The 72089-nt window shown below is 42.7% G+C and overlaps 1 protein-coding gene across 2 annotated transcripts; it reads right to left on the reverse strand.

Moving 5' to 3' along the window:
* Window positions 1–5317: 5317 nt before the first annotated feature.
* Window positions 5318–52019, reverse strand: MRPS31 (mitochondrial ribosomal protein S31). 2 transcript variants are annotated; one of them, XM_073662589.1, is made up of 7 exons: window positions 51768–52019; window positions 50484–50801; window positions 49477–49635; window positions 40065–40163; window positions 21011–21081; window positions 10540–10683; window positions 5318–5703 (listed from the first exon to the last, which is right to left on the reverse strand). In XM_073662589.1, the coding sequence occupies exons 1-7, from the start codon at window positions 51833–51835 to the stop codon at window positions 5471–5473; spliced, it is 1092 nt and encodes a 363-aa protein (XP_073518690.1). In that variant the 5' UTR covers window positions 51836–52019; the 3' UTR covers window positions 5318–5470. The 2 variants fall into 2 exon arrangements, with proteins under 2 accessions (XP_073518690.1, XP_073518691.1); XM_073662590.1 differs by lacking the exon at window positions 10540–10683.
* Window positions 52020–72089: the final 20070 nt, after the last annotated feature.

A 72089-nucleotide genomic window follows, 5' to 3' on the forward strand; every position in this document is an offset into this window, starting at 1 on the left:
TGATCCAGCACTTCATATACAATTTTGCATTTTATTTCTTCGTTAAAAACATGTGTCAAAAGAGTCCATATCATCAAATATTTGGCAAAATCATCAGAGGAAAATGTTCCAAAGAGAATAAAAGTTTAGTTTGACGTGTTTCAAAGTAACACTTCTTACTTATAGCCTAACCTCACATTAGGTTATGAGTAAGAAATGTTACTTCAAAACACATCAACCTAAACTCTAATTCTCTTTGGAACTTTTTCCTCTGATGATCTTCCAAATATTTGATGATGTGGACTCTTTTTTGACACGTGTTTTTAACTAAGAAATGTGCTGGATCAACCTCTATTTGTTGATTGTCTCTCCTTTGGAATTAGGATCCTGTGCACTCATGGATAGGTGAACTGATCACACCTTTCATGTTCTATAAACTTGTTGATCATATTGTGCATCCTGGACAAAGGAACATCAAGATATCTGGAGATAGACTTGTAACCTTGACACTGTTGATATTTTTCAACAATTTTGGTTCTCAAGTCCTCACACAGTTCTCTCCTCTTTCTGTTCTCCATGCTTAGTGTGGCACATACAGACACACAGTGCAAAGATTAAGTCAAATTCTCCCTTTTATCTGGCTTCAGGTGTGATTTTCATATTGTCAACACCTGTTACTTGTCACAGGGGAGTTTGAACGAGCATCACATGCTGGAAACAAAGTTGTTTACCCACAATTTTACAAAGGTGACAACAATTTTGTCCAGACCATTTTAGGGGTTTTGTGTAAAATTATGTCCAATTTGCCTTTTTTTTCTCAGCTTTTTTGTGTTGTTTCAACACACACAAAGGGAATAAACATAATTGCATTAATTTTCTGGGAGAAATACTTTATTTTCTGGAACAATTTCAAGGATTCCAACTCTTTTGGCCATGATTGTATGCATTTTATTTATTTCAATTATCTGTACATGCCTATGGGACAGTCAGCTATCCTGGTTGAGCTGCTACTCTGCTCCCTCAAGTGCATTCTTAGATATCTTTTACAGAAGATATGTCGTAAATAGAATACTAGTGTCTGGAGATTATTCTTTGGTCCCAAATCATCAAGCTTTGAAAAGTCTCAGAATTTTGGAATTTTTGGAATTTAAATGGCAGTTTCTCCCAGCTCCACTGAAATGGGAGAAGTTGGAGTGTGACAACAGTGCAGCAGGAGGCGCGACACCACTAATTCATGACAAGCAGTGGCCTACCCTGTGCCAGAAATCTTACTCCAGTCCCTGACAGGAGTAAGATTTCTGATGTACTGCACAGAGACACATGCCACTAATCAGATGGTCAGAAGTCAAAGACGCATCCTCATCAAGAGCGGCAAGAAAATCGCCGATCTTTATGAATTGAGACCATTGTCTTCAATGGGAGAATGATACAGGCATGTTTTGTGATTTGTGCAGGAGTGTGAATGGTGGATTATATGCTGTCTATGAGGACTGCAGAAAAGTGATCTCTACAGAACAGGAAGCGTCGGTCTATTATGAGGCCCAGTAAACAAAGAGAAAACGTCAAGATTTTGTAATATAGATATTGACAAAAATAGAGTAGCTTTTTGCTGGAACTAAGCAGTTTATAGATAATTTATTACAACACATACATTGCCTTGTTCACGCCACGCAATAAGAGTTGTGGCACCGACATTACTCATTCATTTTAGAAATGTTGTTTGCTTTTATTTGTACCAGTCAGAGGGGTCTACATAACAAGTTATTTATGTCATGGTACAATGAGTGAATAAAAATGATGTACCGTTTTAAAATCTCCTTTTATCCATAAGTGTGTGCCTGTTTTTTTTTTTTTAATCTCCTGTATCGTAATTTCTGTCCACATTGAGTGATGTATTGTATGGTCAATGTGGTGCCTAAGGATTCTTAGCAATTACAATCCACTCCAAATATAAGAATAATGTTATAGACCAAGCACATTTATAATGGACACCTAAGTGTTATATAAGCTGGGAATGTTGTCATTAGACAAATGTGCATTAGTCCACATAAATACGACTTAATGTAAGAGAACCGCAGTGCCAACACAATTATCAACCACACAACACTTGATAGGCTTCCAATAGTTTGTCATTAGCAGAATTAAATAAAGTAATGATGTTCAAGGTCTCATTTAAATGGTTTCCTCCATGAAAAGGAAGTTAATCATCAGAAAAGCACTTAAAGTGGAAATTAGGTGAAGGGTTTGGCAAAAAAGCGTGGTCTCCAAAACACGCCGAGTCCAAGTGCCACTTCATGCAAAGAGATTTGATTTGGTACCACTGTAAGTAAAAAAAAAAAAGAAGTTACGAGAAGTTGTTGGAGTCAGGGAAGTTCTGAAAGAACGAAAAAGGAACTATCATTTAACTGCTTGTAAAATAGTCAGGTTTTCAAAGCAAAAAGTCATATCACTCATAAGAAGCTCTAAGAGCAGAACTAAAGAAAGGAGATATCTAGCTCCTCCCCTTCCACTGTTTGCAGCCAATCAGCTTTCCTTCAAAGAGACCTAAAATATTTTTTTTTCTCTAATAATTAAAAATAAAACAAAATGGCATCTTCTGGTTTTCTGCTGACAGGAATGACCTGGTTGTTTGTTCCTATATACAGTAGAAGATATACTCAGTTGTGTGTTCCCATTCACATGATCACAGTTATTCTGCATAGGTCACATGTAGAGAGAAGCGAATAAATTTGTAGGACCCTGGTCCAGCAGCTAGGTCAGTATTCTGTGACAGCTGGTTGGGAGCCCTGTGCATCACCTCCTACCTATCTGGCACCTGAGGCTCCTCTTTTGAATTGCCAGGCTTTCGTATTTTCCGGTGATTAAAGAGAGGAGCCTGGATACAGATAAGTAGGGGGCTGTTTTCAGGGTTCCAGTCCAGCAGCCATGGAATACCGACTAGACACTCCGAGCCACGTCCTGTGATCTGATTCACTCATCTCTAGTCACATCAATATCAATCTTCTGCAATAGTCAGTTTTCACAATTTTTTATAATAAACATATGGTCCGAGTATGCTGTTAAAAAAAACAACAAAGGTTATGGCACACAACAATCTCAGATGCATCCACTGCTGCTCCTCCATCCTACTAGCCGGGTCTTTGCTTCTCTCCATCTCCTCCAGCGTCCAATGAGTGGCGGCAGCAGTTTCATGTGCTGAGAAGGAGAAGAGAACAACAGGGTCTGGACCAGAAGAATGGAGGCGCGGCGTTGGATTCATGAGTGTGTGCCTTTACTTTTTAATTTAAAATACACTTTATATTGAAACTGTAACATAGATTACAATAGAGTAGATCACAATAGAGTATTAAACAATAGGCCAATGGGCTACATGAGGCTGAACCCTGCGGCCCATGGGCACTGGAGCTTCTGAGACAATTGTGTCCCAGTTCAGGGAGTTGGGGGGCCCACCAATGCCTATTACTTCTTTTCAGCGGAATGTGCCTCCTCAGAGACACATTCAGCTAATATATATTGTGGAGTAGAGAACCACGGGCTCCCTGCACCACAATCAGAGACCGGCAGCTAATATTAGCGGGCCAGCAGTGGACGGCACATGAAGTCACTGCCATGCGCTGCCCACCCTGCCCTGGCTGTGGCGGAGGGAGAGGACGCTGTTCGTTGTGGGAGTGAGGAGAGGTGGGAAGAATCTTTTTTTTAATGTGTATGTTAAGAGTGGCAGGGTGGGGGATATTATTACAAGATGGGGTCCAGGATGAAGGATATATTACTACAAGATAGAGGCCAGCACAGAGGACATAATTACAGGACAGGGGACATCATTACAATATGTGGGCATTATTACAAGATGGGGGCCATTATAGGATGGATGACATCATTACAGGAAGAGGGCAATTATTACAGAATGGGGCACATTATTACAGGATGGGGGCCACGATAGGGGCAATTATTACAGCATGAGGGCCATTGTTACAGGACAAGGGACATTATTTACAAGATGGGGGACATTATTTACAAGATGGGGGACATTATTATAGGATGGGGGACATTATTACAGGATGGGAACAATATTACAACAAAGAGGGACAATTACAGGATGGGTGCATTGCTACATGAAGGAGGGCATTATTACAGGACTGGGGAACATTATTAAAGTACGGTGAACATTATAACAGGAAAGGGATCATTATTAAAGGATAGGGGGCATTACTAAAGAGTAAGGGGCAATTATTAAAAGATGGGAGACAACATTACAGGATGGAGGAATTTTTTACAGAATCGGTGACAGACATTAATGCAAGATGGAGCTCATTATTACAGGATGGGGGACATTATTACAGGATAGGATATATTACAGGATGGGGCCTATTACAGGATGCGGGGTAGACTATTATAAGATGGAGGCAATTATTACAGGAAGGGTGACAATATTACAAGATGGGGCCAGGATTGCAGGATAGGGGACATTATTATAGGATGGGGCCAATTTTAATAAAATATTACTGTATGGGGCCGATTAGGGAAAAAAATATAAAAAATAAATCAAAGTATGAAAGAATAATGAAACAAAAATAAGTACACGTTTGATATTGCCGCATCCGGAACAATCCAAGCCATAAAACTGTACCATAAGCTATATGAAGGATATCATTTTAAAAAAATAATAAAAAGCTCCTCAAAAATGTATTTTTTTTATTATACTGAAACACAAAAAAGGGAATAAAAAGTAATCAAAAAGCTGTATAAAAAATATGAGACAGCTGAAAACTTCATCTTGTCCTGCAAGGAATGTGGCTCGTCAAATAAATTTTTTTCTATGTGTACAGTAGCCATTTATCTGACAGAGTTTGAGACTTTTGCAATAGAGCACCTTCCAGTCTCAAAAAATTACTAGCATAGCATTGAACTGAGCTTCACTGGGCCAAACAGTGGATATACTTCATCTATGCAGAACATGTGTACACGTAGGTGACTGGCAACTACTTACTCCATTCTTCATGATAAGAACATATGTGTGCTCGGCCAAGTGTCCCTGTGTGTGGTGCATCAGTGGATAAACTGAATAACAGCTCGACCAATATCCTACGTAATGTGAATGGCCTGTTTCGGTTTACTCAATTCCCGATCTCCTGGATCTACCCTTCATTCCTTCTCTCCAGTTTATGATAACTTGGGTGTGAGAGTAAGCTGATCAAAGGAACAATAAGCTGCACCGATACAAAATATGCTTGATCTATAACCAGCTTGAACCACATATGTAGTATTTACCATGTAGAACAGTATGACATCCAACTAAATTGAAAAATCCGGAAACACTCTTGTAAAGATACACGTACAATCCAATTCTAGCATATATTTTATTAATGAATCAAGCAATGTTCTTCATTTGCCACTTAGATGGAAAGTTTCTCGGGGTCCACATATACACAGTTCTGCAAAACTAGGAGTGAAAAAAAGCTTGAGATTAAAAAGCAGTAACTTCGCCTCCACTTCAGTTGATGTAAACGTCACATTCTCTGAGAAGATCCTCTTTTTTATGAAAGTAATCATGGAACCAGTCTATGTGATCTTTCTTCTGTTGGACAGTAAGGTACGGATTTTTGGAAAGGCCACAAATTACCAGCTCCATAAAATGTCTGATTGGTCCATGCTTTGGGAAGTCTTCCAAATAATTTTCAAGGAATATGTGCTCATGGAACTCTACCTTCTGCTCCTCATCAAGACCTGCAAGAGAAATAATATCACCATGAGTGTCTAAATATGACATTTTAAAAACAGGGCAAAGTACTTGCTGCCCTGAAAATGTCCTTTTATAATGAGTATACAACAAAAAAAACGAGCATGAAATGGGTGTCAATTGGTATTTGAGGGAGAAGGGTCACACTACGTGGCATCAAGGATTCAGGTAATACCATCTCTTCAAGTCATTAATTTTTGATAGTTTTTTTTTATTGGAGTATTCTGGCAAGGAATTGTTCATGATTAAGTCTTTTAATGACTGACTATAAAGTTATCAGTATTTACTATTAATATATTGGACTATTTGTACTTTTTGAATAGTTATAAGTTCAGGGTTGGCACCTAATGTAATCATGTATAGTATTTGTCTTTGACCTGATTTTTGGTTATGTACATTTATCACCCCTAATTAGTGTTGAGCGAATATGTCTCATTAACCCTTTCGGCGAGCATGCTCGGGAGCTTGCCGAGTATTTTGTCGTGCTCGGCATTTCTGCTGCAAGTATCACGGCTGTCAAACAGGCAATCTTTGTATGTGTCACAGTTGTCTAACAGACGTGACACTTACAGCTGCGGCAACAGTAAAAGAAATGCCAAGCACACCAAAATACTTGGCGAGCACCTGAGCATGCTCGCTGAAAGGGTTAATGAAACATACTTGCTCAACACTACCTCTAATCTTTAAAAAGTTTTGCCTGTGTTGTTTATGAATTACTTCTTTTGGGTTATTAAGATATACAGTATATATATATTGGTTATATTATTGATATGTTTTGGTGATTGGTTCTGTGTTATACTGTGTACTGATGATTTAGAATTGTATTTTGCTCACATGGGTCTTTTTTGGGGATTTGGCAGCAGAACATTGGCCTGCTTTAGTGGAGGATTTAAAAACTGACATTTTAGATTTTTTTTAGATGAGGATAGTCACATAGATAAACAAAACAGTATGAACATTAAAAATATGCTTAAAATAAAAAGTGGAGTTAAATGATATATTGGTTTTTTTTTGCTACATTTTAAAGGCAAGAAAGCAAAATACACAACCGACAAATAGCTGGAGAACAGTGAAGGCAAATCTGCACATCCAACAAGAACCTGTTGTGAAATACAAGATCTTCCAGCTCATTTGTGCTTAGAACGTCCATTACATATAAAAGCAGAAATAAAGCAGTAATGAGTCATGAGCCTGATAGAAATGCTGTATCTTCTCTAAGTTATAATCAAGCTATTTAGCATCTATTGAGGCTTCTACATTCCACTAGTAATAAGGTTTCTGATTCAGCTTTTACAGAATCCCAATCATGACTTGTGCCTTGAGGATCTTTACATGACGAAGGAAGAAGGAGGAGGATCACCTGAGCATCATGAGATGAGTTACATACTCAATAGCACCTTTATTATCCTCTGTAGTTCCACCAAACAATTCACAATATTGTAAGTGGAATACTTTAATAGGTAACTCCACCCAAAGTCAAAACTAAAAGCGATTTTGGGTCTCTTCGGGTCAGTACAACAAACACTTCTGCTCCTCTGATCTGTTCTGATGGATCACTTGCCAAGACTAAGGATTACTGGAACATTCTGGGAAAAGTTATCTTTTAAAGAAAATCCTGCAACAAAGCAGGGATGTTGGCCATCCATGATGACTTTTTACATCTCTAGTTATAAAACAGAACAACATTAAAGTTAAGAGCATTCAGGGCTAAAAATTTTCTTTAAGTCTTTTTATAAAAAATTGTTTTAATATCTATCTATAACAAAATTAATACAAATACAGCTACGTGAGTTGAGCAAAAAGATCTGCAGAAACCTTGTCCAGCAGCCACGTCGGATGTCTGTGGCCACCAGACGAGAAGCTCCTCTTACCTTCCAGCATACCCAGGGCTTGATCAGAAGGCCTGGTGCAATGTCATGTGTCACGCTGCAGTGATGACTTTGCTCTGGGCCTACTGATCAGAAGAGGCAGCGGGAATGCCAACAGGTAGAAGGAGGATCACTGTGTGATAGGAAGGAAACAAGGGGCCAGAGGGAGGGGACACTGTGCGGCAAAGATCTCAGCACTCTGCAAGTGAAACTTCCATCTAGCCTCCTAGTCTTGTCCAGTTCCGGGAAGAAATCGAATGCTTATAGAAAGTCTATGAGGATGACACTTGAAATGTAGGATTGTCCTGCTGAATCAGGGATGATTGGGAGGAACAGACTGACTAGACATACACAGTCAGAAATAAATAGGCAGCATGTCATGGTCAAGCTGTGGAAGACAGTCGCCATCTGCCTGCACCAGCACCGTCCAAAACTTGCTCCCATCCCTACTATTTAACTATTTAAATGGCACTGTCAATCACTGACACCAGCATTTAAATTGCATGGTCACTGATGCACTAATGCACCGGCTCCAATGCACACCCCCTTTGTTCCAGACGTGATTGCAAGGCGCCGATGGGTTGTCATGGAACCTGGGACCATGTGGGTCATCTTATGAGCCCAGGCTGTGTAAAATACTTTATCTGTATAAGTTTATACTACAATATTGCAGTATATAGTAGAATCAAATGATCACAGGTCTCGTAGGTTCAAGTCCGCTAAAGGAACTAAAAAAATACTAATAATAAAAAAAAGTTTGAAATATGAAATAAAATAATCATAATTTGTATTGCGTTTGAAAAAGGCCTATCAATAAAAATATAAAAGTATTTAAATTGTACGCTAAACACCGAAAAAAAAAATCAGATTAGATATTTTTTATTTGCCATACATCTCCCAAAAAAAGCAATAAAAAGGGGTTAAAATATTGTATGCACCCCAAATTTTATGTATATACTTGCTAGCTCAGCCTGAAAACAAAACAAAACATCATACAGCTGCACCAACAGAAAAATTAAAGTGTTCTGGATTTCAGAATATGGCGACACAAACCACGTTTTTGTTTTTTTTTTAACAATCTTCAATATAAGTAGCTGTAATAGTACTGACCAGAATCATGTCACTATGTCATCTTTACTGCACAATGAACGTCGTAAAGACAATACCCCAAAAGCAAGGGCAGAATTGCATTTTTCCCCCACAATTTCTTTTTTTTTTTCCACTACATTATATTTTAAACATTTATAGAATCACTCAAAATTACAAATTGTCTAGCAAAAAAACAAGTCCTAGTTATATTGATGGAAAAAAAAAAGTTATGGCTCTTGGAGAAGAGAGAGGAGAAAGCTAAATAGGCAAAAAAAAAAAAAAAAAGCAAATAAAGGGGTTAAAAAGGCACAAAAATAAAGGATCACCCCACACACAAAAAATGTTGGTTTACATATACAATAAGTAGTATACCCGAACCAGGATTACAGTAACGGAACGACAGAAGAGTAACGAGTTTTGTCCGGCAGTAAGTTGTAAATGCAGCAAGAGATGTCTTTCCCAATACTTCTGTGTGTACATGGCTGGTACGGTCGTAATCAGACACCGAAATAGACGACGGCTCCAGTAGAGAACAGATTTTCCTTTCCCATAGAAGGTAAGAGCATTCATGGGCTTTCAAAGCTTTACCTTCCACAAATAATTCTTATTAGTTTAATTTATCGTATTGTTGTCACTTGCCGGGAACTTTCACGTCATATTATCCTCTCTTGTTTGCCGCGCTGTCTCCTACTAAGAGGCTCCCCAGGCTCTGCCTTTCTCCGAGCCCTCGAGAACCAATTGGCACAGCCTGCAAATGAGCCTTCTGACATGTTGGTAATTGGATGTGGACCACTGACCTAGAACTAGCTTTATACCCCGAACGATCCCTGCTGCTCCAAGAGAATGGATGTAATAAACAGCCACACACATTCCTGATGATTGTTGGGTTCTTTATAATTTGTAGCCGCACTGATCTTTTCTTCACTAACCGTCCGCACAGCAGCATAATGGGGTGCAGGGCAATCTTGTATGTAGCAGCCTGGGAATGCGGGGACAGCCAGCCTCGCAGGTTATGACTCACTTCATCAATTGTAAGCAAGCGAGAAAGCAGATTTCTACTATCTCAAGGCCGAGATTCATCATCAAGGCCGCTCCATTTATAAATACTTACAATTTTACATGTGCGCTTGGGTCAATGCTATTTACTGATGTGGCATGATCTGCAGTAGTTTTACCTTTGCTTTAACCCCTTAAAGGGCTTTTCCAGTTTTGGAAAAAACCCTGGTTCCAGGCAGCATTTTTTTTATTTTTATTTTTAAATAAACTGTGCCTTACTCATCCTACCCTGGTCCAGCGCTGACTCGGCCGCTGTTCCCAGTGTCAGTTATTGTCAGCAGCGCTGAAGTCACGTTGCTATCACTGCAGCCAATCACTGAGCTCAGTAGTTTTGCCCGAGTTGATGGCACGAGACTCTCAGCTCGCTGATTGGCTGCAGTTATGTCGACATGACATCAACACTCCAGGCAATACCAGACACTGTGAGCAGCGGCTGAGACTCACTCAGCAATGGACCCAGGGGAGGGTGAATAAAGCATCAAGAGCCACCAACAGGTCATGTTTTCAGGATTTTCTTAATACTGCATCACCTGGACAGGCAATAATTCCATCATCTGGGCAATACTAAGGAAATCCTGAAAACATGATCTGTTGGTGGTTCTTGAGGACCGGAGTTGGGGAACACTGCTGTAGAGAATCACCTAGGCCAGTACTTGGGTGCAATAGTCTCGCGTGTCAATGTGACATCAAAGTTGCAGGAGAGTAACCAAAAATCAGCAGGAAACATCAGCGCAGGGGTACCGGATTCAGAAGGTGGGGTTCTTTTTTATAGACAGCTGCAATTATAACCATGTCCTGATTTTAGCTTACCGGCTTCATTGTCAATGGGAAAACTCCAGAGTTTTCCTTCTTTTGTCCACTGTATCATCTCTTCAAATCCATTCCTCGGAGGATGCTCAAAGATGTACGCAATCTCCTTCACCAGCTCTAGATCCCATAGAGTGGGGGGCATCTCTGACAATAGTAAATGAGATAGAAGCAGAAATCACAAGCAGAAGTGAAAAAAACAACCGTAAATCATACAAGGAGACGACGGATCTAATATTATAGATATCTCACCCTTTTCGAATGAAAAGATTCCCCCACTAATATTCACAGTCAGCTCTGAGGAAAGCAGTGGAACTGGATAGGAAAATGTAATCTCTTGAAGCAAGGGTGTCGTAGCCTTATATACATTCCTCCAAAATATACTGAATTTCTGTGGGCCACTGAGCATTCAGAAAACTTTTCACAAGTCTGAAGTTTTACTTAGGGAGAGTCCGAGTGCCGAAACCCACAATGATGGTTAAAATGCAGAGGCGTTCAGCCAAGTGCTACTCTCCTCAGAGACTGAGGACAAGCTCAATAGTCCATACATCTCCAGGGAGAGCAGCACTAAACTAAGTTATTCTGCCCCTTTGTTTTAGTAATTACTCTGTTAATCTCATTTTCTTTGTTTGTATTGCAATCTTTAGTCTCTTTGTGAAGCTCACATTGTCACCATTGCTCTTCATTAATGTCCTGCCTGTGGCTGTAAGACAACTGACTCCAGCAGGAGCCTCTCCCTCTGCCCTGTCTCCAGTAGAACAAAATGTTACTAAGCCCATCCTCTTAAGGGGGCAGAGCTTCACCAATCAAAAATAGAATTCTTCAGCAGATTAACTTCTTTTTTTGTCTGCAGAATTACTACAAGATTGATTGGTTTAGTCTTGTACTGAAAATAGTCAGCGAGGACATTATATATATATATATATTTCTCCTTTAGTTTAATCTTTCATTTCTAGGTTTAGTGTTGCTTTAAGAGAAAATGATCTGTGTGTAACAAGTCACATGAACCCAATGAAGTAGCTTTATTCACACTACTACTGTACAGTCAGGTATGACTTGGGCTTTAGAAGTGGAGCCTGAATGCAAAAAATCTCATCAGAGAAGAAGTCAACCTCTTCTCTATCCATCAGGTAGAAGCCAAGCTTATTTAGAATTAGTCCTATACAGTATAGGTGACTCTAATAGACATATGATGTTGCAATTACTGGAAAAACTTAGAAATTCGGGGAAAATCATGTAAATTGCACTTGGTTCTAGAATTACAGGAGAGAGCACAGGAGAACAAGGAGCTCGAAGGTTTTGATCCATGAGATTCCGCAAGAAGAGAACAGTCTGAGAAATTACGTGTCTAGACTTTGGCATTTAAACTTGGTCAAATTATATTTCCATTTTAAAATGACTGTCTTCCTTACGTTTTCCTGAAATTACAAGAAGCCTTGCAAGCCCTTTACCAGCAGTCTGAAGGATGCTACAGCCAGACAAGAAATGATGAGCTTCTCATCTAGACCAGTGATGTGACCTCTAGTCCTTATTATTAATGGTTCATAATTGTGAATCAAAAGCAATGGTTAAAGAGACAATACAAACATAAATAAAAATTATGCTTTTCCTGGCGGTAAGGTACACAGTCTTTACCCATAGTCCATTGGGCATCTACTGTGTATTTGTACTGTTCCAGAACTATAAGCAAGTCAGTATCCCCCCACCTTCAGAAAAACATTTTAATTTTTTTTTCCCTGGAAAGTCACACCCAAACTTTTGGAATTTCCACTTCACTTAAATGGGAAACTGAATTTTTACCAGAATCATCTGACTTCTTTAGAAAGCTATTTCAGCGCCGCTCACTTCCACATCGGAGGTGTGCCGATGACGTTACAACCCCACATACCTGCACGAGCACTGCTCCAATGAACAGGACACCTGCACAATTCTTTCTAATAGCACGTGCATCTATTCAGGTGAAGTCGTAACATCATCGGCACCGCTCACCACCAGTGTGGAAGAGAAGAGCGTTGGTCAACCCCTTCAATAGCCCAAAACACAAAAACAGATACTGCTGTGCCAAATAGTCTGTCACATCTCTATGTAGTACTTGTCTCAATCGCTCATATTTATCCAGTCATTGAATGAGCAGAACTGCTATTCTCCTGGAGGTCACCATCTCAATGTTCTGTGCATGCAACAATCGTGGGGTAATTTGGGCATGGGTGGGATTTCAGTGGAGACATCCCTGGTCCAAATGAAGCCAATGCTTTCAATTAATGAAGCAGAGGGAAGAGCTAAGTGGTCAGATTGACAGGGAATCTGGCCCATACCGCCCATGGTGCATGGAGTATCTAATTTGCATATTATTTAAAATCTTGTTTTAGAACTACAGGCATGTGTGTGCTCAGGTCCAACTGCCTGACATAGGAGTGTTCACGTCATTTTGCCCCATCTTACTTCTTTCAACACAGGGATGTCAAATTTAAACACACAGAGGGCCAAAATGAAAAACTTGGATAAAGTCATGGGTCAACCGGTATACAGTATAATGGGCCCCACATAATCCTCCACACAGCATAAAGGGGCCTAAAAAAGACAAAGCCCAGATGACCAGAGTTTTTAAAAACAACAATATATCTTTATTGAACATGAATAATAAAATTAAAATTAAAACACCATAGTGCTACACACCGAGGGCACAGTCTGCCAGAGGGAGCCCAACAGGTTGATAATAGAAGTCAATGGGATCCGACAGCACCAGTGCTACCAAGTTTACAGATCGAGCCGTGCATCGTAGCTTCATTTTGGAATATATATCTTTAGAGTGAAAATGAAAAGGACAATGGGTATGGGCAGCCGACCATCTTCAGTGGGCAGATGTCAAAGGAAAGGGACTTTATGCTTGTGAGCCCTACATACCGAATCCACTGCTGCGATAGGATGTAAGCTGCTGCACAAATATCTGGCATAGGATTATTCCTCTGACCCAGTGGAAATAAACATGATCGGTCAAAGTGTGCAAGTTTATGGAGGAGAGCTGTGAAAGGCAGCTGCCCTGTGATTCTCCTCTGCCTTTAGGAAACCTGTTTGTAAGCCTTCAAAAACCCGCTGTAAGGACAACGCATACATATACAGTCATAGCACCCTTGAAATTGTTCTAGAAAATGAAGTATTTCTCCCCAAAAAAATATTGCAATTACATGTTTATTTCCTTTGTGCGTATTGGAACACCAAAAAAAAAAAAAAAAAACAGGAAAAAAAAGGCAAAATTGTTGGCACCTTTCCAAAAATGTAGGTAAACAACTTTGTTTCAAACATGTGATGCTCGTTCAAACTCCCCTGTGGCAAGGTGTGGGCAATATGAAAATCACACCTGAAACTAGATAAAAACGGGCGAAGTTGACTCAATCTTTGCATTGTGTGTCTGTGTGTGCCACAATAAGCATGGAGAACAGAGAGAGGTGAAGAGAACTGTCTGAGGACTTAACCAAAATTGTTGAAAAATATCAGCACTTTCAAGGTTACAAGTCCATCTCCAGAGATCTTGATAATCCTTTGTCTACGGTGCGCAACATAATCAAGAAGTTTACAACCCATGGTACTGTAGCTAATATACCTGGACGTGGACAGCAAAGAATAATTGATGAATGGTTGCAACGAAGGATAGTCCGGATAGTAGATAAGCAGCCCCAATAAAGTTCCAAAGAAATTCAAGCTGTCCTGAAGGCTCAGAGTGCATCAGTGTCAGTACAAACTATAATTTGAATGAGGAGGACCCCACTTTTGAAAGAGACATAAAAAAGCTACACTGCAGTTTGCCAAAATGTAGATGAGTAAGCTAAAATCCTTCTGAGAAAGAGTCTTGGTTACAGATGAGACCAAGAGAGAGCTTTTTGTTAAAGCACATAATTCTACTGTTTACCAAAAATGGAATGAGGCCTGCAAATAAAAGAAGACAGTACCTACAGTCAAATATGGTGAAGGTTCAAAGATGTTTTGGGGTGCCTTGACTGTGTGCAAAGCATAATGAAATCTGAAAATTACCAAATGATTTTTGGTCGCAATGTGGTGCCTAGTGTCAGAAAGCTGGGTTTGCATCCTAGATGATGGGTCTTCCAGCAGGACAATGACCCCAAACATACTTCAAGAAGCACCCAGAGATTGAAGGAAATAAAGCGCTGGAGAGTTCTGAAGTGTCCAGCAATGAGTCCGGATTTTCAGGTCTTAAAATTGCTGTTGAGAGAAGGCACCCTTCACATATGAGAGATCTGGAGCAGTTTGCAAAAGAAGAGAGGTCCAAAATTCCAGTTGAGAGGTGTAGAAGTTTGTTGATGGTTATAGGAAGTGATGGGTTGTAGTTATTTATTCCAAGGGGTGTACAACCAAATATTAAGTTGAGGGTGCCAAAAATTTTGTCAGCCGCATATTTTGGATTGTGTGTGAAATTATGTCCAATTTGCCTTTTTTTCCTCTGCTTTTTTTGTGTTGTTCCAATACACACAAAGGAAATAAACGTGTATAACAATACATGTGTAATTGCAATAATTTTCTGGGAGAAATACTTCATATTCTGGAACAATTTCAAGGGTGACAACACTTTCGGCCATGACTGTAAATATCTCTATGTTCCTACTATTTCCAGGATATACATTTATATGAATAATTACAATATAAATATATAGAATGGCAATCTTGCAATTTTCACATTGGCCACTGAGGCTTTTTTTTAGACTCTAACTTTTATTGTTTCAGGAAACAACACATGTACATTAGCAGCAATGAACAGACTCTGACTCTATCCTTTGCATTGAAGCATCTAATGAGCATAAGCAATTTTCATTGTGAAGGGAGGGAGAGCAAGGTCAGTTTTTACATCACCTATTGTGATTGATGGATCCTGTGTGTTGATACTTGTCATTGTAATCTTGTCTCTGATGGTAAGTACCCTGCTGAAAACACTTCCTGAAAGAACAGGAAGTGCAAGTCTAGAAAAGCCCCAGTGGCAAGTGTGAAAATCGCAAGATTAGTGATTTATTTTTTGATAAAAATTGTGAAATAAAAAAAAAAAAATACAAGTAACCCAAAAACCTGATTGAAACAATAGGTTATTTCCTGATTATAGCTTCCCTTGATCCATAGGGATCATTTGCGTCTCATTTCATACAACCGGGAAGCTTCCATAAACTGAATCAGTAGCACAGAATATTTCAGCTCGGCTAGCAGTAGAAAATGTTCACAGACCTATTATATACAGATTAGCCCTGAATTTACTATTGTACCCAGTGGATTCATACAAATTCTGACATTCATTCTTGCAGATTCAGTCATAGTGCTTGCACACATATTACTCTATGACATTTGTGCCAACTAAACCCTTTTTCAGCCTCCAGATATTTGCGACACAAGTTAGACGAGTTCATTGTCAAAATGTCACGCTAAATTTTAATTTTGGGACGGACAGCAAAGCAGAGATCGTGCAAGAGACGTCAGGGATCAAATATCTCTTGGTATTTCCTGCTGGTTGTGAAGATGTATTTTGCAATCCCATTTCCAGTGCAGAAACACAGCAACAGACACAGCAAGTTACTATCCAAAGACATTCCATAGGAAATTCTAGATCACGGACATCACCTCACACCCAGCAAGTGCGTCCAAGTCCGATCCCAATCTCTGCTACCAGAGGGTCAGGTGTCATCACAAAACAGTGAGAACTGGTGGTAAAAGGTGCAACGAGACAATAAAGCGGCCAAAATACTCATTCTGTTCTGTATATCCTGCTTTATTCCGGTCTTCTGCCTCCAATCTCTTATAACCTTCCCTGAGCTGGAGAGGTAAAAAAAGCTGTAAACCCCCCTATCAGGGAGGGTACACATGAATGAATACAACCTGCTGGATCACAAAGATCCCTGACAGGAGATGGTCAGGTTATTGTTGGCAGGATATCTCACCAATACCAATTTCATATGTACAGACAAGTTAGCACCCCTATAAACAGACTAATGTCGGCTGAAACCACCGATATTTACAGGTTCGGCTAGTGGTCCAATGTGTATGGGGGCACCGGCCGACTGATGGTAGAGGCGGAAGATCTGTTGACTGCACATGGTCGATTTCTTACTGCCAATCGCATTGTTCTTACTGAGATAAGCAGCTGGCAGACTTGTCAGTTGGCAGCTTTTTCATGGAGAAAGCAGGAGCGCTCTGCAGAATGGGAGAGTCTAATATTCATTGGTCCTGAATGCGCCAGCCAGGGTCGTATTTCTGTCCAGCCATTACACCGATGCCTCTAGCCTGTGCCAGTCATTACACTTGTTGCCCTGACACTAAAGAGGGGTGGAATCGGCTTCAGCCAATGCATGCCACTGCTAATAACAATCCAAGAAGGTAGTGGGTGAAAACTGAAAATTACGTTAGTCCCGTGTATCCCACTATCACCGAATATTCCTCAGCAGATTCCTATAATTGATGTAAGATTAATCTCTTCGCTGCTTGTTCCTGCAGTGGGCTACAATTTGCACATTGCTTGTGACATGAATGCTGCAGCACAGTACGCAGCGTACAGCATCTCCTGTATTCTGCTCACTGTTTTGAATGATCTATAGAAATTCAGTAAGGTTTTCTCTTAAAGGGAATCTGTCAATAGGATCAATCCTCCTAAACCTTCTGCATGTGCATGTAGGTCATAGGAAGCTGAATAAACTGATACCTTGATATCTGCGATCCAATGTCTTATTCAAGAGAAATTCATGTTTTTCTTAATATGTAAATGAGCTGTTTAGAGCTATGGGCTATAGTCTGATCTCCCTGAGAATCTGCCTCCAAAGATAATTTTTAATAAAATGGGCATTACCAGTTTGAGACATCTAACACATACAGAACAGTAGAACTGACATCTATTGCATAATATAAGACCTGCAGCTTCCACAGCTCTGCTGTACTGCAGCTCCCACAGCTCTGCTGTACGGCAGCTCCCACAGCCTGTGATATGGAACCTGAAGCTCAGAGGAACCTGCAGATGTGTCAGGTATAATCACACACAGCTCTGCAGTGAGATCAGGAGAGCAGAGAGTGGCCATTACACACCACACTGGTAACTCTCCCTTGTTTACAGTAATCTCTGGAGCCAGACTCTCAGGGAGATCTATCTCTGGCCCATAGATCTTAACAGCTCATTTATACAAACAAGTATTTCTCTGGAGTATGACATCAGACTGCAGATATTAAGGTATGATTTTATTCAGCTTCCTATGACCTACATGCCCATATAGATGGCATAGGAGGGGGTGATCCCTTAAATGAGTATTCCGGTCTAAACAAGTTAGCAGCTATCGACTGGTCACTGCTAGGATCCTCACCGATCACAAAAAATGGGACTCGTGCCCCTTGTTTTTTCCCTGGCAAGTAGGATTGTGGCTAGGAGGAGCGGTATGGAGCGACAGGTTGTACATGTGCCTTGCAAATTCATTCAAAGTATACAGTGCTGAAAATGAGAATATAGTCAATTGCATGCACAACCTGCCACACCATTCAGCGCCTCCTCTGTCTACATCCAGGGCAGAACAGGGGATGCAAGTGCTCCTGTTCTGGAGATTACTGAGGTCCTAACAGTGGAACCTAAACCAATAGCATCCACATCTCCAGTGGATAGGTAATCTCTTGCTATGCCTGTAATCAGGGCTGTGGAGTCGGTAAGCCAAACCTTTGACTCCTCAATTTCCATTACACAGACTCCAACTCAGACTCCCTCATACATGGCTCATGTTTAAGTGATAAATTTACTGTACATCGATTAATCTCAGCTAAAAGTCTAGACCCTTAGATCAGGAATAGGACATTTCATAACTTTCCCAAATTCTTAGGAAAAAATATATCCCACAAACTGCATTGAACTACTGTACCCAATTTATTAAATATTTTAGGAGTCGGAGTCGGTCCATTTTATACCGACTCTGACTCCACGACTCTGACTTCACAGCCCTGCCGGTAATACCCATTAACAGAGGAGAACGTTTCTTGGCACTCTACACCTGTAAAAATGACCACTAGCCAGTCCTTTAGCATATGCAGACGTGATCTGGCCATACTTTCTTCTGTCTAGCCAAAGAATGGTGGGACAAGTAATTATAGCCGGCGGCAACGATACCTGCAGACCAATTGTGAGATAGAAGCCGGACTCCACTATGCATGGCAGCAATGATGGAGCTAACAACGGCGGTCACCCAGCTTTACACAGGACACGAATGGCATTAAATCTGCCATGCAAAGTTATATCCCACCAGTGCCAATCACAGAACCAAGACGAACATTTGTTACTGTAAAATATCTCTGATTTGCATTGGTCAGCAATGGCTCATATGTCGGTGACCGGTCGTGCAGCACGACATTAGTATACACAGATTTCGTGAATTTACGTGAGTTCAGAACCTAAAAAAATAAACTAAAACTAAAGTGTCAGCCTTCTACAGTCATAAGTGTTGTAACTTGTTCCCGTAACCCTCCCAGAAGACGAGACGGGGGTGATTGACGTGAAGAAACGTATATTGGGTGTCACAATATTGAATGATGCTTTTCACAAAGCAGAGAGGTGTTTAATAAGAACGTGTGAAAAATGAGAATTTAACAAAAGCTGATCCTGTTTACTGCTGCTACCTGCCTGATCAGATATAGCCATAAAACAACGCGTTCATTGGGATAATGCAGGCTGATGCATGAAGGCTTGGTTTTATGAGATGAAACGCTGGTTAACTTGATGGGCATGTAGCCCAATAAAAACTAGATCCCGTCTTACTAATTGACAAATCACCTTGAGTTTTCTCACCTTTCTTCTATATGTCCCGGGTGGATTATAGGAAGCCTGACACTAACTCCAAATGCTCAGCACTCCCAGATAACCTGTATTTATTACCAAGACAATATATTTAAAGAGCCACTGACCCTATAAATTAAAACCTATATAGGATTTATTCCTGTGTGTAGGGTTTAAAAATCACAATATTGGAGGATCAAAGTAGTGTAAACTGTGTTGTATTACAGCTGATCTACCATTACAAATGTGATTTGCATAACGCCCTGAAAAAAAATCTATTTAGTGTAAAAGAGTAAACAGAAAAAAAGAGAGGAGGAGAGGAAGGGTATGCAGCTGCAGGATTTCACATAGTGCCCAATTCATCAATGTGTTTTCACCAGAATTCTGGTACAAAATGTTGCACAACTTCAAAGATTTGCGACTTTTGGCGTTATAGTGCCAAAATGGACACAGCTGGGGTGGGAGGAGCGTGGTAAAGCCCACCTGGCAAATGAACCAAAATATATGCCACTGTAGTGGCGTAAATTATGACGGAAAATGTACGCCAGGCCCTGGCTGGGGAAACATTTGCAGTGGAGGAGCGCGGTAGTTGTAAGATGCATCTGATTCATTAAGAGTCGAGCACATCTTAATGAATGAGGCTCATCTTATTCCAATGCTCCTTTCATTAAGCCTGGCATGCAAATGTGCAACGAATCGGGAAATGGAGACAGAGGGACGAGTAGCAGCAATCTGACTGACCCAGAGCACAAAGTGCTGCTTTAAAAACACACTAGAATGAACATACCCATTCTACATAGGTGTCACAGGTGTGTCAGGTGTGACAGACAGTCGCTCTGGAGCTGGCTGCAGAAGGTCACTGCGCTTGGCATTGCAGACGCCTTCTTGATCCTCTCATCTCTTTTGTATAGTTATATCCTTCTTTGTTTAGGACCCAGCAGCTACTTCCACCTTCTGCTGCTGTTTGACACACCCTTGCTTGGTAGTTAAAAACTCTCAGTTTCTCCAGAGAGGCGCCGGTGATCGCTCTATGTTCCTCTGTGCAAGCTTGGCACTGGCAGTTGGCTAGTTTCTTCTCTGGTGCCCTTGGAGGACAGTTGGCGTTATCTCTCTGGTGTCTGCTCAAGCTAAGTGTATCCCCTTTGTTTGTTTACCATGTTGTCTTTAGTTTGTAGTGGGGCCTGACTAGCTCTCACCCCGTTCCCACCTTATCTAGGGCCAAGCTCTAGGGACATTCAGGGCTCGGCGATAGGTGTGGAACCTATACAGGGAGGATAGGGTAGGCAGGGTGATAATAGATCTGCCTAGGGGTCTCCACTCCCCCATTCCCTAGTGTTTGGGCTTCCTCCCTCTCTTCCCTTCATGTTGCACATAGTGTTTCCCTCACCTTGCATGACATTAGGACAGAGAGAGAAAATAGGCATTTATAGAGCAGGGCAGGGGGAAGGAATAAAATACAACACTGTGGGATCAGCTTCAGAAACCCCCAGAAATTAATTATAGCAAGGAGAAAGCTACAGCTATACATTTTCCCTTTGCCTGCAGGAAGAATCTAATATCCCATGTAGGAAATGGACAGGCTGGCTCTGGGCTCTGACCCAGCGGATGCCCCCTCTACGATATGCACAGGACACATGGATAGAGGTGGTCCTAAAAGAAACAGCCAAGTCTTGGATCACTGACCTGTGCCAACTAGTGCCTCCGTGGGAGCAGAAACAGGGAATATCCGGAGACGTTTTCCAGTGTGTAGTGATCTGTAAAAACACACAATTGTTAGCATCAACCCATAACATTTACACAGCAACTGAAATTAGTCCTGCGTCACATACAAGCAGCCATACAGAGGACTCACCCCTGGTTATAGCAACTAATACAGATCATTGACAAAAGTTGTATTCTCATCGGGATTCCTATGTGCTCTTAAAAGAGAATCGGTCACCAGGTTTTTGCAACCTAATCCAGGAGCAGGATGTAGAGACAGAGACCCTAATTCCAGCGACATGTCACTTTCTGGGCTGCTTGCAGTAGTTTTGCAGTTTTATCAACAGGAGATTATTACTAAAGGACTAGTAAACCTGCTGGCATGGAGTACTCTATATTCATGTGCTCTGTATAAACCCACCCCCACTACTGATTGGCAGCTTTTAATGTACACGGTGCATAGGCAGAAAATTGCCAATTAGTGGTCTGGGCGGGGTTATACGGGGCTCAGCATTCAGAGAACTGGTAGACATGCAGCACAGAAAACAAACAGTTTTTAATCAAAACTACAGCAACCAGCCCAGTAAGTGATACTTCGATGGAATCAGGGTATCTGCCCCTACATCATGCTGCTCTCATATTGCGTAGTAAAAACTTGGTGACAGATTCCCTTTAAAGGGAATATGTCATCAGGTTTTTGCCAAGTAATCTTACAGCAGCAGCATGTAGGGGCAGAGACATTTAATCCAGCAACGTTTAACTTTGTCTACTGGTTGCACAATTTTCTCTGCTGCAGATCTAGCAGGGCTCGCACTGTTGAGCCCTATATAACTCCGCCCCACACCAGTGATTGGCAGCTTTCTGTATACATTGTATATTGACTGAAAGCTGCTGATCAGTGGTGGGGGTGTGATTGGACCAAGAGGCATGAGACACCTAGTCTTCTAGTGATAATATTAGTGATAATATGCTGCTGATAAAACACTGTTTGTATTGAAACAGTAAAACAGAGCCTATTAGGTGACACAGCTCTGTAATCAGGGTCTCTTCCACTACACCACAGTGTGATCAGAGATCACTTAAAATTATTTTTACCCCAGTCTGTAGGCAGTAAGCACCATCTGGTATTGGCTGCAAGTAGACAGCATTTTATCATTGAACTCTTGGTGTTTTGTATCAGAACTAGAGCCACAATAATTTGTGGAAGCATGGTGGCTCAGTGGTGAGCACTGTTTCTTTGTAGCTGTATGTTCTCTCCGTGCTTGCGCTGGTTTCCTCCGGTTCCTCCCACACTCCAGAGACATACTGATGGGGAATTTAGATTGTGAGCCCCGATGATGATGATGATGATTGATGACGACGACGACGACGACGACGACGACGACGACATCTGTAAAGCACTGTGGAATTAATGGCGCTATATAAGTAAGCATAATAAATAAATACATATTGTAAAAGGGGTTTTCAAAAACTGTTGGTAGGGGTCTGACCCCCAGCAGACTGAAGGGGCCGCCGCACTGCGTCTCCTTCATTGTCTACCAGGCTCAGCACAATAGATCTGGTAGCGGCCGTGGCTGATGCAGCAGCTTAATCCCATTCAAGTGAACAGGACCAAGCTACATTTATAGGCACAGATTATACAAAATGCACAGAGATGCCCCTGGCAATAAATAGTACTTTCCCATAAAACACCTTTAGATCAACACAAAATATTGATCATTTTGATAAAAAAAAGTGGACATCCATTTAACAGGTGGGTGGTTAAAAAAAAATCTTATAGTCAGAAATGCTTGCAGGATTATTATGTGTGAAGGCGACTTTTCATCTAAGACCACGGCCCCACTATCAGTATTTGGTCAGTATTTTTTCTCAGGAGTGGGAGACAAAACCAGGTGAGGAACTATAGAGAAAAGGTATAATAGAAACAAGTCACCAATTCTGCATTTATCACCCACTCCTGGTTTTGGCTCCCACTCCTGAGAAAAAAACTGACCGAATACTGATAGTGGGGCTGTGGCCTAAGGAAAGCCTACATAGGTCTGACTCTGCAGATCTCTGGGAATATTTACCTAGGATACTCTGGCAAACAGCCTAGAAGATGAGCCAGTTTTGCTGCATTATTATGATGCAAAATCAAAGTAATATAAAATGTTCCCGAATGAAATCCTTGATATACAATATCGGCAATTAGGCTTTGCAGGCCAATTCCCAGCATACGTCTCGTAAACTAGCTCAGAGTAGCTCTCATTACTTTAGATATGATTGCCTGTAATTGAAATGCTCAGAGGAGAAAATCTTTTTAATGGGGTTGCTGCTGCTAATTGGGTACGAGGGGTGAGTCACATGCGAGTTAACCCAGACTTGTCCTATAGCTGAGGAATAAGCCAGTCTGTGGATAAAAGGGGGAAGAAAAAAAAATACAACTGAAGAACTAGTTTCCTTGGCGCGTGTTCATACACCCGCCCACTCCTGGCTTTACAAATGCCTCATGTTTAGTAAGCTAAATGCAGGCGATTCATTTCATTGCTAGTTTACATGTTGGAATTAAAGATGCTCAGGAACAGGCTATTAGCACCAGAAGAAGTAAAGCCGTCCTCGTGTTCAGGTGAATAAAAAGCCTGGTTTACATGCTTTTGGGATATCTGCATGTAGACATTAAAAAGACATAATCTTCCATAATTTATTAACCTGCAGTTTATATTCAACGCGTTTAGAATTGTCAGGCATTTCTTCAGGAAACAACCACATACACCTGTGTACGTAGTTGTTTCCTGAAACGCGTTGAATAAAAAAAGCAAGTTAATAATTTTCTGTGAATTGATGGTCTTTGATAATCGGCAGCTAGGGAGGTATCCACAAATTCTCCAGATCCTCATACTCATCCGTTTTTACAACCCGTGGATCCGCAGCAGCTGAACATCAACTTAAAAACGTATAATACCATAGATCAGGTTAGCATAATCTGATAAAAATACCTTTAATGTTTGTTGGATAAGAACCTCTTTGCGCTATTTTCCGCCCTAATGTTTATAGAGGAAGCCCCTATCACGCCTGCACCACTGTCCACCATACCAATCATCTGCTCTTCATACGGTATTATAACATCAGAACATAGCCACCTACTTTTGTTAGTTTTTAGCCAGAGGAAACAAGTTCAGAAAAATTCCCCAAAAAATGGCCAAAAATGAAATAAAAGACTTTCTTCAAAGAGAAGACAAACAGACTAGTATTCAACTTTTTTTGCTGTCATTACCATGAAATTGCAGCCATCATAACATTATTATCTTGCAATGATCAAGGCAGAATATATTCGTGCTGACTGCAGTGTGTTAATGTACTCTAAGGTCATGTTCACATATGCATCATGGGCTACCTGCCTGCAAAGAATTATTTTCCTTTACAGGTTCCTGGCTAGCTCACAACAGAAACTAGGGACCCAATGATCTCTGAATCAGCGAGGACCATTATCCATAAGTTTGGAGGTGGGCTGTGTGCTTCACTTGCCTTCCACAAAAAAAAAAAATGCTCAAGATTTTGTTTTCTGGAGGTGACAGTTGGTGCTCATAACGTTCTATGGAGACCAATTGTCACTTCAGGAGAACTTGCAGCAGAATGTCTCTGCCTCTAGCTCCTCCTCCCCCTTTAATAGAATTATAAAAGCACCAACTGTCACCTATCTCAGAACTAAATACAGATTTTACCCATAAAAACGGAGAATGAAAGCTCAATCCAGGAGGAGAAAGAAAATTTCTCTGATAACATATAATAAAAAGTTGCTAATTTTCATGTGATACTGAAATATAAAATAAAAATGAAAAGGATCGGTTTAAACAACCCCTTCAATTTGCAGTTTTTTTCCCACTAGGCATGTGAAATTGTAGCATTACATGGTGGTTATTAAAATGAACGGCTTCAGTCTACCAGAGCAGGAGGCAATATAAAGGTGTGAATTCAAGGGGTTATTTTATATTGCAAAGCTGACAGTCTATCCTTAGTATAGACAATTAATAGTAGATAGGCAAGGGACCTACTGTCAATTAAAGGGTTTGCATCCTGTTCATGGTTTACCAGGCACAGCGCCACCCTTCTGGTAGTGGTTGTGTCTGATATTGCAACTCAGTACCATTTATTTGAACAGGACTTAATGGCAGTCAAATGGGAAATAAAACTTTCAAGAAACAGATATTAACCATAAAGGCTCCAACATATTCGTATAATGTTTAAGAATGTTATACATCAGTTCTCATTGAGTTATATTCTACACGCAGAGCATAGAACATTTAAGGGAGCTATGGCACAATACATAAAATATAAAATTACAGCCAACACCACCACTGTGGGGCTAAGAAGCAGGACGGGCTGAGAAGGGTTAAGCGTTCCTCTCCGCAAAGAGCTTAAAGACGCCATTGGAAGCACTTGCTGAATTCTGTGTGACAAGTCGCTGCTGAGAGCCTGAATTCTTCCAGTTTGGGATAAGCCGATTACAAAGCAGGGTTTTCATTTTCTCCCCGCTGCCCGTGAATACAACTTTTGTTTCAATTCCCATCAAACACACACAGACACACACACAGGCTTTTAGAATTACCAAGAGTTCAGATTAGTCTCCTCCAAAATGGATCAAGCTGCGATGTACAGCAGTAACGAGTATGACCACTTCACATGCGGCAGCAATTTTCTATTTAAAAGAGACCACAAGTGTCCGGTTTTTGCTCCTATTTAACTCCTGCTGCTCCCAATTTATTTATGCTTTTTTTATTTTTAATCCGCCATACAGTTCTAGAGATATGGGCCTTTTTATTTGGTGGTCACAGGATTCTCTGCAGGCGTGTCTCTAGGCTGCATTGTTTTATCAACACCCCCTTGACCATAAAAATTAGCATCAAATAGGAAGGCCTGTATTTCTGGAACCGGACGGTGGATTTAAAAAAAGAAAAAAAAAAAAAAAAAGGAAATAAGAAGAAAAGAACTTGGAATTCTCAAGGGACAAACGGGAATAAATATGAAATAAATATATGTCTGGACCACAGTCATGAAATAGAGAGGACTCCCACTAATATCTGATCTCAGGATAAAAAATAAAATCCTTATTTAGAAAATTCTATTAAAATTGCAAATAAAATAACCATGTGGTCTATCATATACATATAGTAGCAACAAGTAAGCGAGTAGCAACAAGCCCCGGACGAAGCCCAAGCGAAACGCGCGTTGGGATTACAAGACATACACCAGCACTATAGGTAAGGAATGTGTGGCTATTTCATGCTGTTCATAGCTATGTGCTAACATGTATGGGGGTCATTTAACACAAGAGTTCTACTTTGTATACTTGACCCCTTGGCAATTGATTTTACAGTCATCCCTCATACTTTGAAATACATAGGGTGTTACATATATCTTTTCATTACTTTGCCAGCATTTTTCCTTTATTACCCATATGCATATATACAGGTGCATCTCACTAAATTAGAATATTATCAAAAAGTTTATTTATTTCAGTTCTTCAATCCAAAAAGTGAAATTCATATATTATATAGAGTCATTACAAACAGAGTGATCTATTTCAAGTGTTTATTTCTGTTAATGTTGATGATTATGGCTTACAGCCAATGAAAACACAAAAGTCATTATCTCAGTAAATTAGAATACTTTATAACAAGTTTGAAAAGGTTTTTAAAATCTGAAATGTTGGCCTACTGAAATGTATGTTCAGCAAATGCACTCAGTACTTGGTCGGGGCTCCTTTTGCATCAATTACTGCATCAATGCGGCGTGGCATGGAGGCGATCAGCCTGTGGCACTGCTGAGGTGTTATGGAAGCCCAGGTTGCTTTGATAGCAGCCTTCAGCTCGTCTGCATTGTTGGGTCTGGTGTCTCTCATCTTCCTCTTAACAATAGAGCTGCCTACATAGAGAAGCTGCCATCCATGTGCTGTACGTGTTTTTCACAGAGCCATAGACTTGTATTGGCCCTTGTCATCTGTGCTGGCAGAAAAAACGGACATATCTCTGTAAGATCGGCAAGAACATGCGGTCTATGAACAGCAGCATAGATTATAATGGGTATATGTATCCATGAAAAAAAATGGATACAACATGTACGTGCAACAGGGACGTTTGAATGAGGCCCAGTTCTCAGTTTCCCCCGTGGTGGCACTGCATAATACAGATGATCTCTTTGTAATCAGCTTCTTTTTTTTTTTTTTCACAAATAGTTTATTTTTTTTTTTGCCGGAAAAATCTGATGAGTTTTGAAGCCTTTTGACTGGACAGTGTCAAGTTTGGAGAAGACTGCAAGACAAATCAGCCTCTAAGAAATATCATGCCACTTTTTTCCCCGGGGTAAGGTTTGTAAAACTTCGTTGGAAAAAAAAAAATTCAAAAAACTCATCGTTGATTTTTCACTGCATTTCCAGAAGGATTTTGAAGCAGATCCAATCCAAAATCCTCCTAAAAAAATAAGTGTGAACCAAGCCCAATAAGTAGGGATTGTTCAGAGCCCGGTAAGCAGCTGTACATCACCTACTCCTATACAGCAGAAAAAACAGGAGAATTTGGCGATGAGTCCTAATTTCCTAATTTTGTATTTGAAAAACAGAGGGAAAAAATAGATGTAATAAAGATGAGGATAATAATAGGATTTGTAATGATGTGACAAAGGACAACAATTCTAGGTGTAAATTATATGTTGATGGTTTATTTTCTTTAACATGGATATAACTCCGCTAATGACAGGTTTTTACATTTTGTTGTATCCACAGAGCAATTTTATACCTCCATATTCATGAGCTCTGTACAACCCCCCACTGATTGGCAGCTTTCTGCCTATGCACAGTATACACAGAGAGCTGTCAATCAGTGGTGTGGGTGGGGTTATACAGAGCTCAGCATTCAGAGAAAGGCTAGATCTGCAGCAGATAAAACAGTGATTTTATCACAACTGCATCAAGTAGCCCAGTAAGTGACACAGCGCTGGAATCAGGGTCTCTATCCTTACATCATGCTGCTCTCAGACGGGATAGCGAAAAACTGCTGATTCCTTTTAAGGGACAGTCTAAAGTAGATGACTTATACATGTCTACCTTTTAAAATACATCTAAATAATAATCATTTTGGGTGCCTGCAGCCATAGAGGAGGGCGCTTACTATATAATGTTTTATTACTGAAAACGAACAGAAAACTATTCTAACCTCTTTTCCCCACAGATCCAGCGTTTGCCCTCCAGCAGTCCTCCCGTTCCGGTTTATAAGCGGTCAGCATGTGACAGCTGCAGCTAATCCACGATAACAGCGGTCAAGTGCTGTACTACAGCTTAACGAGGGGAGCAATGATGACAACTGATTGTTTGCAGCGCCACAGTTCATTCTCTATGGTATCAATTCAACAGTTTGTGCCATAATTCAGACATAAAAATGTTTGAAATGTTGTACATTTTTTTTGCACAACTCATACTTGTGCCAAAAATTAGCCACTTTTGTAAATTTTATGCCAGCACTGGCAATTTTTTGAAAAGTAGATGGGAGTTTAGTGGGAGGAGGTGTGGCTGCATGGCCCGACAAATCCATCATAATTTAAGGCAGAGGTCCCCAACCGCCGGTCCGCGGGGAGAGGGGGCCCCTCCAGCCTCCAGCAGGGCCGCCATCAGGGCATGACTGCCCTGACTCCAGTATGGGGCCCGGCCGGTAGGAGCCCCCCTCTTGTGCGTCTCTCTCCTCATGGGGCCCCCGGCCGCATGCTAAGCGCCGGGTCCGGGACATCTCAGCGCTGCGCTGCTGCGGCAGCACCTTCATGATTCCCCTGACTTCCGGTCATGTGACGGCGCCGTCACATGGCCGGAAGTCAGTAGAACCTGGTGTCAGCGATTTGGACGAGCGCCAGGATTCTGCAGGGATCGCATGGGGGTAAGTATAACAAGTTTTATTTTTTTTTAAATACAATTAACTAGGAGTGGGGGGAATGGGAGATCCACATGGGGGGGAGGGGAGAGATGAGAGATGCACATGGGGGAGGGGAGAGATGCACGGGGGGGGTGAGAGATGCACGGGGGGGGTGAGAGATGCACGGGGGGGATGAGAGATGCACGGGGGGGATGAGAGATGCACGGGGGGGATGAGAGATGCACGGGGGGGATGAGAGATGCACGGGGGGGATGAGAGATGCACGGGGGGGATGAGAGATGCACGGGGGGGATGAGAGATGCACGGGGGGGATGAGAGATGCACGGGGGGATGAGAGATGCACGGGGGGGATGAGAGATGCACGGGGGGTGGATGAGAGATGCACGGGGGGTGGATGAGAGATGCACGGGGGGTGGATGAGAGATGCACGGGGGGTGGATGAGAGATGCACGGGGGGTGGATGAGAGATGCACGGGGGGTGGATGAGAGATGCACGGGGGGTGGATGAGAGATGCACGGGGGGTGGATGAGAGATGCACGGGGGGTGGATGAGAGATGCACGGGGGGTGGATGAGAGATGCACGGGGGGTGGATGAGAGATGCACGGGGGGTGGATGAGAGATGCACGGGGGGTGGATGAGAGATGCACGGGGGGTGGATGAGAGATGCACGGGGGGTGGATGAGAGATGCACGGGGGGTGGATGAGAGATGCACGGGGGGTGGATGAGAGATGCACGGGGGGTGGATGAGAGATGCACGGGGGGTGGATGAGAGATGCACGGAGGGGGATGAGAGATGCACGGGGGTGAGCTGCACATGGGGGGGTGAGAGATGCACATGGGGGGGTTATGTTTACATAACTTTGTTGCCTTATGAAGGGCGGGGGGGGCCCCCAAAAATTTCTTGCACAGGGGCCCACTACAGTCTGTGTCCGCCCCTGGGATGAAGTAAATGCAGCTGAACAGCAGCTGTCAGGACAGCTGCCCTGTCCTGCTGCAGGGCGTGATGGGGCCTCAGTGATGCGGCTCCTGGCACAGCACATTATGTGGGGCTCCTGGCATAGCTCCTGGCGGGGACCTGGTTTACACTATATGATAAGTATGCACTAAACTCCAAATCCCTCCATTACCCCGCCCCCATATGACCAAAGCCCCGCCCACCCCACCCCCTCCTTGCTGGGCCATGGAAAAATGATCTTGCTTCAAGCCGGTCCCTGGTGCAAAAAAGGTTGGGGACCACTGATTTAAGGGAACAAATGTGCTGTAAATTATGACACATTCATTTCCATACATTACTACAGTATATTCTCTTTGGTGGCGCATGGCGGCTGAAAGACGCGTCAAATTAAATTTTAAGGTGCATGATGTCATCCTAATGACTTTGGGGCATCTTATTCCAGCAGACTGTTCATCAACACACACAAAATGACAGCCTTGTTGAATCAGACCAAATCCGGCTACTAAGGCATAAAAAATGAGTATAAAAAAAATGAATAAGCATATAATTTAATAATTTATTCATTAATTTTTATAGAAGTACACGTGTGAGATTATATATACACAAAATATATAGACACATAGTATATCTTAAAACACGCAAAATGTATCAACATATACATATCTCTCTCATATATAATATATATATACACATATACACACACACACATATATATATACACATATATATCAGACAGCTAGTATGTATGGGTATGTACACATACATACCGCAATATATCTCTCACTCATAATATATATATATACACACGTGTGTATACAGTACAGACCAAAAGTTTGGAAACACCTTTTCATTTAAAGATTTTTCTGTCTTTTCATGACTATGAAAATTGTACTTTCAGACTGAAGGCATCAAAACTATAAATTAACACATGTGGAATTATATACTTAACAAAAACGTGTGAAACAACTGAAAATATGTCTTATATTCTAGGTTCTTCAAAGTAGCCACCTTTTGCTTTGATGACTGCTTTGCACACTCTTGGCATTCTCTTGATGAGCTTCAAGAGGTAGTCACCGGAAATGGTCTTCCAACAATCTTGAAGGAGTTCCCAGAGATGCTTAGCACTTGTTGGCCCTTTTGCCTTCACTCTGCGGTCCAGCTCACCCCAAACCATCTCGATTGGGTTCAGGTCTCTTGACTGTGGAGGCCAGGTCATCAGGCGTAGCACCCCATCACTCTCCTTCTTGGTCAAATAGCCCAGAAACAGCCTGGAGGTGTCTTTGGGGTCATTGTCCTGTTGAAAAATAACTAAACGCAAACCGGATGGAATAGCATGCCGCTGCAAGATGCTGTGGTAGCCATGCTGGTTCAGTATGCCTTCAATTTTGAATAAATCCCCAACAGTGTCACCAGCAAAGCACCCCCACACCATCACACCTCCTCCTCCATGCTTCACGGTGGGAACCAAGCATGTAGAGTCCATCCGTTCACCTTTTCTGAGTCGCACTAAGACACGGTGGTTGGAACCAAAGATCTCAAATTTGGACTCATCAGACCAAAGCACAGATTTCCACTGGTCTAATGTCCATTCCTTGTGTTCTTTAGCCCAAACAAGTCTCTTCTGCTTGTTGCCTGTCCTTAGCAGTGGTTTCCTAGCAGCTATTTTACCATGAAGGCCTGCTGCAAAGTCTCCTCTTAACAGTTGTTGAAGAGATGTGTCTGCTGCTAGAACTCTGTGTGGCATTGACCTGGTCTCTAATCTGAGCTGCTGTTAACCTGCGATTTCTGAGGCTGGTGACTCGGATAAACTTATCCTCAGAAGCAGAGGTGACTCTTGGTCTTCCTTTCCTGGGGCGGTCCTCATGTGAGCCAGTTTCTTTGTATCGCTTGATGGTTTTTGCAACTGCACTTGGGGACACTTTCAAAGTTTTCCCAATTTTTCGCACTGACTGACCTTCATTTCTTAAAGTAATGATGGCCACTCGTTTTTCTTTACTTAGAATTTGTATTATGGCAAGAAAAAAACAGCTAACAGTCTATTCAGTAGGACTATCAGCTGTGTATCCACCAGACTTCTGCACAACACAACTGATGGTCCCAACCCCATTTATAAGGCAAGAAATCCCACTTATTAAACCTGACAGGGCACACCTGTGAAGTGAAAACCATTTCCGGTGACTACCTCTTGAAGCTCATCAAGAGAATGCCAAGAGTGTGCAAAGCAGTCATCAAAGCAAAAGGTGGCTACTTTGAAGAGCCTAGAGTATAAGACAAATTTTCAGTAGTTTCACACTTTTTTGTTAAGTGTATAATTCCACATGTGTTAATTCATAGTTTTGATGCCTTCAGAGTGAATGTACAATTTTCATAGTTATGAAAATACAGAAAAATCTTTAAATGAGAAGGTGTGTCCAAACTTTTGGTCTGTACTGTATATATTTATTATTTTTTTCCCTCCATTCTGGCCCTTTAAAAGTTCACGCAGGATGTTAAAAACCCAGTGTACAGTTACATAACCCATGACTTTGCCCACAGAAGAGAAATGCATTACGTAGTTTGGAAATGTTATTTTGCTAGGGCCACCTTAACACTTCGGCAATGGAACAGCACCAATGACAGGGGGGAAAAAAAAATGAAAATGAAGTTTAAGAATTCTCTTTTGAAGCCCAAGCAAATATCCTGAGCCGCACACATCCTGTCCGGCCTCTCCTCGGTCATTGTACATTTCCACTGAAAACTTTTCATTATAAGATATTCTGTCGTTGCCACAGTAACCCGTCCCCTCCCTGCCCGGAGCGCCGCTTCCCCCGCTGTTTTGAATTCTGACTTGGCATAAAGGTTGCAGCTGCCATTTCAAATATCGGCGAACATGCCAGCATCTCTGACCTATTTTAATTCAGTTTACATCTTAACTCAAGTGGAGGATGGCAGGAAAATACACGGCTAGTAGCGAGACGGATGAAATAATGCTGTGTCACTGTCTGCGCTCACACCTACAGCCGAAATTAACTGCCCAGATTAAACGATGCAACCAGGACTCGATTTTCCCCTCTAGACTTGATTTAACCACTCTATGTCCAGGGCGATTTCATCGAAATTCTACTTATTATATTTACACATACTCTCTCTCAGGTAGGCATTAGGGAGGATTCACACAGGCCATGCTGTTTGTCCAAACAGATGCAGGTTTATTCTTTACATACAACTCCAAGGGATTCAAAACCAAAAACAGTCTCTTCCGGCACAAAAGGTATAACAGCAGATAAACAGGTCATTTAGCAGGCACATATATGTGAGTGCAGATTCACCCGAACAGAATACAGTCCTTTCTCCAGGAGCAAACTTCACACACAGAAGAGGCACGATCTCACAAATTGCGGTATCCTCTTCAGCCCGCACTCCAGCAGCTTCCAGCGCCAAACAGTAATGTTCAGCTCCGAGCACAGTTCACACTGAACAGGCTGCAGCTTCCACACAGTTTTCTGCAGCTCGCACAGACTGCTCAGCATTCATAGCTGACCCATGCAAACTCTATTCAGAGAGAGAGACTGGCATGTCTCCCAGATATAGCTCACATTTTGGCTGGTCACTCACCAGCAGCACAATACTTTGCTCACTTTCCAGTAGGCTGACACACCTAGCGACCACTGGCCCTGGTTCATAGTTAAAGTTAGCCAGCTGCATCTGATCAAGACCTGCAGTGCTGGGATTTAACCCAGTCTTTTCTGGCTTTGTTACATACCCCCCCTCCTCTGCCCAAAGCTGGGGGCTAGGTACCATCTGCCGACACAGAGCCTACAGGGCTCTGCTACCTACAGATAACATGCAATGTTCTGCTGCCTGTACAACACGCACACAGGCCTGTCCCAAAACCCTAAAAATTGAAAGTTCCAGTTTATTCCCACTCCTGCCACAGCTTATTGGTTCTACAACGGAGGCGGGAGGTGAATCAGCTTAGATTAGAGCTGTGACTCGCAAGATCTTCTGTTCATCTTTTTAAGGTGGAACGTAGTGTAGACAGCCAGATAACTGGTAGTCTAACCCTTGCGCCGCAGCCTTGTATTGCACAAGCGATGGTGAGTCACAGACTTCCGCTCCGCTGGCAGTAAGCAGCCAAACGGGGCCGGAGGGAAACAAAGCGCGCTCCATGGGAACGGCGCTTTGCGTATGCGCGGGAGGTGAGGGAGAGCAGGGCACATCACAGGGCCTGTCACAGGGCCCTGTGACGTGCAGAGGATGGGGGGGAATATGGTAATTTAGCACAGAGGCAGCGATTTAGGGGAATAGTAAGCAGATAGGAGGGATTTGCTTGGCATCCCCCGGACGCCAAGCCTCTGGAAAACAGACTTTATAAAACAAGATTTCTCTGCAATCAGGCCTCTGCTATGGGCCATACAGGTATGTATAGATTTACTTTTCTATCACCTGTACGCCCATAGTACAGGTCTGTATCGCCCAGGGGGGTGACATATTCCCTTTAACAAGCCAGGTTTTTGTCATGTAAATGTGTCATACCAAGAAGAAGAATTTCAGAATAACTTTTTACACCTGTACGGTCACCCATAATCTGCACAAATCCATTGAGAAACAAACTGAAACCATTTTGAGGGGGTAAATTTAAAAAAAACTATAATAATTGTGTTGCATAAGTGTTAAGGCTTCGTGCCCACTATACGTTTTTCAAGCGTTTTTGCCGCGGAATTTCCGCAGCGAAAACGCTTAAAAAATGCTTGGTAATACGTGCCCCATGGTCCCCAATGATAATCTGCATGTGCTGTGCACATGCAGCGCAAATTTCCGCTGCGGATTATCATTGCGGAAAAATAGGCAGCATGTCCATTAATTTTGCGGACACGCAGTGTAACTTGCCGCCATTGACTTGCATTGAATCGCTTAAATATCCACATGACTACATGTGCACATGCAGATATTAAGTGATTCAATGTGCGGATGGTACCCGGGTCTGGCGAAGAGGAGACTCTCCTCCAGACCCAGGTACCATAGTACTTGTTAAAAAAAGAACTTAAAATAAACATTATACTTACCTTCCGATGTTCCCCGGTCTCCTGTATAATGCGTCCGGTATCTTGTACGGCTCGCAATGGTCTAAAAGGACCTGCGGTGACGTCATTTAGTCATGCGACGTCGGCGGTCGCGTGACCTGTCACATGACTAAATGACGTCACCGCAGGTCCTTTTAGACCATTGCAAGCCGTACAAGAGACCACGGGACATCTGAAGGTAAGTATAATGTTTATTTTTTACCATTTTTATCCTTTTTTTTTAACTATTAACTTGGTCACACTATATAAATCCATGCCGGTTGCATGGATTTATATAGTGTGACCAAGTTGTCAAGCACTTTTCCAAGTGATGTTAAAATCGCTTGGAAAAGAGCTTGATAACCCGCATGCAGAAACGCATGCAAAAACGCTGACAAACGCTTCTACCTGGCAGGAAAAACGCATGTAAAATCCGCATGCGTTTTTCCTGCCAGGGAGATGCGGAAAAAATCTGCAGCATTTCTGCATCGTGGGCACTTAGCCTAACACCCTCTTATAACTGGGGATGTGGTTGTGTTCAGAATTCAATCACATTTGAACTCGTGTTGAATAGTAGCTGCCATTATTTATAGGGATTCTGATTAACCCCATATAGAGTTCAACTGTTCGGTAGGATTCTGCTGACATTTTATTAGTTGCATTTTACAGTAAAAGCGATGGTCCATAAACAGCTGACAACAAAGCAAAGGTATCTCATTGTTGAAATTTAGCAGTCAGGAGAAAATATCATCAAGAAGTGGCTTAAATCTGGCACAATAATAGCTTTGCCTAGAACTGAACGTCCCTGAAAGACTGATGAAAAGACAAGAAAAAAAATTGGCCTGTTAAGTTACCAACAGACATATTAAAGGTGCTACAGGAATTTCTGTCAAGTACTGGTTGTGTACTGCATGTGACAAATGTCTCCCATACTCTTCATATCTCTGGCCTGTGGGGAGGGGGGGGGGGGGGGCAAGATGGAATCCTTTTCTTACAAAGAAAAACATCAAAGCTCGGCTATGTTTTTCCAACACATGAATCAATCAAGTCTCCCAAAAATCTCTGTGAAAAGTGTTATGGTCTGATGAGACCAAGTTTAAAATTTTTGCCCAGGATTCCAAAAGGTATGTTTTGGCAAAACGCCAACACTGCACATCATCAAGAGAACATAATACCCACAGTGAAGCATGGTGGCGGCAGCATTATGCTTTGGGGCTGTTTCTCGGCAGTTGCAATTAAAGTTTTAGTCATGATTGAGGGAATTATGAACATTCCAAATATAAAAGCTGTAAATGGAGACTTAGCAGCTGTCTACAAATATCTCAAGGGCTGTCACATTGTAGAAGGATCATCTTTATTCTCATTTGCACAAGGAAAGACTAGAAGCAATGGGATGAAACTGAATGGGAGGAAACACAGACTAGATATTAGAAAAAACTTTTTGACAGGGTGATCAATGAGTGGAATAGGCTGCCACGAGAGGTGGTGAGTTCCCCTTCAATGGACGTCTTCAAACAGAGGCTGGACAGACATCTGTCTGAGATGATTTAGTGAATTCTGCTTTGAGCAGGGGGTTGGACCAGATGACCCAGGAGGTCCCCTCCAACTCTACCATTCTATGATAAATGGAGAGGAATTTCAAAGTTTTAGCACGACAACAATGTTAAGCATACTTCCAAATCAACAAAATAATGGCTTCACCAGAAGTTCAAAGTTTTGGAATGGCCCAGCCAGTTGCCAGTCCGGACACCAATTATAAATCTGCAGGTTGACCTGAAGAGGGCACTGTACACAGGAGATGTCCTCGCAATTTGGAGCTACTGCCAGGAAGAGTGGGCAAAGTTTACCAATTCTAGATGTACCATGCTGACAGACTCTTACCCAAACAGACTGAATGCTGTCATAACTTCAAAGGGCACTGAAACAAAATATTAGTGGAAGGGTATTTATGCAACCACATTATTTAAGTTCTTTATTTTTCATTTCCACCTGAAAAGATTTCAGTTTCTTTTATCAATTGAATTGTACAGAATATAGGTGACAATGAAGGTGGAGAAATTCTGAAATGATTCTTCTTGGTATGATCTTTCATACTGACCTGGAGGATCATATTGCCAGGTCATTTTTACTGTACGATGAAAGCCCAAAAAAAAAAAAAAAAAGATACCCCAAAAATAATGGTGGAATTGCACTTTTTCACCGCGCTTGGAATGTCCCTGTTTTTTATTACATTATATGGTAAAGTGAATGGGGTCATTTAAAACTACAACTCATCCTGCAAGAAAAAAAAAAAAGTCATCATACGGCTATGTTGATGGAAAAATAAAATCTTACAAACTAGCTTAACCCCTTCACAACAGTAAACTTACGTCATATGTCGTGTCTCTGCCTTTCCCGGCACATGACGGCTGATTTAAAAAGCCGTCATGTGCCTCTAACAGCCGTGCCTCTCATTCAACAAGCGATGACAGGGGGGCGCCAGTGAAGTGATCGAGGGGCAACGATGGGTTGTCATTAGTGATGAGCGAGTTAGTGTTAATGCCTCCTTATAGAGCAGCTATCCGCAACAGAAGGCAGTGGCTACTATCCCTCTCAGAGATGGCAAAAAGCAAAAGAGCAAAAAATTTATATTTTGTATAAAACTCAGATTCTGCAAATCACCATATCCGGAGAATAATCACAAGATTTTCTCTTTGAACTAAAACCAACACGGCCAACTGCATAAAATAGGATTTGCATCCTCTTTTTATTAGGGGTTAAATGTATTTTGATGCAGATGATGGCGCACGGCTCCCTGCTGTGTAATACATACAGAAGACCTGACACTTTGCTGATAATCCGGCTGCCACAATCCTGGAGCTATAGAGGGTTCACGCTTATCACTGCAACAGAACCCCTTTGTTTATCCAGACAGACTCGTATATTAGCCTTGAGTATTATTGTGCCACATTAGCAATTATTTACTCTCCTAACCCGTGTGAACACAGTAAACTCTGTCTCTATCTTGCGCCTCACACTACAGAAGAGCCTCAAGGACAAGGCGGACTGTGTCTTATAATTAGCTGCGACAGGTTAGAAGTGAGAAAACCCAAAAATTATACCATACCCACCACTGAGAATCCTGTCATCTCCAGTTAACGGGAGTAAATAATTTCTCCCAGTCCGTAAACGCCGCCGCCGGGCAGGTTCTACCCTGGTGTGTGACTGCCACCAACAGGTCGTGGGCAGCACTGCAGATTCATGGACACTGGCTACATTCATAACTACAAGCTGCTGAGTGCTACTTATAAGAAGCAGACGAGGCAGAAGTGTTATAAAAAAAGCAACTCTTCAGTCTTCTCTCCTTTGTACTCGGCCATCAGACAACCAAGACTTCACATTAAAGCCAAGGCCTGATCGCACGGGCAGCACCATACATATATAATGGCACGGGTTTTCAGCACTAGGATCGCCTGCCATATATACACTGCACTAGGGGATAGGTGGAGTCCTCAGGCTTCTAACTTTTTTACCTGTCTCTTAAGGAATTAAATGTTATTAATTGATGAAATATCTATAAAGGGGTTCTCTGCTCAATACGTATACTTCCTATTTCCCTATGGGCAGTGATGGGCTTAAATAAAAAAAAAAAGACAGCAGGGTTTGTAAACCCGCAGATAATGAGTGGTGGCAGCGGTCAGGTCACTGGTGAGGGGCAACGTCACCACTCCCTCTCGGCGTGGCAGCGCAGGGGTGAGTATGCCATCTTATACTGCTTTAAAAGGGGTATTCCCATATCCAAGATCCTATCCCAATATGTAGTAGGTGTAATAATAATATTATTATCAATATTAATATTAGCAAATATACTACATTTCTAATTTGAGGTATTTTTTTCTGATTCGCTATGTCGCTTACCCCATGTGCAGGGTATGGCACTAGCTTAGGTATCCATGGTTACGACCACTGATCGAGTGACAGCTAGTTGCTAGTGGTCGTATCCATGGATGCCTAAGGTCCTGCAATGCCTGCACATGAGAAAAGAGACATAACGAATCAGAAAAACTATACTACGGGGGCAGCATGGTGGCTCAGTGGTTAGCACTGCAGCACTGGGGTCCTGTGTTCATATCCAACCAAGGACAACATCTGCAAGGAGTTTGGATGTTCTCCCTGTGCTTGCGTGGGTTTCCTCCAGGTTTTCCGGTTTCTTCCCACACTCCAAAGACATACTGATAGGGAATGTAGATTGTGAGCCCCAAGGGGGACAGTGCCGATAATGTCTGTAAATTGTCTGAATTGTAAAGCACTGCAGTATATGTTGGCGCTATATAAATAAAAAGATTATTATTATACTACATTTCTAATTGGAGGTATTTGCTAATATTATTATTTTTACACCTACTACATATTGGGATAGGACCTTGGAGATCCATGACTGCTCCTAGTGAATTTTACCTATTGAGCAGAGAACCATCAGCCTCCTCATATCCTTTTTTAATAATCACTATGTTATACCTAACAGCTACATATCTGTGCTAAAGAGTGATATTAACCCCTCCCGGCCTTGTGTAGTCTGGGACCACAGTCAATCTCGCCCACAGCGGCGTTACTGACCCTCCAGCGTGTGCAGAGAAGGCCCTCTGCTCCTCAGCCCTGGGATGTCTATCGCTCCGCTGTGGGCGAGATACCAGCACGCTGTTATAATGATCAGCCACGTTCCTGGACTAGTCTGCTACCCACAGGCAGGGAGGATTTAACACAAACACATGGAGCGTTTAGGTATGATAAGGTGATTATTGGCTGATAAAGCACTTCTGATAAGGCCCCGTTCACACTTTCAGTATTTGGTCAGTATTTTACAGCAGTATTTGTAAGCCAAAACCAGGAGTGAAAAGTATAATAGAAACACGTCACCACTTCTGTATTTTTCACCCCCTCCTGGTTTTGGCTAACAAATACTGATGTAAAATACTGACCAAATACTGAACGTGACCTAATTCCTAATAATTCTAAGTATTGTGATGATGATGTCTGTAAATTGCTGTGGAATTAATGGCGATATATAAGCGAGTAAAATAAAAAATAAATGTACAAATTGATCCTTGTGATTGCAATCTACACCATCATGAAAAGGCAGATGACAATAAAGGGTCACTTACTTTTTGGAGGCATTCCTCATGAATTCTCTCTCTTCAGCTGACATTTGCTTGCCGGTTTTGGGCGATTGTTTTTTCACCTTCATCCCTGAGATGACTTTACTGCAAGACAAATAATAGGTGGGACAATAAGAAGTGACGAATCAGACACAATGTCTATGAAACATACCTGTATGAATATGCGTACAGAATCTGCCCCGCTGTGGGAAGGCCGAAAAGTGTTGGCACCCTTGATATTGTTCCAGAAAAAAATGAAGCATTTCTACCAGAAAATTATTGCAATTACACATCTCCTTTGTGTGTATTGGAACAACAACAACAAAAAAACAAAAAACAGAAAAAAAAGGCAAACTGGAAACAATTTCACACCAAGCCCCAAAAAATGTTGGCACCTTTCCAAAATTGTGGGTAAACAACTTTGTGTCAAGCATGTGATCCTCGTTCAAACTCACCTGTGGCAAGTAACATGACTGTTGACCTTTTTCCTCAGTATGGGACTTTGATTGCTTAGATCATATACTGTTTTACTTTTGTATTGTAGTGTTAGAGCCCCAGCTGTGATGGCAACCCATGATCGCCACAAACACCTCACAGAAACGCTGAGACTTACACGAGGCAACGTCTTCCTCTATTAACCCACTTAGCTGCCACAGTCAATATTGACTGCGGCATCTGAGGGGTTATATTTCTAAGATCAGAGTTAACTCTGATCCCAACTATTGCAGAAGTGTGCCTTCTGTACAAGTTCCTAACCCTGCGCCATCCTCACACTGTAAGAATATATCTTCTCCTACTTGGAGAAAACATTTTTCTGAAAGGGTTGTAGCAGCTGTTGGATGCATCGGTTGGTGGTGGGTAAAACTGAAGTTGGGGATAGAGAAATATGTACACACGGATGCTCAGTGGTTAGCACTGCAGCCCTGCAGCACTGGGGTCCTGGGTTCAAATCCCACCAAGGACAACATCTGCAAGGAGTTTGTATGTTCTCCCCGTGTTTGTGTGGGTTTCCTCCAGATTCTCCAGTTTCCTCCCATACTCCAAAGACATACTGATAGGGAATCTAGATTGTGAGCCCCAATGGGGACAGTGATGATCTCTGTAAAGCGCTGTCGATTTATTGTTGTTATATTATAAGTGAGTAAAATAAATAAAAGTTCTTGCAAGTTCTAGCCTCCACATAATATAGACGAGCCCTGTAACGTGTACTCAGCCCCTGCTTGTAGACTGGCCGATATTGTAATATATTATCATTGTGTAAATGGTAGAAATCTATTTGATCAGACGACACCCAGCTTACACATATACAAGAGATCCGGACAATAGTTCAAGTACTTTTTTTTCCCTAATTTTTCTTATTTGCCATCCGTGTGGATTCGCTTATATGGCAAGGTACAACAAAACCCACACAAAATATTACTGAACGCTGAAATCTGCCAAGAACTAGATGATGTATCATTTACAAGCACAAAATAAACCTCCAGTAATGGGAATATGAGCGATTTCAAGGTAATAAAAACTATTTATAGCCGTGAAGCACTACTGCCCCCGAGTGGTGAAAATAAGACAATGCATTTTCTGTTCGCCAATCTCTGAATTATTTGGTCTCTAACATGGATTAGGGCTAATTTATTTATTTATTTATTTTACTCACTTATGTAGAGCCATTAATTCCACAGCACTTTACAAACATTATGGGCACTGTCCCCATTGGGGCTCACAATCTACATTCCCTATCAGTATGTCTTTGGAGTGTGGGAGGAAACCGGAGAATCCGGAGTAAACCCATGGGGAGAACATACAAACTCCTTGCAGATGTTGTCCTTGGTGGGATTTGAACCCAGGACCCCAGCGCTGCAAGGCTTCAGTGCCAACCACTGAGCCACCCTGCTGCCCAATTCACACCTTTAGGACTGTAGAAGTCTGTACTCATGGACATGAGGCTCATTGAGGATATCCACCTACCTCTACAAAAGGTTGCAAATAAACTGATGCATAAAATGTATTATATCCCAAGCACAAAGCGGTAACCACTACCAGCAGCCATTATACGGGCGATTGCACGCCTACAGATTGAATGGCCTCTGTGTATTGTACTGCAGGTGCACGCCATACAGATCTTCTACCCTTTACTCTAGGTACAAAATTCCCAGACAAACTCTACTAAATGGAAATGCAGGTTTGGGATCCTGGGGATATACTTCTTGTCAAGCTGACGGCTATCTTAGGAGCCTGTTTAGGCGATGTCAGACTATTAAATATCATGATCACTGCCCAAACTAACAATAAATGAACCAGATGTTTTCTTACATAGTATGGCACCACCTGGTGTTTAAAGTGTATAGCAATAGGGATTGTTAGGTGCGAGACCCTCACTCATCTTGAGAATCGGATTTCTAAAGTTCCCTTGGGAATGGAGGAGGTCATGCGCAGGAGTGACCCCCTTTCCGTTGGTTTTCTGTATTAGGGCCGGCTGTCAGTCAGGGCCGGGGCGCAGTTATAGCCGCCCCTCTGTATACTCAAAAGCGATGACTGAAGCAGCGCCGGCGCCAGCCCCGTGACTGAAACCGGAACGCTGCCGGGGGGAATAAAAGTTCATTTTCTCCTTGCCAAGGTCAGCAATATGGAGACGCCGGGCAGGTTAGCAATGCTATTAACCTGCAGATTAACCCCACATCTGCAGGTTAATAGCATTTTTTCTGGTTAAAAGTTCCCTTTAATTCTCCGGCATGTGCTTTCCTTCTTACCTACTGTATATTTTCTCTGTCCTCTTTGAAACTATAGATGCCTGCCCCTCTCTCTACTCTTGATATCAGTATGCAACCTCCTCCGTGCTGCTATCTCTAAGGGTAAATTCACACAGAGTATCAAAAATCGTTCAGAGTTTCATCCAGAAAATTCGGCCACTTTTTATCTATCTTGTCATCTGCATGCAATCCATTTTTTACAGCAGCAGCTGCTAGTAATCATTTACAAGAACATTTGCAGTTTCCTATGTTACAGAATTGCAATGTATCCATAAAAATCAGATTCTATACTGTGCCTCTGTACAGCATCCAATTGTTTTTTCATGCATCCATAGAGTTGAATAGACGAGTTATCAGATTTATGAAAGAAACGAGTACATAGTGCAAGTACTCATCAGGAGGGCGTTAAACTAGAAGAAGAGGGGATGGGAAGAAAAACGCCGGACACGAACATGCAACCAGAGAACATACTAATGAAAGATATGAAGGGCGACAAAGAAGGTCCAAGACAAGATACTTGGAAGGGAGGTAAGAAAATTTCTAATACAATCCACAGGGAGAAGATTGGAACAAAACAAAATCGTGTAAACTGCGTGCTAGCAAATGCCAGGAGCCTGACAAACAAGATGGATGAACTGGAAGCAGAAATATCTACAGGTAACTATGACATAGTGGGAATAACCGAGACATGGCTGGATGAAAGCTATGACTGGGCAGTTAACTTACAGGGTTACAGTCTGTTTAGAAGGGATCGAAGAAGTCGGAAAGGGGGTGGAGTCTGTCTATATGTAAAGACGTGTCTAAAGCCTACAATACGGGAGGATGTATGGGAGGGAAATGAGGAGGTCGAGTCCTTATGGGTGGAGAAACATGGGACAAAAAACAATAATAAAATTATCATAGGAGTCTGTTATAAACCACCAAATATAGCAGAAGCCACGGAAAGTCTATTAATGAGACAAATAGACGAAGTAGCAAAAAATAACGAGGTGATTATTATGGGGGACTTCAACTACCCCGATATAGACTGGGAAACCGAAAGCTGTAGATCTCAGAAAGGAAACAGGTTTCTGTCAATTATCAAAGACAATTATTTGTCACAACTTGTGCAGGAACCAACTAGAGGGACGGCCCCTATACTTAATATTAACTAACAGGCCAGACAGAATAACTGAGGTGCAGGTCGGGGGGCACCTGGGAAATAGTGACCACAACATTATACAATTCTACATGTGCTTCAGTAGGTGCCCAGCAAGGGAGTCACAAAAACACTGAACTTCAGGAGGGCAAAGTTTGATCAGCTAAGAGATGCCCTTCACCTTATAGGCTGGGATAGTATCTTCAGTAATAGGAGCACGGATAGAAAATGGGAAATTTTCAAAACAGTCCTACATAGTCACTGTAGAAGGTACATACCTTATGGGAATAAAAGGGCTAGGAATAGGAGGAAGCCAATGTGGCTAAATAAGGAAGTCAAGAGGGCAATGAAAAACAAAAAAAGGGCTTTCGGTAAACTTAAACAAGAAGGCAGCAAGGAAGCGCTAATATCTTATAGGGAAAAAAGCAAAATCTGTAAGAAACAAATAAGAATAGCAAAAGAGGAGACAGAGAGACTAATTGCCAAGGAAAGTAAAACGAATCACAAACTGTTCTTTAACTATATAAACAGTAAAAGGATTAAAACTGATGGAGTTGGCCCATTGAAAAATAATCTGGGTAAAATCATAGAGGGCGATGAGGGTAAAGCAAACCTACTCAATAGCTTCTTCTCCACTGTATTCAAAAAAGAAAACAATTTATCAGAGGAAATGCAGAGTGATAAAGTAAACCCTCCGCTAAATATCACCCACCTAACCCAGGAGGAAGTTCAGAAACGCCTAAATAATATCAAAATAGACAAGTCACCAGGCCCAGATGGCATACACCCCCGGGTACTAAAAGAATTAAGTAATGTGATAGACAGACCGCTGTATCTTATATTCAAGCACTCTTTATGGACAGGGACTGACCCACTAGACTGGCGCCAAGCAAATGTGGTACCAATATTCAAAAAGGGGTCTAAAAGTGACCCTGGGAACTATAGACCAGTTAGCTTAACGTCTGTTGTGGGTAAATTGTTTGAAGGATTTCTTAGAGATGCTATTGTAGAATATCTTAATGATAATAACTGTCTAACTCCATATCAACATGGATTCATGAGGGATCGCTCCTGCCAAACAAACCTGATCGCCTTCTACGAGGAGGTGAGCTCACAGCTGGACCGGGGAGAGTCAGTGGATGTTGTATACCTTGACTTCTCCAAAGCGTTTGATACCGTGCCACACAAAAGGTTGGTATATAAAATGAGAATGCTTGGTCTGGGGGATAATGTGTGCAAGTGGGTAAATAGCTGGCTGAGTGATAGAAAGCAGAGGGTGGTTATCAATGGAGTAAGCTCAGGGTGTGTCAGGGTTACTAGCGGGGGGCCTCAAGGGTCTGTCTTGGGCCCTATATTATTTAATATATTTTATTAATGATCTAGTGGAAGGGTTGCATAGTAAAATAGCAATATTTGCAGATGATACTAAACTTTGTAAAGTAGTTAATACAGATGAGGACAGGGCACAGCTACAGGAGGATTTAGATAAATTGGGGAGTTGGGCCAAAAAATGGCAAATGGGGTTCAATGCCGATAAATGTAAGGTCATGCACATGGGAAAGAAAAACAGCAGTCACCCATACATATTAAATGGGAAACCGTTGGGGAAATCTGACATGGAGAAGGACCTGGGCGTCTTGGTTAATAGCAAATTAAATTGGAGTGCCCAGTGTCAGGCAGCAGCTGCGAAGGCAAATAGAGTCATGGCATGCATCAGAAGAGGAATAGGGGCATATGATGAGAACATTGTTCTTCCTCTGTATAAAGCTCTGGTAAGGCCGCACTTAGAATATTGTGCACAGTTCTGGGCTCCGGTGCTCAGGAAAGACATATTGGAGCTAGAGAGGGTACAAAGGAGGGCGACTAAGGTAATAAAGGGAATGGAGGGACTAGAATACCCAGAGAGGTTGTCAAAATTAGGCCTATTTACGTTGGAAAAGAGAAGGCTTAGGGGAGACCTCATAAACATGTATAAATACATCAGGGGGCAGTACAGAGATCTCTCCCATGACCTGTTTATACCAAGGATGGTGACAAAGACGAGGGGGCACACTATGCGTCTGGAGGAAAGGAGGTTCCTGCACCAGCATAGAAGGGGATTCTTTACGGTCAGAGCCGTGAGACTCTGGAACTCTCCGGGAGAGGAAGTGGTGATGTCCAACTCACTTAATGAGTTCAAGAGAGGCCTGGACGCCTTTCTTGAGAACAATAAAATTACATCTTATGCTTAGTGATAGTTAATTAATCCAGGGATTTAATCTGACTGCCAGATTGGAGTCGGGAAGTGAATTTTTCTTCAATGATGTAAATTGGCCTATACCGCATGGTTTTTTTTTTGCCTTCCCCTGGATCAACGCTGCGGAATAGCTGCAGTGCACAAGAAATAGGCTGAACTGGATGGACGCTTGTCTTTTTTCGGCCTTATAAACTATGTAACTATGTAAGTGATTTCACATGCAGATTGGGTCAGTGAAAAAAAGAAAGAAAAATCGCTCATCTGCACTGTCCCATTGAATAAAATTGGTCCTAATGCTGTCCATTTTTTTCACAGACAGAATTCGGACTGAAAATACGGTGGTGTGAACTAACACTAACACAGAGAAGGGAGCAGGAGAGCAGTCCAGACTCAGCAGGAGTTCTGATGGATTTTTCTTACTTTTGCAAGGCACTCAGCTATAAAAATGACTTAGACACTACAGCAGCAAAGAGGTAAAAATAAATTTATGACGACTATTTTGAAAGTTGCTTAAAGAGGTTATCCACTACTTTTACAATAATGACTTTTCCTTAGGATAGGTCATCAATGTCTAAGGGTACGGTGCCCACGATCAGGAAATGCTGCGGGTTTGAAGCTGCGTGCTTATGCAGCATCAAACCCGCAGCGGCCAGATGTTACAGCATAGTGGATGGGACCTCTAGAAATCCCATGTCCACTATGAGTGCATCAGAGGCTGCGGATCACCCACGGACACTGATATACGAAGCGTCTTTCAGGACCGCAGCATGTCAATTTCTCTTGTGGAGTCGCTAGTCTCTGCAGCATAAATTTGACTACTAGAATGCGGTAAATCCGCTTGGTTCAGTGAACACATGTAGATTTACCTGCGTTCAATAGAACGCAGCAAAAATATGCTGCACCCAAAAAGCTACTACGTCCGGACGGTGGGCACACTGGCTGAGGTTCGACACCCCCGCTGATCAGCTGTTATCAGTGTCGGCAGCCGCCCGTCGGAACTACTCACTTGCCGAGCTGCTTCATCTACTTGTAGTGGCTGCCACAGGGATTTGATTTGAATAGGAGGCAGAAGTGCAGTACCCTGCCTCGGCCATTACAAGTAGACGGAGCAGCTCGGCAAGTGAGTATTTCCGACCGGCAGCCGCCGACACCAATAACATCTGATCGGCGGGGGTGCCGGGTGTTGAACCTCAACCAATCATATATTGATGACCTATCCAAAGGAAAGGTCATCAATGTAAAAGTAGTGGACAATCTCTAACTTTGCATTTAAGAAGCAAATGAACAATTAAAAAGAAACTGTACAAAAGTGTACATAGCCTTTAACTCCACCTGCCCAACACAAATGCACACAGTTTTCTGGAAGGGGGTAAGTTTCTTCTGCAGTTACAGTAGATCTCTGCTTCACAAGGGTGAAGGGTGTAACACAATGGTGATGTCTTACATTGTCAATATATAGATAGGTTGGAGTATTAGGCCATTTAAAAGGGGTTCTCGGAAGCAATTCATTTCCATATGGGAAGGTGAGCAGCCCTGATGACATTGCATTGAGAGATGCCTGCCAGGACACCAGTACAATGGCATTGGGCCCCCTGTCCTATTTATTAGAATAAAAGCTCTGCATGGTATGTGCCGATTGTCCCCACATCCTGGTATCTGCCAACATAAAGTCATCTGCACCACTCAGCTTCTGATGAAGCGGCCCCCTTGTAACTACATGGTTACATCAGTATATGATTTGTACAGACTGTGATCCCAATTCATCAACTGTGGGGTTTTTCTTTTTTTTTATAGGTAATTTTTCTGTCTTGCCTTTCTGTTTTTACTGGTGAGATTTGAGCCAAATTCATCGACTTTGGATGGAAAATGATGTTTGAGGAAAACGGCACAAATGAAAAGATATTTATATGCCTCGCATTAACCAGAAACATCTGGATAATGAAAATCATATTCACATTGTCAAACAAGCACAAAAAGTTAAAAGGACAGAAAGAAAACTAAAAAAAAAACACAATGACACGAAAGCCATAATGAAATTACTACAAAAATAAAAATGCCTGAAATCCAAACTTTTACTCTAACAAAGACTGATGAATTGGGACCTGTGACTTACATTCACTGCAGTTAACCCCACAATACCATTACTCCCAGACCCTGTGTCACATCTACAGGGGTTCGGGAAGCTGACAAGGTCACCAGCTCACTAAAACATAGGTAATTGTGAAAAGGAAAAAAAAAGGGGGTGAGAGGTGTGAATAAAATTTTACTTATTAATTTGTGGATAAAATATTAAAACAGATATCAAATACGCATACATCCAGATAAGGATGTATATTGAGTCACAGTTTACGTTCAAATTGGTTATGTACAACTGTGAACCACTAGGGTCCTGATAAGAAAATAGACTGCACAGATGGAGAGCTAATGGATACCTAAACAGTGTCCCTGTAAATTATGGCTGGGTATTATATCCATATTATAGGATCTCAAATTGAATGCCCATGCTGTAATAGGTGACAGATAATAGTGTCCAGTTGCTACACTGGAATCAGTCATAGATCTAATATTGACCTCCGTTGGCAATAAGGTAATGCTTGAAAAATGTTTGCAATATAATCCTAGACCATACGTGTGGAGCGGGAGGATGTTATATAAATTGTTTGAAGCACAAATGGTTAATTATGATGTCACAATATTGGCCACCAGATCCCATACGCCAACCACATTATGATCTATGCTCTCAATCAGGATTATCTGCGTTGGGTAAATCACTGTGTGTAGATATTAATAAATTAACCCAACATGTGGTAAATCATTACACACATCATGTGTTAAGAGTGCTGTGCAGCTTAGAAATTTGAGCCGCCGGCACATTTACAGTCAGATCGCACGTGTTACTGGGCAATTAGCAGGGCAGACCGTGTGAAGGTGTATCAGCTGCTCACGTGGTCTCCCCCGATGCAAGAGAATCAAGCTCCAGCAATACACGCTGGTGACTGAGCTCATGTGTCGGTAGGCGCACTGCGGCTTTCAGAGCAATGTACAAGTAAATTACATTGGGGCACTCTGGTCCTATAGAAATTGTGCGGTTACATAGTCAGGACCAACATCCCCGACGCACGTTTCGCCAGGGGCGACTCTTGGTTATGTCCACCTATGTGAATGTTGTTGAATGAGATCGGACTATATAATTACACCAGCAAACATATCTACATGTCAGCTTTCCGTCATTGCATATGACTATATATTTATTATATATATATACACACACATATATGCAAGAAACAAATTCCTAACCTGATGTTATCACTTCCTTTCCTTCTAATTTCCTCAGCCATTTGCTTGTGCAGCCGCAGCTGTTGCAGCAGTTCAGACTCCACTTGTTTTTGTTGGGATGGATAGGTTGATGCCACTGCAGATGCTGCATCCGATAGTTCTTTGTTCACAGGCTTCTCCCTACATGAAAGAAGTAATTAGCATCAGGTCATATGGGAAAAAAGAAAAGAAAAACAAAAACAAAGTTCTAAACGCTGTAAACACAGAAGGACTTTACAACATGGATTTCAGAGCAGCTTCCACACAAATGAGACTCCGCATGCCATTTAGATGGGGTTTCAGCAACCCTGCTTACGTATTACTGAAAATTCCAGTAGAGATTTTTGGGTAGCCATTACAAAAAAAAAAAAAAATTCTGCGGAAATAAGTAGCCTTAATGATAATGGGGCTAATTCTCCTGTCAATGTAGTATAAAATAAAAACTGCAGTTAGTCTCAAAATCCTCGGACCCCTACTGCCTAGGATCTCTACAGTGAGCATAAAGAAATTGCATTTCAGATTTGCAATTCCAAGACCTGTGAACATACCCTAATACAGGCTATAATGCAGGACCTTTAAAGGGTTAACACTAATGCATGAAAGATGGGATCAGAAACTACCTGGAGAACTGGAAAGGGCTGTGGAGTCGGGAGGCAGAGAACTTGAGGTGTCGGAGGTTTGGCTTACCGACTCCACAGCCCTGGATCTGGGAGCCATCACACATCACTGTCAGAGGAGAGGAGCTCGCACAAGGGAAGTGCTCTGCATTCATTTCTATGCTCAGCAATGTTCGGAGCTCCCATGCACGGATACTTTGGAGAACAATGAAGCCCCCTTTCTAGATAGAAGCGGATGCAAATCAGTGGGACCCACATCTATCACCCGTTGATGGCAAATCCTGCGCATATGGCATAAGTGTAACAAAATGGGAATTCCCCTTTAAGCTTCATAATTCTAGACCAGAAGCATAACCATCATCATTCTCTTACTCCGGGTGACTTTCTTCTGCCACCATCTGGAACATTCTGCTGGCACTTTCTATGTTGTCTGCATTCTCTTGACTTTGCAGTTTGGGATTTTTCTTCTTTATCGCCTGGAACTTCTTCTTTGAGGTCACTTCAACTTTCATGCCACTTAGCAGGGCAGCGAGGGCATCAGGCTCCGGTGGTTTGGATGACTCTTCCTTGTGCGGTGTCTTGTCCTCAGCCTCAGCAGATGGCTTTCCGGTGCCTTTGTTTTCAGGGGGAGATTTCTCAGACCACAGGACATTGCCAACAGAGAGTCGTCTACAGACCAGATCCACAAATCTACAGAAACAAGACCGGAACATGTAAGTCATGACAATACAGGCGCCAGAGCCCACACCGCGCCGCAGGCCCAGACGCAACAGCGCCCACACCGCGCTGCAACCCCACCGGCGCCAGGGCCCACACCTCGCTGCAAGCCCACCGGCACCAGAGCCCACACGGCTCTGCAGGCCCACCGGCGCCAGCGCCCACACCTCGCGGCAGGCTCACCGACGCCAGAGCCCACACCTCGCTGCAGGCCCACCGGCACCAGCGACCACACTTCGCTGCAAACAAACCGGCGCCCAAACCGCTCTGCAAGCCCACCGGCGCCAGCGCCCACACCTCGCTGCAGGCCCACGGGCACCAGCGCCCACAACATGCTGCACGCTCACCAGTATCCACACTGCGCTGCGGGCCCCCAAGCGTGAGCACTCACAAAATGCTGCGAGCTCACCAGCATCCGTACTGCGGACCAACCTGCAACAGCAACCCACTGAGGTGTGAGACACCTGCGCAAGCACCCATACTGCACTGCGGGCCCACCTGTGCCAGCACACACACTGTGTGCTCACCAGCATCCACACTGCACTGCTGGTGCCCCAGTACACACAGAGCCACGGTCCCAGTGACGCCGGGGTCTACAGCACACCATTGTCAACACCGCACTGCAGGCCCCCCAACACCAGTGTCTGCAGCACACTGACCGGCAGCAGCATGCACACCACACTGTGGACTCACTGAAGATTTTCAGAAAATTATGGGGGCCACAGAGGGGAGCATGGGATTAACCCTCTGTGTGCTGCACTCCTCTCGGTACACTAGTGCAGCGCCATCACAGCGAATGGTGAATTTAAAACGTAGTGACCGGGAATAATTGAATGCAGCACAATCAATGACTCATAGTCCGGGGTTACACAGCAGCCCCCTGCTGGCTGCCGCTATTACTGCCCTCCCCGCCGACCCCACTATCATGGAGGCTCCTACCTGTGGCCTGTGAACCCCCGGCAGGAGACGCCGCCTCTGTACAGTGACAGCACAGCCCGCCGATACATCTCCAGCCCGCACTGCACAACAGCGTGACCCTGACCTGGGGGAACACAAAGCAGCAGCACACGCGTCCTGCACTATCTCTGCTCCGGCTGGAAACATGCGCTCGGTGAAAGGTTCCCCCTGTGACATCGTACGCGTCGCAGCACACAGGAGAGTGACGCTGTACGGAGGATGGCAACAAAAAGGGGACGTACTAAACTGCATATTGGGATGATGGGATGATGGGCTGCAATGCTAGACTCGACCTCTAGATGGCAGCACATTTTTCAAATGCAGACCAGGAAATGACTTCTGGCCTTGATACTGGATTAGAAGAAGCTGCAGTTTTTAACTCTTGACCTGTAATATAGAAAGAAATCAGAGGGAATTCAATGGAAATACTAAAATGAATCAGCACATCCACACGGCTAGATTAAAGTTTAATAATAGAACCAGGGAAAACAGATTGTAACTATTTGGGATTATGTGTAGAATATCGGAGTTACACACGCCTGGTGATATATCTCATCAACATCTCATAGGAATATAGGTATAATTATTGTTCTGTATGGGGATTATGGGTGAAATATCACAAATACACATGCCCAGGAACATATTTTAGCACTTTATTTTAAGAACATATATATATATATATATCCCAAATAGTCATGCCCAATACCATATTTGATGAATTTCCCATAATAATATGCATATAATTATTCACCTACATGGTAATTCAATGTGAAATATTATATTTACAGAGGCCAAATAATTTTGCAGCTTTGTTTGAAAAAATATCTTTAAAAACTTGTGGGCACCTAAGCTCCATAATAAATGAATACCTATATGTACATTTATATTACAGCATCAAATAGGCTAAGTAATTTCCTTTTAAAGCTTCGTAATTCTGCATTCAATTGCGCTGTAATAAGTCAGTATAGGCTGTTTATTGTCTCTATATGACGGCTTTTCATTAATATTGCGAAAACAGTTTGAACTATTATTTTGGAAATATCAGCATTGATTTCCTGGACATCTGCAATGTTTATACGCTCAGCGATGCTGAAACAGGCCTGGAAAGACGGGTTTAACAAAGTTTTTGCTTTTTTTTTTTCAAGATTGTGAAAACTGTCTGAAGCATTGACTTGAAAATAGCTTTTGTGACTTTATTGATATATTTTGTGGTTGTACGTCAATGTTGCTGAAATAAGCAAATAAAGGCTGATTTAAGAGACCTTTGACTGTTTATCTTCAGTACTGAAAAAATGGCTTAAAGCTGACCTGTCATCACATTCAATGCCACCAAGCCGCAGCTATGGTGGCATAGCTGACAGGTCCAGCAGTGTGGACAGCCCTCTATCCGCCTCCCTGGTGCCTCCGCACTAAAATATTACACTTTATTCCCCTTGGCGGGCACTACTGGAAGCATGAAGTGTCTGTATCAGTCCGATGGAGTGTGAACAAATCTGCGCTATCTACAATGCAGTGCTGTATACGTTACCCTCATCTTTTTCCCACAGACACACCAAAAAAAAAATGAAATAATTTCTTTTTTGTTAAAGGGACTGCCACTGCCAAATCACATGTGTTGTGCTCAGCAGGCCTGCATTGATCTGCTGCCGCACAGCACAGTGATCCCAGCCGCACTCCGATCCGAGGAGCCGTTCGGGTGCTACGGCCCCCGGAACGGAGCGTGTGCTCACTGGGACTAGTCCTGTGACGTAGCTCCCCCATTTAAGTCAATGAGAGGAGACCCCGTGACCGGGACTAATCTCGGCTCTGACAGCCAGCATGTGCTCCAATCCAGGGGCCGTAGCACCCGAACAGCTCATCGGATCAGAGCGCGGCTGGGATCACTGTGCTGTGCTCAGCAGGCCTGTATTGCCCTGCTGACGCAGAGCATAGTGAGACCAGCGGCGCTCCGATCTGATGTACAGTTCCGGTTCTACGGCTCCTGGAACGGAGCGCACGCTGGCTGTCAGAGCCGGGTTTAGTCCGGTCACATGGTTTCCTCCATTGAGTTCAATGGAGGAGCTGCATCATGGGACTAGTCCCAGCGCTCTGACAGCCAGCACGTGCTCCATTCCAGGGGCCGTAGCACCCGAACGGTACATCGGATCGGAGCGTCTCTGGTCTCATTATGCTCTGTGTCAGCAGGTCAATGCAGGTCTGCTGACAGAAGCAAAGATGATTTTGAGGTGGCAGATTAAATGGCTTTTACAACTGCAGCATGTCTTTCTCTATACATGGAGAGATCCAGCTCAGGATGGTCACCTGACCGTTACCAAAGCAACATCTTAGGGGAAAAGTTACAAAGTTACATATATTAGATGCTACTACTAGCCTCTCAGTGACCCTCCCAGGATGAAGGAGAATCTGCCTACATTCTTAAACTGAGTTTTCTTTCTCTGACCATTGTACCAATCTAATAGCGAACAAACCATATTTAAGAGACATGAAGGATGACCTTACAAATCAACAGGTTATTGACCTGATTGAAAAGGTAGCTAGAGGAGAAATTCCAGAAGAACTAATTATGCATGGTCCACCAGTGACTCCCAAAGGAGGAGAAAATAGTAGTTAGAAAATATCCTTTTTTTTATTTTTTTTATTTTCAAGGCCAAGTGTTTCAAACTACTATGGGACGCTTGTTGGGTCAAAGTGGTCACTATACCCCCTAAAACATTCCTTAGGGGGTGTAGTTTCCAAACTGGGGTCACTTTTTGGGGGTTCCACTGTTGAGTTACCTCAGGCGGTCTTCAAATGGGACATGGCCTCCTAGATTTCTTCCAGTGAAATCTACCCCTAAAAAAACGCATAGCGCTCCTTCTGTGTTGTGCTCTGCTGTGCGCCCATACTTTAGTTTACGGGTACATGTGGGGTGTTTCTATAAACGGCAGAATTTGGGTAATCCATTTTGGGTTTGGTTTTGTTGTTAACCCTTGTTGGGTTGCAGGTAAAACTGGATTACAATGGAATATCTGCACAAAAAATTGAAAATTCGAAGTTTCCCCTTCACTCTGCTTGAATTCCTGTGGAACACGTAAAGGGTTAACGATGCTTTAAAAATCTGTTTTGAACACCTTGAGGGGTGTAGTTTGAAAAGTGGGGTCATTTATGGAGGGTTTCTGTTATGTAACCATCGTAATATGACTTCAGAAGTGACTGGGTCCTTTAAAAAGTGAGTTTTGAAAACTGCATTGTAAATTTTAAAAATTGTGCGTAAAACTTTAAGCCCTATCAAAAATTTAAGTTCCAAAATGATGCCAATATAAAGTAGACATGTGGAGAATTTTAACTAAGAAAAAATATGGGGGGTATCAGTATTTTTGTAAAAAGCAGAGCATTTCAAAGTTAAAAAATAGCGAATTTTTCAAAATTTTTTGCGTATTTTGTATTTTTTTTATACAGAAAGGTATAATACAGTGGCTCACATTTAGCACTGACTTGAAGTACAATATGTCACGAGAAAACAATCTCAGAATGGCTTGGATAGGTTAAAGCGTTCCCGAGTTATTACCACATGAAGTGACACTGGTCAGATTAGCAAAAAATGGCCTGGGCATTTGGGTGAAAACAGGCATGGGGCTGAAGGGGTTAAGATGGTGGGATGTTCAATCACCATTTTTTTTTTTTTAATAATTAATAAAAACTGAAAGAGCAACTGTCACCAAAATCTTTTTTCTCACCATTGGTTAGCAGCATCTATCAGCATGCTAGCCATGTTTTTTTCTTTGTTTTTTTTTATAATGTCACTATTTACCTTGTATTTTGCGACCGCAACTCCAGAGATTGCGGCTTCCGGTCCACATCGTATGTCAGTTTGGCTGAGTTTGCACTTATGGACAGGCTCGTTATGGCCCTTCCGGATAGCTATGGCATAAGGCCTGCACAAAGCTGGCACTTTTGCCGGTTCCGTCAGCTCTTTATACAGCTGACATCACAGGCAGTACCTTCTTGTGATTGGATGAGGGAGGGGCGCTCATCACCACCCATTCGCTCCACTGACAGGTTGGCCCGGCAGTGAGTTGCCATGCACCCGTCGGCACCCATCCACCTCCATGTCACTGCACCAACTGACCAATGCAGAAGAAGACGGGGTTCCCCTGCAACGAGAGGCAGAGAGGCCATCCCTGCCGCCCAGAGAGGACCCGACAGAGCCGGTGAGTACTTTAAACTGCGAGGGGAGGCAGGTGGGTGCCGGCCAATGCGGGACAACTTGCGGCCGGGCCAGATCGGCCCGGCAGCGAGCTGTCAGAGGGCTTGCACAGATGGATATCCGTACCAGTAAAATAGTGGGAAAACTAGGTATGTATGCAAATCTATGGAATTTTTAACGTTTGGATACCATAATCGTCACTTGGCCGCTCACGAATAACGACCGAAACTTCAGTCCTGATGCGTCCGTTGTCCGGTGACCATTATTATAACTGCGTACATTCGTGCCACTTGTGTTATCAATCCAAGTCAATGGAGATTAGTAACGCTCCGCTACTTCACCATAAAGAATGGAGTTGTTACCCTCTGGTCTTAAGGGTGAACTAAAGCAGGTGCGAACCTAACCTAACAATACTGACGTACGATGTGGACCAGAAGCTGCATTCTGGTAGCTGTGGGTGCGAAACGGCAATTTCAGCATTGACAATAGCCACCTGTGTTGAGCCAATGCTAATCTGGAGGGCTGCGCCGCATTGCATTACTCAGGTCTCACTATGGCTGGCGCCCGCACTGAGTTTGTGCATCAGCTCAGTGCAGGCGCTATTGCAAGACCTGTGTGAGGCAGCCTGATGCTAATTTTGTGGCCGACGCTGCATCGGCGTAATGCGATGCAGTGCCACCCATGAAACTAGAATCAGCCTGACTCACACAGGTTTTGCGGTTGGGCCTGCACTGAGTTGATGATAATGCATCAGCTCAGCGCTGGTGTCATAGCAAGACATGAGTAATGCAATGCAGCAACGCCTTCCTGATTAGCATTGGCCCAACACAGGCTGCCCGTGTCGAGGCTGAAATTCTGGCTCATGGTCACACTTGTCACTGACGTGCGATGCAGAACAGAAGCCTTAATATGTGGAACTGTAGGTGCAAAATACAAGGTCAACCACTGTAGTAACATAAAAAAATAATTGGTCACAGTTGCTCTTTACAGATAAACTGAAGCAACATATGACAAAAAAAAAAGACAAACTGATTTATTTTTACAGTCAGCTTTGTTTTGCACAGATTTTTGCAAATTCCCTTTCACAATGGAAAAATGATTTAGAAACCCACCTTTTTTGGAGTTGTGTTTCCACATACCACTTGCGCTGCTTGTTGTTTCCTCTTGAAATCCATCTGTATTGATCTCTTGAATAATCATTTTCTTGAAGACTATTTAGAGGCACAAAGATGTAAATTTCTCCTCCTTTGGGAGTCACTGGTGGACCATGCATAACTAGTTCTTCTGGAAGTTCTCCTCTAGCTACCTTTTCAATCAGGTCATTAACCTGTTGATTTGTAAGGTCATCCTTCTTGTCTCTTAAATATGGTTTGTTCGCCATTAGATTGGTACAATGGTCAGAAAAAGAAAACTCAGTTTAAGAATGTAGGCAGATTCTCCTTCATCCTGGGAGGGTCACTGAGAGGCTAGTAGTAGCATCTAATATATGTAACTTTTCCCCTAAGATGTTGCTTTGGTAACGGTCAGGTGACCATCCTGAGCTGGATCTCTCCATGTATAGAGAAAGACATGCTGCAGTTGCAAAAGCCATTTAATCTGCCACCTCAAAATCATCTTTGCTTCTGTCAGCAGACCTGCATTGACCTGCTGACACAGAACATAATGAGACCAGAGACGCTCCGATCCGATGTACCGTTCGGGTGCTACGGCCCCTGGAATGGAGCACGTGCTGGCTGTCAGAGCGCTGGGACAAGTCCCATGATGCAGCTCCTCCATTGAACTCAATGGAGGAAACCATGTGACCGGACTAAACCCGGCTCTGACAGCCAGCGTGCGCTCCGTTCCAGGAGCCGTAGAACCGGAACTGTACATCGGATCGGAGCGCCGCTGGTCTCACTATGCTCTGCGTCAGCAGGTCAATACAGGCCTGCTGAGCACAGCACAGTGATCCCAGCCGCGCTCTGATCCGATGAGCTGTTCGGGTGCTAAGCCCCTGGAATGGAGCACATGCTGGCTGTCAGAGCCGAGATTAGTCCCGGTCACGGGGTCTCCTCCATTAGCTACGTCACAGGACTAGTCCCAGCGTTGTGACAGCCCAGCACGCGCTCCGTTCCGGGGGCCGTAGCACCTGAACGGCTCATCGGACCGGAGCGCGGCTGGGATCACTGTGCTGTGCGGCAGCAGGTCAATGCAGGCCTGCTGAGCACAACACACGTGATTTGGCAGTGGCAGTCCCTTTAACAAAAAAGAAATTATTTTCATTTTTTTTGTGTGTGTTGTTTTTGTTTTTTGGTGTGTCTGTGGGAAAAAGATGAGGGTAACGTATACAGCACTTTGCCAGCCAATTTACTGCTTTATCCAAGCATCCAGGCGGCTGCCCAGGGCTCCCCTTTTCGACACAAAAAAGGGACAAAAGCGGACAGTAGAACATAGAAGAGAGGTAGGATGACACAAAAGGAGGATACACAGAGGGACAGCAGGATACAAGAGGGACAGGAAGACCCAAAGCAGGACAGCAGGATACAAAGGGGGGCATTTTATTCAGTTGTTTGAGTTATCCAAGTTTTTCACTAATCCAAGCTCCCTCTGGTCCCGTTTAGCTTGGATAAAAGAGACTCTACTGGATATTTCTATCAGGTAAAGGATAAATATGGGAGTTGGGATTTGTAGCCATGTTATCCAAATCATAATCCCCATATAAATAAATATTGATAATAATCAATAATATAATCATCCACATCTGATGGTCATATCACATTACATTTTCTGTGAAATTAGTGGGGTAAGGTGTTTGTTGGTTGACAGCACACGCTATGCACGATTGAGCAGCTAAGCATAAAATTTCACCAGGAAAACACAGGCTATTGTCAACTCGACGCTTTAAAGAGGACCTGTCATCACAGTCAATGCCACCAAGCCGCAGCTATGGTGGCATAGTTGACAGGTCCAGCAGTGTGGAGAGACCTTTGTCCACCTCCCTGGTGCCTCCTCTCTGAAATACTAAACTTTATTGCCCCCTTGGCGCGCGTAACGGGAATCAGGAAGTGGTCCTGTTGGTGTTTTGGAGTGTGAACCAATCAGTGCTTGAGCCCTGCGCTGTGTCGCGTCATCAGTCGCTGGGCAGAAAAAACATTCCTGCCCAGCAACGGATGACGCAGTGCATTGTAGATAGCGCAGATGTGTTCACACTCCATCGGACCGATACAGACACTTCATGCTTCCAGTGGTGCCCGCCGAGGGGAATAAAGTGTAATATGCGGATAGAGGTCTCTCCACACTGCTGGACCTGTCAGCTATGCCACCATAGCTGCGGCTTGGTGGCATTGAATGTGATGACAGGTCAGCTTTAAGCCATTTTTTCAGTACTGAAGATAAACAGTCAAAAGTCTCTTAAATCAGCCTTCATTTGCTTATTTCAGCAACATTGACGTACAACCACAAAATATATCAATAAAGTCACAAAAGATATTTTCAAGTCAATGCTTCAGACAGTTTTCACAATCTTGAAAAAAAAAAAAAAAAGCCAAAACTTTGTTAAACCCGTCTTTCCAGGCCTGTTTCAGCATCGCTGAGCGTATAAACACTGCAGATGTCCAGGAAATCAATGCTGATATTTCCAAATTAATAGTTCAAACTGTTTTCGCAATATTAATGAAAAGCCGTCATATAGAGACAATAAACAGCCTATACTGACTTATTACAGCGCCATTCAATGCAGAATTACCAAGCTTTAAAAGGAAATTACTTAGCCTATTTGACGCTGTAATATAAATGTACATATAGGTATTCATTTATTATGGAGCTTAGGTGCCCACAAGTTTTTAAAGATATTTTTTCAAACAAAGCTGCAAAATTATTTGGCCTCTGTAAATATAATATTTCACATTGAATTACTATGTAGGTGAATAATTATATGCATATTATTATGGGAAATTCATCAAATGTGGTATTGGGCATGACTATTTGGGATATATATATATATATATATATATATGTATATATGTTCTTAAAATAAAATTATAAAATATGTTCCTGGGCATGTGTATTTGTGATATTTCACCCATAATCCCCATACAGAACAATAGTTATACCCGTATTCCTATCAGAAGTAGATGAAATATGTTCCTTGGCATGTGTATTTGTGATATTTCACCCATAATCCCCATACAGAACAATAGTTATACCCATATTCCTATCAGAAGTAGATGAAATATGTTCCTTGGCATGTGTATTTGAGATATTTCACCCATAATCCCCATACAGAACAATAGTTATACCCATATTCCTATGAGAAGTAGATAAAATATGTTCCTGGGAATGTGTATTTGTGATATTTCACCCTTAATCCCCATACAGAACAATGGTTATACACATATTCCTATTGAATGTAGATGAAATATGTTCCTGGGCATGTGTATTTGTGATATTTCACCCATAATCCCCATACAGAACAATGGTTGTACCCATATTCCTATTGAATGTAGATGAATTATGTTCCTGGGCATGTGTATTTGTGATATTTCACCCATAATCCCCATACAGAACAATGGTTATACCTGTTAGGGGGGCGGTTGCAGACAACTTAATTTTAATGGAACGCAACGGACCCCGGGGTCCGCGATGCAGCCTGGAGGACTGCTGCCGAACACTTTCCGGGTGGAAAGGTAAGCGACAACTTAGATGTTAAACCCTTCCGTGTTACTTCACACAGGAACGGGTAACGCGGTACGCTCTATCTCCGTTAACTGCACGGAGGGAGAGCGACCGGCGACGCACCTATCAACAATCTTTGCCCTTCGTGTTAATGCACACGGAAAGGTTAAGACGGTTCGCACAATCTCCAAGAACCGCAGGGAGACGTGCGACCGTGGGAGAAGCAGTAGCCCTGTCTTTGATACAGGCGCTACGCTATGGGGAATGGCGCTAAAGCGGTTCACACAATCTCCAATAACCGCAGGGAGACGTGTGACCGCAGAAGAAGCAGTAGCCCTGTCTTCGGTACAGGCGCTACGCTATAGGAGACGGCGCTAGTATGTGGGTGTGATACCCGCCAGGTATTCGTGCACTCAGCCGGTGTGCTACCGGACTGAGCAGACCCGCTCTATATGGCTCAAGCTACCTGCCTGGATAAAGCTATGGCTCTTAGAGGAGCCCAAGAGTTTAAGCATGCACACCACAAACAACCAGCTCAAATGATCTGAGCGCGCCGCCATGTTTGTGGGAGGGCCATTTAAAGACTAAGCCCTGCCCACCGACGCGCCATTGGTGACGTTACCCGTGGACCAATCAGGCGGTGCCAGGTCACCAGGTCAGGTGGGTGCCAAACCACCAATCATGATCCGCCAGGTCACGGACATGCTCAGTACGGCAAACTCTGGACTTAGACTCCGCAAGCACTGTCTCTCTCTGCAACCCAGGCTTAACATTGTTAGGCACAACTACCTGGGAGGTAAACAGTGCTCGCGGACCAGCTAGGCGTTGGGGCTGACGGTGATGCTGAGCAGCATGAGCCCCAGCTGGACTGAAATGGGAAACCACAGAAGGTCCTGGACCCATTTCAAATCCAGCACCAGACTGACGCCTAACAATACCCATATTCCTATGAGAAGTAGATGAAATATGTTCCTGGGCATGTGTATTTGTGATATTTCACCCATAATCCCCATACAGAACAATAATTATACACATATTCCTATTGAATGTAGATGAAATATGTTCCTGGGCATGTGTATTTGTGATATTTGTGATATTTCACCCATAATCCCCATACAGAACAATGGTTATACCCATATTCCTATTGAATGTGGATGAAATATGTTCCTGGGCATGTGTATTTGTGATATTTGTGATATTTCACCCATAATCCCCATACAGAACAATAGTTATACCCATATTCCTATGAGAAGTAGATGAAGTATGTTCCTGGGCATATGCATTTGTGATATTTCACCCATAATCCCATACAGAACAATAGTTATACCCATATTCCTATGAGAAGTAGATGAAATATGTTCCTGGGCATGTGTATTTGTGATATTTCACCCATAATCCCCTTACAGAACAATAGTTATACCCATATTCCTTTGAGAAGTAGATGAAGTATGTTCCGGGGCATGTGCATTTGTGATATTTCACCCATAATCCCCATACAGAACAATAGTTACACCCATATTCCTATGAGAAGTAGATGAAGTATGTTCCTGGGCATGAGCATTTGTGATATTTCACCCATAATCCCATTACAGAACAATAGTTATACCCATATTCCTATGAGAAGTAGATGAAATATATTTCTGGGCATTTGTATTTGTGATATTTCACACTTAATCCCCATAGAGAACAATAGTTATACCCATATTAGTAGTAACAGCACCCACCTCTCGTCAACACGCCCACTTCCGGTTTTTTACAGGTGCCCCGCCCCTTTTTGGCACCTGTCCCACCTCCACTTCCGGTCTAAACCCCTCCCCTCTCCTCCCCATTCTCCGTCCACTCTCCGCCCCTATGTGTGTCAATACCTGTTACGTCAGTTCCGTCCCCGTCCCTGGAAGCCAACCCTTACCGCCCCTATGTGTGTCCAATATCTGTTACGTCAGTTCCGTCCCCGCCCCGGAAGCAGCCAATGTTCAGCCTCTGTTACGTCCCCCATGACCGCCCACATGCCCTTCACCCAAGGTTGTAGGTTAATGTGTAAGCGCCGTATGTAAGAAAAACATGTCAAGACATGTTTTTGTGAGAAAAGGCAGTCCCAGGATCCCTAGGGTTAGCATTCTGTAGTGTTCATAATAATGACGTAATAAAAGTGTTTAAAAAAATATACATTTATTGTAGATTCACTTAGAGGTATACACAAATCAAGAAATGGAAAAAGGTGTAAATAGATTTCAAAATACAACATTATACAAGCAAATCTATAGGTTACAATACATTTCAATGCTAATATTTACAAAGTTAACCATGCGCTCGGCGACAGCGGCGCCATTCTCTGTTTCGACAGCAAACGTCCTCTAGCGGCCGGCGTTGAGGTAGCGAGTACTTGTGATGGTGTTTTGAAGGGATTTGACAGCGCACTCAACATCATTTTTAATTCGTTCAGAGCGTCTCTGGTCGTATGGTGACCGATCACGGTCGAAGGTATGTTTAACTCGGCCATAGCCCTCATAAAAACATCCCATCCTTATGGAGTGTTCTTTTTGGTTAGTCCGTGACTTTGCAGAGTGCTCCGTACAAGGTCCAACATATGGGTGCCGGGAATGACGGTCCCTTTGTAGACAAATTCACCTTTCTCAGTCCATGTAGCAATGTCTTTGTGTTTCAAGAAACTGTTGAGTAGTATATCTGCATTTTTTCGGAAACGGGGGTTGAGGTGATCTATAAACTGAGGGGCAGAGGGGCGTATCTCTATTTCACCCGCTGGTGATGGTGCTTGTTCACCGTCAGGAGGGATCACAAGGTTTAAACGTGTAAGTTCAGAACCTTCGCGCTTAGCATGCAACAAACTTCTCTGTAGTATTTCGGTGTATCTTTTAATCTTTACGTCGTCAGGCAAATCAGTGCGGCGTAGAATGTCGCCGATTTCGTCGTCTAACCTTTGGAGTGTCGTCTGACGCACGGTAGGCACCGTCGGACCGACGTTTTTTAGTCTGTTAATCTCATGCGCCGGAACCAAGTACATTTTCTCAGCACGTTCCATCATCTACCGGTTGTTAAACTCGTTATTAGCGGTATAGCAATAGCTAGAAGCGGCCCTATGAAGCCTCCAGACTGATTCAATAGATACTGTTTTCTCCGAATGGACACTTTTTTGTCACTCAGATTTCTTATAGCTCTACGCCATTTTTGTAATATTTTTCTTTGGCGCTCTTTGAGAGGAAGCCGCCCTTTCAGAATATTGAGAGCTATTTCCGCGATGGCAGCGATTAAATCTCTGCCGGCGGTTTTCAGAATAAGCTTTCTCTCCGACGCGTTTGCTTTCACCAGCTTTTTCAAGAGAGCCCAGTTACGCCTCACTCTCTCAGACATGTTGACAGAATGAAGGTTACGGGTATGAATAATCACAGCAGTGTAAAAAATTCACTTTTTAGAACGAGTTTTACCTTTTTGAACGTACGCTGCTGGTAAAGCTGGTGGAAACAAACCAGTTCTTAAGCGATATTCCTCGGGCGTATCACCTCTCAAATCTACGAGCAAGAATCCGTAAGGCTCTCGCGTAGCGTCTTCGAAAGCTTCTAAGAAGAAACGCGAGTTCCTCGGATACATCTGTCTGGCTAGCGTCACAATTTGTATTTTATCGCGGGGGTTATTAAATAGGACCATGTACTTGGTATTCAAGGTGATGGTTCTACTCTTTTTCCCCTGACAAAAAACATTTTGAACCAAATAGAACAGGCTCAAGCTTCTATGATGAACGTATTTAGTAAATGCTTTTTCCAGTTCTGAATTACAGCTAGCGGCCTCCATGAGATCGTCCACCACCGCCAAGTTGATCATGTCAGGCGGGAATAGTTCGTCATCTACAAACGTCTGCGGCAAACCTTCGATAAAACGAATACTGGGGAAGGAATGACTCAGTTCATCGTACATTTTTTGCCAACAAGAATAAAACCAAACAATATTATCGGGTTTGTGAGATAAATGAGTTGTCGCGTGAGCTAAAACCTGTTTGACAAAATAGGATTTTCCTGAGTTAGAGGGGCCCGCTAGAATGCATGAGAATGGGTGTTGTAACCGGGGATCCATGATGTTGTATGTTTAAGACCTGTAGCGCCACGGAGTAAATTCGTCGAGCACGTTTCTCTTTAGACTTCACGACTCTATCTATAGCTACGCGTCGGTCGTTTGATGGTACGGTAGTCAGTAGCGTATTCTGCACCTGTAGCGGAGATAAAGGTATGTCAGTTGTTTGAAGAAAAGGGAATTCATCGTTAATACCCGTAGGGTAAAGAAGTAAAGTCATCAAACAACTGCCTCTTGGTATAGACGCAGCGTTGAGTTTTGCGTAGGGGTCGCGTTACAATATCCCAGTACTTTTTGATCCGCACAATACCATTCTGCTCTACAACGATCGTCTTTTCACTTCCAGGATCTGCAGAGTTCATGTAAGCTAACACTAAATATTTTAGACTGTCGAAATTGATAACGCCAGCGTTAGCGATATTAAGCGTGATACCTTTCACTTTCAAGATCGTGTCACTCGTGTTTAATTTGTAGCCGTAAGTTTTTGGACCGGCGGATACAAATTCTGTGATGTGACTCCCCTGGGGTATTTCGCTGGTGAGTTCACCCAGGTAATCACCTAAGGGAGGCTGCCACTCGCCGTCACGACTTACAAAAATGACGGAGTCTGTGTCGTGGTAAAGACAGCGCTCCTGCAGTTTGTCTAGAAGGGTGTACAATTCTAAGCGCGCATAAGCTGTAGTGAAGCATGCAATGAAAATGTTGGTGTTTTTGTTGACGGTGCGGTGTTCTTTTGTGTATTTCCAATTGACAGTCGCCGTATCGTCGCTGATAAAGTTTAACTCAGAAATCTCATAGTACGGGAGAAAGGCATACTCAAAGAGTTCATCAGCGTTGTTCACGACGCTGGTGGTAGGTAAATTAGAACGCTGCGCAAACTTTCCCCATAAAGAGTTTAGGAATAGTTTGGCGATTTGTCTTTTAGCTGAATTTGGTTCTATATGATCGGGGTCTAACTTTATACCTTCTTTTTCAAGATAGGCGGCTACATAGTCTTTTTTCTTGGTTTCGTCCGTGCACCACGAGGGATACCCCGAGGCTTCCTGTTTGTGTCTAAGATGTAAATCGATGTATTGCGCAAATAGATTGGTCATCGTCTCCTCAAAATGCCACACCTCGTAAATGTGTGCGAGTCTGTAACCCTTCTCCAAAGCCATTTCTACCTCTATTGTGCACCACGTACCCGTCAGAGCCCTCTCTTCCTCTGAATGAGCGCAGGGATCCGCTTCTGAATGCAACGCGCATGTGTGACAGAGGGGGAAGATCAATTTTTTGTTCATTTTAACAGGGAGCACAGGGAAAAACAAATCCCTGGGCGGGTAGACTTTCACTTTGGCGATGCCAAAGTACTGCTTGATATAACCAAAGTGGTTATAGATTATTTTAGGATGTCCTACGGGGTACACTTTTGTTTTATTGACGTACGGGTATAAACTGGTGAAATCGTACTACTCTATAGTTTCACCAGGTTCTTGTTTGTGATAGAGTTTGATAGCGTTAGTACGACCACCGTACAGAGCGTCACGAGGCTCTAAAGGCTCAGGGAACTGCATGTGGCGCAGAAACGCTTGTAGGTCAGAGCTTTTTTCAACCATCTCTCGCCACTCGTGTTCCCACAATACGCGGACGTCGAACCCCTGTTGAAGCAAGAAACGTTTCTTCACCTCAAACATTCGATACAATTGCCCGTAAGTGGTCTTTGTGAGTTTGTTCGTGTCATTATCGTTATAGCAAACGGGACACCTGTTGTAAAAACACCCCTGAAACTCAAAAGCCGTTCCCGTCTCTTGCGTACATTCAAAATCGTAAAAGATGTATTGTTCCGTAGATTTCTTCGGTGTATAGCGCTGCATGTAACATAGATGATTATCGAATCTGCTCACCGGAACACCGCAAATGGAGCATCGTACACCGAAGAAATCTACGGAACAATACATCTTTTACGATTTTGAATGTACGCAAGAGATGGGAACGCACCATCCCAATTACGTTTTTGCCACAGATTTGCACGGGATATCTAGCTGGGAGTTTGTGGGTAAAACATGTACTACCGACTTTGTACATTTTTTTACAAAGGGTGGGTATGTAGGTTACACTTTTATAGCGCACAATGCTGCTCGATGCGATTCCTACTTTATCGTTAAAGAGCTGATCCGTGAGAAGCTGCGCGTCAACATGATAGCACAAGGCGGTCGCCTTTTGTGCGTATCATTACCCGATTTAGACATGAGATTCATCGACTCTTTAAATTTCATTCCCATGAAGCTCAGTAAGTTGCCGCAAGCTATGGGATTTTCAGGCGCTAAGGGTCACTTTCCACATTTTTTTAACACTGATGAAAATCAGTCCTATGTAGGGCCTATGCCAGATGCTAACTATTATGGCGTAGAGTACATGACGCATAGTGAGAAAAAGGAATTCACAACATGGTACGAATCGGTGAAAAACAATACGTTTGATTTGCAAGCAGAGCTCAAAGCATACTGTCAACAGGACGTAGAGGTCTTGAGACGCGCCTGCGTAGTGTATCGCGAGCGCGTCGTAGAAATGACAGCCAAAAAACAAATACAGTTCTGTAAGCGCAAAAATAAATTTACTGAAAATCTCATCAGTATAGATCCGTTTCAGCTCACGACACTAGCATCTGTTTGTCTGGCCATGTACCGCTTTAAATTTCTCCCCGAAGACAAAATAGCCATTTTGCCTGGGGATAATTATCACAAAAAGCACAAACGTTACTTGTCCCCGGCTATTCAATGGTTAATGTACGTAGTGCATACAGAGAACCTAGATCTGCAACACGCTTTGAAAGGTGGTGAGAAAAAAGTAGGAAACTTTTTTCTAGATGGCTATGCGAGAGTCAGCGGTCGCCCCACGGCTTTTGAATTTCAGGGGTGTTTTTACCACGGGTGTCCCGTTTGCTATAACGATAATGACACGAACAAACTCACAAAGACCACTTACGGGCAATTGTATCGAATGTTTGAGGTGAAGAAACGTTTCTTGCTTCAACAGGGGTTCGACGTCCGCGTATTGTGGGAACACGAGTGGCGAGAGATGGTTGAAAAAAGCTCTGACCTACAAGCGTTTCTGCGCCACATGCAGTTCCCTGAGCCTTTAGAGCCTCGTGACGCTCTGTACGGTGGTCGTACTAACGCTATCAAACTCTATCACAAACAAGAACCTGGTGAAACTATAGAGTAGTACGATTTCACCAGTTTATACCCGTACGTCAATAAAACAAAAGTGTACCCCATAGGACATCCTAAAATAATCTATGACCACTTTGGTTATATCAAGCAGTACTTTGGCATCGCCAAAGTGAAAGTCTACCCGCCCAGGGATTTGTTTTTCCCTGTGCTCCCTGTTGAAATGAACAAAAAATTGATCTTCCCCCTCTGTCACACATGCGCGTTGCATTCAGAAGCGGATCCCTGCGCTCATTCAGAGGAAGAGAGTGCTCTGACGGGTACGTGGTGCACGATAGAGATAGAAATGGCTTTGGAGAAGGGTTACAGACTCACACACATTTACGAGGTGTGGCATTTTGAGGAGACGATGACCGATCTATTTGCGCAGTACATCGATTTACATCTTAGACACAAACAGGAAGCCTCGGGGTATCCCTCGTGGTGCACGGACGAAACCAAGAAAAAAGACTATGTAGCCGCCTATCTTGAAAAAGAAGGTATAAAGTTAGACCCCGATCATATAGAACCAAATTCAGCTAAAAGACAAATCGCCAAACTATTCCTAAACTCTTTATGGGGAAAGTTTGCGCAGCGTTCTAATTTACCTACCACCAGCGTCGTGAACAACGCTGATGAACTCTTTGAGTATGCCTTTCTCCCGTACTATGAGATTTCTGAGTTAAACTTTATCAGCGACGATACGGCGACTGTCAATTGGAAATACACAAAAGAACACCGCACCGTCAACAAAAACACCAACATTTTCATTGCATGCTTCACTACAGCTTATGCGCGCTTAGAATTGTACACCCTTCTAGACAAACTGCAGGAGCGCTGTCTTTACCACGACACAGACTCCGTCATTTTCGTAAGTCGTGACGGCGAGTGGCAGCCTCCCTTAGGTGATTACCTGGGTGAACTCACCAGCGAAATACCCCAGGGGAGTCACATCACAGAATTTGTATCCGCCGGTCCAAAAACTTACGGCTACAAATTAAACACGGGTGACACGATCTTGAAAGTGAAAGGTATCACGCTTAATATCGCTAACGCTGGCGTTATCAATTTCGACAGTCTAAAAGATTTAGTGTTAGCTTACATGAACTCTGCAGATCCTGGAAATGAAAAGACGATCGTTGTAGAGCAGAATGGTATTGTGCGGATCAAAAAGTACTGGGATATTGTAACGCGACCCCTACGCAAAACTCAACGCTGCGACTATACCAAGAGGCAGTTGTTTGATGACTTTACTTCTTTACCCTACGGGTATTAACGATGAATTCCCTTTTCTTCAAACAACTGACATACCTTTATCTCCGCTACAGGTGCAGAATACGCTACTGACTACCGTACCATCAAACGACCGACGCGTAGCTATAGATAGAGTCGTGAAGTCTAAAGAGAAACGTGCTCGACGAATTTACTCCGTGGCGCTACAGGTCTTAAACATACAACATCATGGATCCCCGGTTACAACACCCATTCTCATGCATTCTAGCGGGCCCCTCTAACTCAGGAAAATCCTATTTTGTCAAACAGGTTTTAGCTCACGCGACAACACATTTATCTCACAAACCCGATAATATTGTTTGGTTTTATTCTTGTTGGCAAAAAATGTACGATAAATTGAGTCATTCCTTCCCCAGTATTCGTTTTATCGAAGGTTTGCCGCAGACGTTTGTAGATGACGAACTATTCCCGCCTGACATGATCAACTTGGCGGTGGAGGACGATCTCATGGAGGCCGCTAGCTGTAATTCAGAACTGGAAAAAGCATTTACTAAATACGTTCATCATAGAAGCTTGAGCCTGTTCTATTTGGTTCAAAATGTTTTTTGTCAGGGAAAAAAGAGTAGAACCATCACCTTGAATACCTTTTTCCATTTCTTGATTTGTGTATACCTCTAAGTGAATCTACAATAAATGTATATTTTTTTAAACACTTTTATTACGTCATTATTATGAACACTACAGAATGCTAACCCTAGGGATCCTGGGACTGCCTTTTCTCACAAAAACATGTCTTGACATGTTTTTCTTACATACGGCGCCTACACATTAACCTACAACCTTGGGTGAAGGGCATGTGGGCGGTCATGGGGGACGTAACAGAGGCTGAACTTTAACTGCTTCCGGGGCGGGGACGGAACTGACGTAACAGATATTGGACACACATAGGGGCGGTAAGGGTTGGCTTCCGGGGGCGGGGACGGAACTGACGTAACAGGTATTGACACACATAGGGGTGGAGAATGGGGAGGAGAGGGGAGGGGTTTAGACCGGAAGTGGATGCAGGACAGATGCCAAAAAGGGGCGGGGCACCTGTCAAAAACCGGAAGTGGACGTGTTGACGAGAGGTGGGTGCTCTTACTACTACTCATATTCCTATGAGAAGTAGATGAAATATGTTCCTGGGCATGTGTATTTGTGATATTTCACCCATAATCCCCAAACAGAACAATAGTTATACCCATATTCCTATGAGAAGTAGATGAAATATGTTTCTGGGCATTTGTATTTGTGATATTTCACCCATAATCCCCATACACAACAATGGTTATATACTTATTCCTATGAGAAGTAGATGAAAAATGTTCCTTGGCATGTGTATTTGTGATATTTCACCCATAATCCCCATACAGAACAATGGTTATACACATATTCCTATAAGAAGTAGATGAAATATGTTCCTGGGCATGTGTATTTGTGATATTTCACCCATAATCCCCATACAGAACAATAGTTATACTCATATTCCTATGAGAAGTAGATGAAATATGTTCCTTGGCATGTGTATTTGTGATATTTCACCCATAATCCCCATACAGAACAATGGTTATATACATATTCCTATGAGAAGTAGATGAAATATGTTCCTGGGCATGTGTATTTGTGATATTTCACCCATAATCCCCATACAGAACAATAGTTATACCCATATTCCTATTGAATGTAGATGAAATATGTTCCTGGGCATGTGTATTTGTGATATTTCACTCATAATCCCCATACAGAACAATAGTTATACCCATATTCCTATGAGAAGTAGATGAAATATGTTCCTGGGCATGTGTATTTGTGATATTATACCCATAATCCCCATACAGAACAATGGTTATACCCATATTCCTATTGAATGTAGATGAAATATGTTCCTGGGCATGTGTATTTGTGATATTTCATCCATAATCCCCATACAGAACAATAGTTATACCCATATTCCTATGAGAAGTAGATGAAGTATGTTCCTGGGCATGTGTATTTGTGATATTTTACCCATAATCCCCATACAGAACAATAGTTATACCCATATTCCTATGAGAAGTAGATGAAATATGTTCCTGGGCATGTGTATTTGTGATATTTCACCCATAATCCCCATACAGAACAATAGTTATACCCATATTCCTATGAGAAGTAGATGAAATATGTTTCTGGGCATTTGTATTTGTGATATTTCACCCATAATCCCCAAAGAGAACAATAGTTATACCCATATTCCTATGAGAAGTAGATGAAATATGTTCCTGGGCATGTGTATTTGTGATATTTTACCCATAATCCCCATACAGAACAATAGTTATACCCATATTCCTATGAGAAGTAGATGAAATATGTTCCTGGGCATGTGTATTTGTGATATTTCACCCATAATCCCCATACAGAACAATAGTTATACCCATATTCCTATGAGAAGTAGATGAAATATGTTTCTGGGCATTTGTATTTGTGATATTTCACCCATAATCCCCAAAGAGAACAATAGTTATACCCATATTCCTATGAGAAGTAGATGAAATATGTTCCTTGGCATGTGTATTTGTGATATTTCACCTATAATCCCCATACAGTACAATGGTTATATACATATTCCTATGAGAAGTAGATGAAATATGTTCCTGGGCATGTGTATTTGTGATATTTCACCCATAATCCCCATACAGAACAATAGTTATACCCATATTCCTATGAGAAGTAGATGAAATATGTTCCTGGGCATGTGTATTTGTGATATTTTACCCATAATCCCCATACAGAACAATAGTTATACCCATATTCCTATGAGAAGTAGATGAAATATGTTCCTGGGCATGTGTATTTGTGATATTTCACCCATAATCCCCATACAGAACAATAGTTATACCCATATTCCTATGAGAAGTAGATGAAATATGTTCCTGGGCATGTGTA

The sequence above is a fragment of the Phyllobates terribilis genome, unplaced genomic scaffold (assembly GCF_046119375.1).
Source record: "Phyllobates terribilis strain yellow unplaced genomic scaffold, ASM4611937v1 Scaffold_2__4_contigs__length_985480577, whole genome shotgun sequence".
In the NCBI taxonomy this organism is placed as follows: domain Eukaryota; kingdom Metazoa; phylum Chordata; class Amphibia; order Anura; family Dendrobatidae; genus Phyllobates; species Phyllobates terribilis.

Bases quoted from the DNA above. Each gene is read 5' to 3' on its own strand.
- MRPS31 (XM_073662589.1), bottom strand. From the start codon at position 51,835: ATGTATCGGCGGGCTGTGCTGTCACTGTACAGAGGCGGCGTCTCCTGC. The intron at 40,164-49,476 runs GTTAGGAATTTG...TTTGTCTTGCAG, and splicing joins AAAGGAAGTGATAACATCAG to TAAAGTCATCTCAGGGATGA. The intron at 10,684-21,010 runs GTCAGTGATCCA...TACTATTGTCAG, and splicing joins GGAGGCACTAGTTGGCACAG to AGATGCCCCCCACTCTATGG.